Source organism: Rattus rattus, chromosome 2 (assembly GCF_011064425.1).
Source record: "Rattus rattus isolate New Zealand chromosome 2, Rrattus_CSIRO_v1, whole genome shotgun sequence".
Classification (NCBI taxonomy): Eukaryota; Metazoa; Chordata; class Mammalia; order Rodentia; family Muridae; genus Rattus; species Rattus rattus.
Genome location: NC_046155.1, coordinates 69826322 through 69898410, shown reverse-complemented (window position 1 = coordinate 69898410; position 72089 = coordinate 69826322). Strand labels below are relative to the sequence as shown.

General features: G+C 46.6%; 1 protein-coding gene across 2 annotated transcripts; it reads left to right on the top strand.

The window, feature by feature from the left end:
• Positions 1-33986: 33986 nt before the first annotated feature.
• Gpr26 (G protein-coupled receptor 26) lies at positions 33987-70600 on the top strand. 2 transcript variants are annotated; one of them, XM_032892427.1, is made up of 4 exons: positions 33987-35733; positions 42028-42141; positions 51926-52116; positions 70074-70600. In XM_032892427.1, the coding sequence occupies exons 1-4, from the start codon at positions 35066-35068 to the stop codon at positions 70097-70099; spliced, it is 999 nt and encodes a 332-aa protein (XP_032748318.1). In that variant the 5' UTR covers positions 33987-35065; the 3' UTR covers positions 70100-70600. The 2 variants fall into 2 exon arrangements, with proteins under 2 accessions (XP_032748318.1, XP_032748316.1); XM_032892425.1 differs by lacking the exon at positions 70074-70600 and having other exon boundaries at positions 51926-52772.
• Positions 70601-72089: the final 1489 nt, after the last annotated feature.

The window sequence follows — 72089 nt, the reverse complement described above, 5'->3', positions numbered from 1 at the left end:
CCCCAAATATACCTGGGCTAGTGCTGACTCCCCAGGAAAGTTGTTTTGGGCAGGAAGACACACATCTGGATCTACAACTGCAGCAGGAGCTGGAACCCAGTGCATACCTGGAATGCAGAGGTCAGAGCTTCCTGGGGTAGGAAGTGAGGGCTTTGTGATGGTGCTCCAGCCTGCGTCATCTGTTGTTCGCTTTCAAAAGATAAATCGGTAGTACGTGAATGCATTATCTGTATGCATGAGCATGAACAAATACAGGAAAGCCATAGGGCCCACTTTCCTGTCTTCTCTCTGAAATGCTTTTTCCTGCTGTTCTTACCTCCAACTGTCACTGAGGTGCAAGTTACACATAGAGAACAGACCCAGTTCACAAACAGTTTGGTAGTTTTCCATCAATGTATCGACCCATCACAGTAACACCTCAGCAAGTGTCCCCACAAACCTGTTCCAAACTCCAGTCCTGGTGAACCACTGCTCAGCTTTGGGTCACTACGGGTTAGATTTGGAGGCTGTTTTCTAGAACTTCCAATGGGTAACCTTTGTCTTTAATTCTCTGATATTCTGAAATTTGCTCCTGTCTTTTGTCTGTTGTGTACAGATTTCCGCATAGCCAGAGATGAGCATTGCTGTCTGGATTCAGGGTAACTGTGGCACCCACATGGTCCTGCATGGGATCAGGAGGAAGGGGACGGCTCCGGAGGTTTGGTGGGTATTTATGAGTGCCTCCTCCCTTCATATTATGCAAGGGGAAAGCAGTTAGGTGGGTCTCTCCAGTGGTGTAGCTGTCTGTGAGTCAGCTATGCTGAGATTGGGACATTTTTATGATATGACGGCTAGCAAGTTACCATGTTCCTGCAAGTTACTTTAATAAATTCATTGGCCTACCCAGCTGAACTTTATAACCCCCCTCCCCCACTTTCTTTGTCTGTTACTCTCCCCTCCCACCCTTGACTTGCTTTCACTTGCTTTTATGAGCAGATGTTTCATTATGTCTCTCTGGAAATAATAATATATAAGGTCCCAGAGTCACTTTTTTATTCCCTGGTCATACTCCACTCTGTGACCATCCCCGTTTGTTTATCCTTCTATCCATGGGATAGTCACATGATTCTGATTGGGAACATGGTGGATAAACATTCCAAGAACACTGTGTAAAAATTCTTTTGTGGATGTTGACACTCAGAGCTAACACAAGGACTGAGTACACAATTTGTGTGTTTTTAATTTGTAAAGAAACTATAGAATTTTGCTCCAATTTATTTTCCATTTCCATCAGTCATTCAATTCCAGCCACTTGTCCTTTGTCAACACTCGATGGTGGCAGTTTATTTTTACTTATGTCTTATTTTTTGACATTCTGGCAGGTTCGTCATGCTGGTGGTGGTTTCTGTTCCTCTCATGATAAATGCAACTTACCATTATTATATATGGTGAATTTGCTGTTCATATCTCACATGAATTATTTCTTCAAATTTCATGCATTTTTTCTTTCTTTATTGAGACAAGATCTTGCTGTGTAGCCTAGACTGGCTTGCTATCCACAGTGCATCTGCACCTGTCTCCTGAGGGCTGGGATTATAAGCTTAGCCACCACATCTGGCTTCACGTGTGTTTAAAATCTGGAGTTGTTTATTCTCCTGTTGCAGGTGTTCTGGCTATAAGAAATTTGCCAGAGATACAGTTACAAATGTTTTCTCTACTGTCTTCATTTTCTTGAAAAGGTCTTTGGAAAGATTTTAGTTTTGTCATTTCATCTATTGTAATGGGGTGTGTACTTTGCTGGCTTCCAATGAACTTTCTCTAAAGGTGTACAGTTTCTGCCTTTCATTTTAGGTCAGTGATTTATTTCAAGTTTAGTCTTTGTATATGACATAAAGTAATAAAGTTCACTTGTTTATGTGTATTTGATTTTCTTAAAATCTTTCTGTGTAGCCCTGCCCATCCTGGAACTCACACTGTAGACCAGGCTGGCCTCAAACCTACAGATCCCCCTGTCTCTGCCTTCCAACTGCTGGCATTACATAACATATTTTAAAAGAGTTATTCTTTACTCATTGGTTAACATTGAAAACTTTGACAAATTTCACTTGATCATGTTGTGGGGGTACCGACCAGAGGCTACTTGGATATGGGTTTAAGCCAATAGAAAGTCTTTATTAGCTGGCTGGCAACTACACTAGGTGTTCTGCATACCATTGTATCCCCAAGCCTTTCTCAGAGTGAGTTTTTAAGCACAAAAGTCATATCCTGGGTTGACATATTTCAGTTAAGAAGAGTGCTTAGCCATCTCTCCATCCTCCCAAACTTGTTTTATTACTTGCATGTAAACTATACATTGTCCAATGAATGCTGTTTTAGTCAAATCTTATTTATGTGATGTTTTTTAATCACAAATGCTCTAATTGTTCTCTAATTCCCCTTATCACTTACTTCTTTTTCAAGTCATTGTATCTTTAATAACCTGACAGTAAGTCAAAACATGAGAAAAAATATTGTTGCTTTTGCGGGAGATCCCAATCACTATCGACTCAATCAAGTAGTGAGATAGGATTTCAAACAGAATGGGTATGTAGACTTCAAAGCTCATGGATTGAAGCATTTGGTTGCTGATAATTGGCCTGGAGGTGGGCAGCACAAGAGATTAACGAACCCTCAGAGGACAGGACATGGTTGCTGGGTCATGAGCACCTTGAAGCATTTCTTAATGGTTTTTTGTTGTCTTGAGTATTTGTCCCCTGGGGAGAACCAAGCAGGATGGCCAAGACTTGCTAGAGCAAGTCTATTGTCCCATAGGTCAAATTTCTTCAGCGTATAGACGTGATAACCCTTCTCCTTGACATAATCCTGGAGAAACGTGGCTGTCTCTCAGCAGAAAGATGCTGATATGTTTACAACCAGCTGCGTTTGCCCCAAGTGTCATCATTTACTTTGTAATCCATATGCTGCTTAGACATGTGATCATTAGTTGCCTCTTGGCATGTTTTTGATTTAGAATATGGCTAATAGACTAGTGGTAAACCTAATAATAGCGCAGTGACAGGTGCTGCCATGCCTGGGAGGCATACTAGGCTAGGTCCATTGGCATAAATATAGTTACAATCTCAGAGGTGAAGAGGGAATTATCTAGAGGCAGTTATCTAAGGAATAATGGCTAGAACTAGTCTGTAGGTGATGAGACACATTATTCTAAATGTCTAAGAAACCCTTAAACCCCAACCAGGGTAAATAAATGAAAGGGAAGCCTAAGCACCTGCTAATAGAGCGCCTGACCAATGAAAGCAAAGTATATAGAAAACGTAACTGGGAAAGAAAAGCACATTGTCTTTGAAAAATAACACCATCAGTCTGTAAACAGACTTTCGGCTACTTTGTGGGTTCCTATTTCTGCCTCCCTTTTCCACCCATATGTATCCCTTCCAACCTCACACACAAGGCCGATCCTTGGGATGACTTTTATATATGTCATCAGGACATCTCCAACCAACAACAGCAAAAGCTACCAGCAGCCAGCAACAGCAGCAGGAGGAGCAGCAGCCACCACACCCTTCTTGGGGCCCTAGCATTCATATACCCTCCCAAGACTCCCCAGAATCCCAAATGTCATATACTTGCAGAAGTTATCTGCAGCTGGCAAAATCACACCCCTGCTAGAGCAAGAGGCAAATCACGAACAATCTGAAGCAGCCCCATATCCCACACTTGGGATTAAAACAAAATCCCATAACCTTTCTATGTTTTTAAAGAAGCCAAAATTCTCACTCCACCAGTCACTTCAAGCCAAAAGCATAATACCAAAAGGAGACAGAATAATGTCTTTCCAGGTGGAGGAAGATCAAGCCAGACAAGTCACGCAGTCCTGGTTCTCTGCAGATTGAGAGGAAAATTTCCTGAACCTGGGACTTTCGGTTTCTTCTTCTTCTTTGTAGGTCTTAAGCTTGCAGTTCATCACTGCTCTGCCCATCTTCCCTCAGGCCAGGGCATCATTAGCAGAGATTTGAGGTAGGGTGGAGAGTGGGCTGAGTAGAAAGGGAGGGAACACACCCAACGGGAGATGGAAAGGTCTTGAATTTGATAGAGGACACACTAGGAAGAAGATTGCTCTTTGAGACCAAAAGATTATTTAACTGGGGATTTAGCTGTGAGTGTGGCAGGTTACTGTGAGAAAGGAAAAGCTTTTGGACCGCTAGGAAGGGAAAAGAAGTCTATTTTTAATGCTTTTGAGGGAGGGGTCGGGGGACATGTCATGCACAGTGAGAAAGGACTCTTGTTAATTTTTAACTTAAAGAAGAGAGATATGGAGGAAGGGCACTTTTAGTTCAGATGTATTTCCTTTACATGTGGGGCTGGGGGAGCTAGCCCCCTGGTGCTTCCTAGACTGCCAACCTGAGGTCAGGCACCTATGGTTCTCCTGGCATCTGGACACTACTAGTAGGATGTCTTTCGCTTCTCATAGCAGCAAGGATCCCAGAGTTGACTATAAGGATGGAAATAGAAAGGGTTGAAGAGGGGCTTGGCAAGTGTGTCCTCATTACCCACTAGCTTAAGTCTAACAATCACTGTCCCGAGACCTGTCACAGTCTTTCTTTAGAAACTGAAGGTGCTAGGAAATGGACACTCACTGCTCGTGAACCCTGGCCTATGTTCCTGTACCCCCTCCTCCCTAAGACAAAACAATTGTCTCCATTCTACAGGTGAATGCATGTCCAGGGAGGTAGGTTGGTTTGATCAAGCCACACAGTCTGTAAATACTGAGGCACTTTTCACAGTCCATGTGGAAATCTATTATCCTCTCCATCACACTGGCAGTGCCCGTAGCAGGCAAAGTGGATGCTGTGTAAATCCAGTGATGGTTACCAAGACAGGGGAGTCCCAGGCCCTTCTCAAGAGGCTCAGTGGGTGCTCAGGAAACAAACAAAGTTAGGCTCATGCTGACATCACCGTCAAGGTTGCTCTCCTGTTTGGTTCCTGTGGAAGGCTGTGTGCTGCGGTTCTTTGTGCCTTTAAAAAGCACTGATTTTAGTACTGCCTTCCCTGGTCTCTGTGAGGAGGAACTGTGGGATCACTTGCAAGACTTAAAAGAGGAGAAAAAATTGACAGACCTGCCAGACCAGAGTGGGGGCCTTTCCGAAAGCACGGCTCCACAGAAGGAGATCACAGAGCAGCCAGGTGAACTCTTGGTCTGTTGGGGCTGCACAGAATCTGACACAGCTGTCAATCATGAAAGGTCCTGGTTGGCTTCTGAGTGGTGGTTCCATGCAGATACAAAGGCATAGAGTATCTTTGTTCAATCCACAGACTGCATACTGATCACCTGCTTCCTGCTAGACACTAAAGGACATAAATATGAACAAGGCCTTTGTCTAGTTTCATACTTGTTACTGTGTCAAAAATGCCCCAACAAAAAAGATTTTTCAAGTTACAGTTCCGGGTTATAGTTTGTCACTGCAAGAAAGTCAATGCAAGGACTTGAAGCCACTAATCACATCGCTGTCAAGATCAGAGAGGGAAAAGAATGCATTCATGGTGTGCTCAAAACCCTCTACATTTATGCAGACACGGACCCAAACCCAGGAAATGGTGCTGGCCAAAATAGGCAGAATTTCTCATTTCAATTAAGGCAATAAAGACAATTTTCCAAGGGTGTGCACATGAGCCGACTTGATTTATGTGACCTCTCATGAAGACTCTCTTTCCAGGTGATTCTACACCGTGAAATGTTGACAGAACCAACCATCACAGCCCCTGAGGAACATGCAGGCTATAGTATATCCTCAGATACATCTCTTCAAGGGTGAGCACCCCCAGAACATAGAGCTTAGTGTATCATAGACTGGAGCAGGGATCCCGGAAGGGCAGCTCAGGGCTGAGACCTGAGAGCATCTTTAAAGAGAAAGTAGTTTGGGGTCTTGAAAGACATCCAGGAGAGGAAGGACAAAGCTTGGAGAATGGTAGAGAGGTTTGAACACTGGAATATGTGAATTCATGAGAGTAGAACACATCTGTCAATGTGGCGAGCTACATCTATGGGCTGCTGGATCGGAACCTTAAATACCGCCAAGGAGCTCGAGTTCTATTACACAGACGATGGGGAGGCAGACTAAAGATTTATAGAAATGGAGGAGGAGGACTCACTCAGCAGGAGTGTGGGTGATGGCCAGGAATAGGGCACTCAGAGTGAGAGAGGGAATCAAGAGACCACTGCACACAACCAGGCTTGAGAAGATGGAGCCCAGGATCAGGCCTGCAACATGAGGCTGGAAAGAAAACAGTGCTCTGGCCAGCTGTGGCCATGAGAGCCACACTGAAGGACTGATTCCTCAGCTTTCTGTTCCACTGACCTCTTCAGCTACGGAATCGGATTGGTCATCTTGACCCCAAGCAGCATTAACTGAAATGAACAAAATTACAGTCCTCAACTTCCCTGGCTAAGTAGCTTTGGAAATGCATAGACTTGAGCTGTGGGTGGACTTGGTGGCGGGTTGTGCCCACGCTGGGTGACTCATTTAGTAAGATACTCATCACCGGAAGTTCTCTGGTGAAAATGATGGTGGACGTTTGAGAAATACTTGAGCATTCCAGAGTTAGTAACAAACAAAACTAGATCGATGCTGAGGAAGCCCCCCAGATCTAACAGTCTGTGATTCAGACATCTAGACAGATGGTAAAAACCACTCTGTCCTCAGCGGGCTCCTGCAAGCTCAAGGCAGGAAGCTGTAGTTCAAGGCAGAGTTGCACTCTGCTCTCATGTGGTGTGCACGGTTCACTGCATAGCAGGAGCTGTCAAAAGGAGCCAGGGTTATGGTGACTCATATTGTCTCACAGAACATCTTTTTGAGCTGCAGCCACTCAAGGATGAGATCTGAAGTCATGCCCCAGAAGGAGAGGGGACAGTGCTAGCTCCCTTGGTGCCACTTTTGACACAGTCCTGCCTCTGTCAGCATCCGCCTTGAGTCATCCTTTTCTAAAATGAGGAAGGTAGTCCCAGTAGGGTCTGAAAAGTTTAGAGTATCCTCAGCTCTATGTGGGTCATGGCTCTTCCTTTGGATATACTGGGAGACAACCCTACCTGTACATAAAGGAAAAACATGAAGACCTTCAAGTAAAAACCAATGTCATTATCCCTCAAGTGCTACGGTCTAACTGACTCAAGGGTCTATAATTTGGGGTGCCTACAATGTAACTGAAGACAAAAAAATATCATCATTTGTTCAAATGATTCTCAAATATCTGCTGTGGTATTTTAGTCCCCACTGGGAGTCAACAGATACACAACCTGCTCTTGATTTCTGGAAGCAGTGGGCAGCTTGGCCTCTGTCTCTGTCTTGGCCTCAGCTGGTGTTAGCAGCCAGTGCACGTGACAGAGAAGAGCAGAAAAAGATTCTAGGCCTCTACCAAGCTCTCTAACCTTGCCTCCCCTCATTGTTCTTTTCCTAGGGCTCTAGTTTCTACCAACCTTGGGATATTTGTTCTCCATTCATGCCAGCCCCTTAATCTCTGATACTTGGCTTCTGTCAGAGTTCAAATGGCCAGTTACTAAGTGATTTCCCAGTTCAAAACTTCCTTGACCTGGAGGTGGGTACCTTTCTTCCTTATTCAACCTAAACTTCACACCTTGATCCTTTCTTAAACCAAGCCCTCAGTCTCGCCCCTATTCCATACCCTTGAGCTCTTGCCTCTCCTCAAAGTTTATTGGAACGCTCTGTCCCTGTGCTCTGTCCAGTTGATGTTATAAAAGAACCCAAGAAACACACTTATGAGAGAAAAGGGCTATTACAGCTTCCAGTTCAAGGATGGAGTCCATCATTACAGGGAAGTCAAGGCAACAGGAGCTTGAAGCAGCCGGCCTCATCATCTCCAAAGCCAACAAGCAGAGAACAGAGAGCAACAACTGTGTGCTGTTGCTCAGCCCTGCTCTCTCCACTTACACGGTCCAGGATCTCATTCCACAAAACAGCTGGCCTTATGGGGAGGCAGATCTCCCCCATTTAATGCTGTCAAGATGATCTGCCATAGGAGTGCCTAGAGAAGCATCTCTCAGGTGAGTCTAGATTCTGTCAAGTTGACCACTAGCACTAACCATTATACCATCCTTTCATGACATCCATTCTGAATCCTCAACTGCCACAAAGGAAGCTGTCCTTGAGGCTTTCAGAAAATGTCATATCTATGAGGTGGTGAGACCTCTCTTTCTGTATTATGGTAGCTGACAAATGTCCTATGACAATGTCATTAGCTCTTCCAGATCACAGATAGCATCTCATTTAAACTGTTATTTCCAATTCCAGCTCCAGTAAGGATATCTAAAGTGTAATGGGCCCTCTATCAAACATATTATCAGGTCTTAACTCCCTACTGTATAGGCATGGCCCAGATTCCTACTGCAGATTGGAATAGTCAGTCTATTAAGACTGTGTATTGGCTGTGGGCAGCTCCCTCCAAAACTGAGAGGGGTTTCAACTACGGGCATGAACACACTGCCCCGTTAGCTCTCAGACATAGAGTTTGGATTTTATTTAAAAATCCTATCAGGATGGGTGTTGTCATGAGTAATCTTGTCAACCTAATTGCATCAAGAAGTACATACATGCAGGTTAGGAAAGCTACTCCTCCAGATATAATCAGAGCAACCTGTCTTCAATCTAATCAACAGAAAACCCCATATTGGGTTCATAACATGATGGCATTATTGCCATGGGGTTAGTAAAAGCTAGGATATGGGGCCTAGTTGGAAGAATTAGATCACTGGAGGCCATCTTTGGGGCCTATGTCTTTTCCTGCCCCTTTCTTATATCCTGTTTTCTACTTCCTGTCCAGTATAATGAGAACTGGCTTGCTCTATTATGCTCTCCCTGCTACAATGAGCCAGCACCTCTAAGGCCATGAGCCCAAGGAGAGCTTTATTCCTCTAAGTTGTCTGATATTTGGTCATGAGAATGAGAAAAGTAACTAATGCAACATCCTTTAGATTTATAAAAAATTCATTCTCCCCCCACTTCTGCCCCCCCATGCTATGAAAAATCCATTTAAAGGCCATAAACACTCGAGGGAGACAGAGAGCAGAAAAGCCTCTGTAAATACCTTCAGGCACGCACTGGCTCTGTACCCTGTTCAACCCCAGTGTTCTGGCCTTTTGCCTCTAAAGACAAAAACAAATGTCCTAATGAAAATGGAAACAGCCTGTCAATCATCTGCACCTCAAGAATTTGTGCAAATATTTGAAAAGCTAATTAGCTAATTTTTACTGGTCTAATCAAATGCTTTCTTCTGTAAGTACAGTAGCATTATTGGTCCCCCACAAAACACTTGAAGAGGCCAATGGTGCCAAGAGTTGACATTTCTCCAGGCATTAAAAATGGATAATATCACAAATCAGAAGAGAGGAGCATGTGGCTAAGCAGTTCTGTTGGCCACAGAAAACTATGACAAGTGAAGAGCATCTGAACTAGCCCCATGGCCACCTCAGCCTGCAAATCTGAGGGCTTATCCTCCAATCTGCTTTGTTTCTAGAGCAGGGAGCTTCCGGAAAGCCTAAGGGAGTCCCACTGTGATGTCTTCCCTGGCTGATGGTGCTTGGGAACATGAGGAACACCGATGACCTTCTGAAGGTCACCAGCTCAGCTTGAAGACTTCTGTGTCCCCCAAGATCATCCACATTTGAAGTGTGTCACTAGCCAGAGGCCAGTATTGTCACCTGAGGCTTCATCACCGTGGTTTGCATCTTTCAGGGCTTTGCTTACAGTAGAGAGGGAGAGGGTGACGTCTTCAGGACCCAAGGCAGTCCTCCTCACTGCTCCTGACAGGCAGAGGTGGTTTTGGAACTCCCAGCCTCTTGAAAGAAAATGAGCCCACGCAGAAACAAGGGATCAAATTTTTGGATTCTTTTCCACTAATGAGACAAGTTCTGGTTGTTTCAACAGTCAATTTCTACCAATGTCATTGGACTCGCCGCACGGTCATTCTAACTCACCCATTCCGATTGCTTAGTGATGGAACCACAGTCAACATTGGAGTTTTTTTTTTTTTTAAATTTTCTTCCTGACATGAAGCTGTTCCCACCTTTCTTGCAAGGAGGAAAATGGGGGCCTAGAATGGGCCTACCTAGAATGAGGTAGCTCCACATAAACTGTCCGAATGTTCCTGAGGTAAAGGAAACAATAGGTCCAAGGGATTCACTGCATGGACTTCAACATGATGCTGGAAGCAGGAACCAAGTGGTGATGCCTTTCTCCATGTATTTCTGTCTTGAACACACAGCTGGACACATGGCAGATTCAAATCACTGAATTGGTAACATTGGAGGAAAACAAAACATGCCCCTCAGATCTTGTTGGAAATTCCTAAAAGGAGCAGGAAAAAGAAATGGTGGGAGGCTGGCAGGGTTTCATGGTTCATCTCAGCAAACTTGCAAATAACCCTAATGTATTACTAGTACCTATCACTGTCTGAGACAGCAAGACAAAGGCTTGCACCTCTCACCAGACAGAGATTCTATATGTCCCCTTATGGCCACAGCAGTTCCAACTCTTAGATATAGAACAAGAGAACTGAGGACATGCCCATAGCTATGGGTGTTCACTGCAGCACCAAATAGAAAAGTCCATCTGTTGCTCAATGGTTGGACAGCACTCACTCTATTCTGACAGTGGAAAGGCATTTGAAAATCAAAAGGAAAGAATTCCTCTAAATCTGCTGATGTCTGCCACAAAGAAGAAAAACATTGAAGACATTATGCTGAGGGAAAAATTTACTCACAAAAGACAATATGGTCTGAGTCCATTTCTACAAAATTACCAGAATAGGCAAGTCATAGAGATAGAAGATTATTGACAACCTGGGCTCAGGGGAACTTGAGAGAGCAGTGATGAGGGGGCAGATGATAGCCAAATAACAATAAATGTTACTAACATTTGGTGGGAGAAGCCAAACGTTTTAATAATTAGGCATGGTTAGGACCGTATGACTTCAAATACATTATGAGACACTGAAGTGTGTTCTTCAAATAGGCAAACTACGATGTTAATCTTTTCTCAATAAAGCTATTTTTAAAAGAAAAAGTAAAATCCATGCCCAGAAAGCTCGAGAAAACACAGCCATGTATCCTGAAGCATCAGCTATGCCAAGGCAACTGTTTACTAGTCCTGGGCACTCAGAGCCATTGTCACCAATGTTTTCCAAGAATGCTCTGCAAGTAGCAGTGTTAGACAGGGGTCTTGCTTCTCCACAGTTCTACAAGCCACCTTATGGCATTGTTGGTGGTTAGTGTTGGATAATCATGTACATGTCAATCAAACAGGAGCCTGTGCAGGGGCTACCAGTGGCAGGAATAGGGAACGGAACGTTTGCTTATTACTGTAGTTAATAGCCAGTGTGCAGAGATGGGTTTACAGAATGTGCATGGTACATTGTCAGAGTCCTCTCCCTCCAGGGATGGAACAGATAGAGACTTTCGATCCTCCTCAGCGCATCCGGGATGCCCTGCTTTTTTTCTATGCACAAACCTTCTGCATAGGACACATTGACGTCTTTTGTGTGTGTGCGTGTGTGTGTTTGTGTGTGTTAATGTTGGTATTCTAGGGGAGAAATAAACTGTACAAATGTCATCCTAAAAGTGCACGTGTGTGTGTGTGTGTGTGTGTGTGTGTGTGTGTGTGTGTGTGTTGGTATTCTAGGATATCATCCTAGAAAGTGCACTGTGTGTGTGTGTGTGTGTGTGTGTGTGTGTGTGTGTGTGTGTCTGCACGTTCACATGTATAATTATTATCGAGAAATGCCAGGCTTGAGTTAGGAAACATGAATCAAGAACTACAGAGCCAGAAGGCTGGCAAGCTTCATAAGAGAGTGAATTTCTGTTAGGATGGGGCTGAGAGTTGGCACATGACAATAAGTACTTGGACCGCGGTGGATCAGGGCAAGGCATCACAGGTGGAATAAGGCCAGGCAAAAGTACTCAAAGAGGAATAAATGTTTCAAATGGTAAACTGTCTTCCTCAGTGCCTTCAGCTCCAAATGACTGTCCCTTGACAGGCCCTGGAGGCAGCTCTGAGCCCTTCTGCTCTCTGCCCACGGATTTCTAGGCATCTCCAGAAAGTGAGAACCAGGGCCATAAAAAGCCTTTAAATAAGTGATTCTCAGCCTGTGGGTTGCGACCCCTCTGACACGCCTCTATCTCCAAACATATTTACATTATGATTCATGAGAGTAGCAAAATTACAGTTATGAAGTAGCAATGGAATAATTTTATAGTTGGGGGTCACCGCAACATGAGGAACTCTGTTAAAGGAATTAGGAAGGTTGAGAACCACTGCTGTACATCATGCTGCCCAGAGCTGGGACTGAATGAACTCAGTTTCAGACTGTGAGCAGCTCTCAATCCAGGGTTGAGCTACTGTCTCACTCATATTTTTTAAATTAATTAATTTAATTACATCTCAAACACTGTCCCCCACCAGCCCCACCACAGAGTCCCTCCCACTGTTCCCCCTCCTGTTCACCTCTGAGAGGGTGGACCCCTCCTGGGTATTCCCCCTACTCTAGCACATCAAGTCTTTGTAGGATTAGGCAAATCCTCTCCCACTAAGCAGGACAAGTCAGCCCTGTGCTAGATATGTACAGGGGGACTTGCCTTGGATCAGCCTGTGTATGCTCTTTGGTTGGTGGCTCAGTCTCTGAGAGCTCCCAGGAGTCTAAATTAGTCCACTGCTGGTCTTCTTGTGGGTTTCTATCCTGTTCTGGACCTTCTTTTCTTCCATAGGTCTTTCTTATATTTTGTTCCTTGTGGAAAGAAAAGAAACTGACTTGATTAACTGAAGCCTGGGACCCTGACAAACGCTGTGTAGGAATGAGAAATCACACAATCACATCGTCTCCAACATTCTTTAAGTTGGAGGATGAGGAGGGTACTGATACCCTCATCCTAGTATAGTCACATTCCAATCTGCATTGGTAACTCTTGGCCAACTATGGACTTAACTTGTTTCCACAGTAAAGATGTCTCCTTAAGGAGCCTGAGCAAACCCCCATGGCATTTTGTGTCTATTTGCATACACACAGTGCATTCAAAGGTGGCACTAATTGAAGGAGCTGAGGGATGAGAAGGTGGGTCAGGGGTGAGGTTTCACTAAGGTGAGGGAGCTGAGGGGTTAGAATTTTCCGTGCTGGTAAGTGGTGCTCTGTGCTCCCGTCTCCGGCTCAGCATTCAGCTCATGGGAGGTGCACCACAGTGCCCTGGTGAGTCTGTGCTCTAGGGATACCCTGGTGTTAAATTCCCATTTCGGAAGTCTCCAGCAGTGACAAGTCCCCAGGATTCTAGCATTGGGACACTGTCACTCATCAACCTGCACTCCATATATGATGGGCACTGCATAGATGCACAGGAAGGAGAGGATCCCTGCACACTGACTCTGGGCCACCCTTACCACTACATAACCTCACCCTTACCACTATATGAGGAGCTACATGACCTCAGGCAATTCACTCAGCCTGCTTATTCTCCCCTAATGTAGAGATAACAATGCTTGCTAATAGGATGATGGCAGCGATGAGGTTCTGAGTGGAGGCAAATGGCCACTCCCTCTCCTCTCCTCCCTTATCTTACTCTATGCAGGTTCAAGTCCTCTTTGGAATATGGCATGGCGTGTGTGTGTGTGTGTGTGTGTGTGTGTGTGTGTGGTCCCATCCAGTGCTTCTCTATGTTCGAGGCAAGTGCTTTGTCATACCTGTGCAAACGATAAGGAAGCAAACCCGCAGCTGCCAGGCATCTTGACACAGGCAACAGACAGAACTGGGGCTCAGCACAGACCAAAGACCTGCCAATGGCATGCCCTCTTCTGCCCTGCACCAAGCTCTACCACCCATTAGCCTTGCAGCTACAGTATTAAAAGCCACCCTCTCCTCCCCATCTGATACCTCCCAGAATTATATACCTCATATATTACATGTCCCTTACAGAGGTGACATCAGTGTGCTTGTTATAAAAGAAGCAAAGGGCAGGTGAGGGGACGTCATTGATCATGAAGGACAGCTGGCTTCAGCTCTTCATGTGTTCACTTGTCCTCCCACCCCATCTGCCTCAGAGGTACTGGGACAGCCTTCATACATACTCACATGCATGTGTGTTTTAATATGGGCACTACCTTGCACACATGCATGCCATTTTGAAATCTGGTCTCAATGTTGTGTCTTAAAGAATTTATTTTTAAAGCCCTAAGAGTAAAGATTAAGTTCTATTTTGCTAATTTCCCAGCAATGAAGTAGATGCTGTTCCGAGACTCTGTGTCTGGAGCAACGTTGCGATGCCCATTTTCTAGACGTGCATTTCTGTGGTCCCGTGTGAGGGTTTCTGCACAATACTCCATTAACTGCTGAAGAAAATGAGGTAAAGCACATTGTATATACAATCGTTTTCAGAGGGACAAGAATGAATGTCCAGAATCTTCTACTAAAGCTCGATTCTTTGGAGTACAAAGGAGAAAATTCTAAGATTTTTACATAGGGGCAGTTCTCATGGTCACATGGAATTCCGAGCACCTGGCCTTCTATCCGAAGCATCCTGTATCCCATGTGCACCCTGGGGTGAGCTCTTGGGACTTGCTCTGCCTCTGCTGCAACCTGCTTATGTTCCCATTGTCTTCTGTGTACAACCGTGATTCTCAACCTGTGGGTTGCGACTCCTTTGGAGGGCAAATGATCCTTTCACAGGAGTTACTGAAGATAACACAGATATTTACATTTTGATTTATAACAGCAGCAAAAGTACAGCTGTGAAGTAGCAACACAACACGAGGAACCGAATCAAAGGATTGTAGCTTTAGGAAGGCTGAGAACCACTAGAGCCCCTTAGCTATGCCTAGGAAGCTTTATGGCCTGTCCTCACCCTGCCATGTTGCTCCAGGGACTCCTCAATTGCTTGTAGGTAGCAAAAGCACGCTCTCCCTCTTCCCACTAACACCCCTGCTCGCCCTGCTTTGCCCACCCCAACCACCTACCCAGACTCCTGCACTGTCATTGTCCTCACCAAGGAAATAGACAGTGTGATAGTCACAGAAAGAGCATCTCCCTGTAATTTTGTCCTGAGAGCATCAATTCCTTGCCCCCACATCACAGGCTCATCCTGGCTGCTCTTGGGCAGGTCTGCCAACCCCAACCCGGATAGAGCCATCAGAGGATCAGGGGACTTGATGCTTGAGCACTCAGTGTCTCAGCGGCCTCCGCGTTTGAGTTTAGATAGGATTCCTCAGTAATCTATTCCTGCCCCTGAGTTATTATTATCCCCATTGTACAACTGAACAATGGAAAATTGGAGTTGGAGGGAAGAGCAAGGCGCCCACAGACCCACAGCTCCAGCCTGCCTGCTTTTCTTCCAGGCTTAGGTCCTCTCTGCTAGAACCACAAGAGAAGTGCAGGCTCCTCTTTTGGCTCGTCCTGTCCTCCTCTGCAGTGTTCTGGAGGTGGGGGTAGGGTTGGTCTCCTTCAGAGCTGAGCGCATGAGAACTTGCTCACACAGATCTCAGGAAGAGACCACCATTGACCTCATAGGAGGGTCTGTGCAAATAAAGCAGATTGAACACTCCGGGGCTGGGATATTTTTGCTTTGGAGGCAGGTGGCTGAGGCAGAGTAATCCCTAAAATAGAGGAATGTGTAAAACACCCGCTTCAGACTCTCTCTGCAGGAAGTGAGAGACTGGCTCACCTCTGCAGCCCCAGCCACCAGCCCTAACTAGGTCTTTCTTGGGAACTCGGAATGTGAATGCTTCATCCCCAACGAGGGTCTTAAATTTTAAGTCATGAGAAGATTCCTCCAAATTCCAGCGAGGACTACACTGCAGCATCCTGCCCACATAAGAAGTAACCATGGACACAAAGCCAGGGCAGCATAACCCCTGGGGATGGGGGGACTCCAAAACCCAAAATCAAAGAATGAAATCCTAGGGGAGTTTAGTCAAGATGTTGGCCACACCTAAACATTGTCATTACTGAAAATCAGGTGGATAGGAGACATCAGTGCCTAAGGTGGATGGCTCTAGCTGGTGAGTCTGCAGAGGGACTGCCCTGGTCTCTTAACAAATTTGTGACACTTACTAAGACTTTGTTGTCCCCAAAGGCACCTGGGAGTGACATGCTCTGGGTGGTGGTGTATGCTAGTTTGGACAAACTAGCTGTGGAAGCCATTATAGGGCCAAGTGGGGCAAGTGGGGAATGGTCTGGGAGTTAGGTGCCTACAGTATTCTAGTATGACAGAATACTGGAGACTGTTGGCTGGAAGAAAAAACAGATTATAAAACATTATGTACAGAGTGATCTCATTTGGGTGAAATGAAAATGGAATGAGACATACCAAGGTGTTAAAAGTGGAAGTCTCTGGAAGGCAGGGCTGAGAGAACCTTCCTTCTTATCATTGCCTGCCTGCGTCTTCCATTTTCTCCTGATTTACATGCAGAGCTCCAGGAACAATGCAAGACTGTTTAAAAATTTAAAAAGCCCATTCGTTTGGGCAATGTCAGTAAGTGAACGTGGCAGAACAAGGTTACCAACTCAAGCCAAGCATTCCCACAGGCTAGTCAGAAAGCAGCCAGGCAAGAGAGGAGACTGGGGAGGATGATCCACAGACAAGGGAATGGAAATGCATGCATGCTTAAAACCGCTCAGCTTCATTAGTAATCAACGAAAGGCGAAGTAGAACAAGACAAGTTTTCCCCGAGCAATGTGCACTGAACAGAGGCAAAGCTAAGTGTGAGCTAAGGTGTGAAGACTTACCGTTGGTGTGGCCACTCCCTCCATTGTAGAGATTATTAGACTGTACAAGTTGTCTACAGAACTTAATTCTATTTCTGGGTTTCTTTCTGAAAAGAAAGAAAGAAAGAAAAACAACAACAACAAATAATCTAGAATAAAGGAAAAAAACGACTAAGGCTGGGTGCATGGCTCAGCAGGGAGACATTGGCATGACATACACAAGACCCTGGATTTGATCTTCGGCATTGGAAAGAGAATTTCCCTATCTGGTGGAAAATACGAGGTGTGTTGAATTGTTTATAATTCTGAAAGGCCATAACTCTTCATTACTTCTAGCACCTGGGAGACACTCACTTGACAGCCCAGACTGACATCTGGCAGACGTTGAGATGAATGTGGGCTACTCTTGTTTGAACACTGAGAAATGTTATCAACAGCATGAGCCCAACCGGCAGGGAACAAATGGGCAGGAAAAGCTATGAAGAAACCCAGGGACCTCTACAGCATTCTGCTGAGGTGCTGGGGTGCCAAGTAGACATGGCCTTCGATGTTTCCATATATCCAGATGTTGATGGAAGTCTAGTCAGGGAAAATGGTACAACTGCAGCAGTCCAAGATGAACATAACCAGGGGCAAACGGCGGCCACCATCTGCTGGTCGATTCCACATACACTCAGGAACTGTCAGGAGGCTTATTTCCCCCAGGGGGAAAAACAAACAAACAAACCAGAAGCAAAGGGAAGTGAGGTCAGTTCAGTAGCAGGACCCAGACTAGAAGGGGTGACCATAGCAGAGGTCTGGTATCACAGCCAATCATTGCCAACTTGTCAGGATTTGGAATGACTGGGGGTGTCAGTGAGGGCCTCTCCAGAAAGGTTTAACTGAGGGGAGAAATACTATCCTGAATACGGGTAGCAACATTCCATGGGGTCGGGTCTTGGATTGAATGAAAGTGGAAATGAGAAAAAGAACTGAGAACCTGCATCCTGCACTTTGCTTTCTGGCTGTGGCCACAATGTGACCAGCTGTCCCATGCTCCTGACACCACAGAGCTACTCTTGCCGATGCACCACCCCCCACTTCATGGACTGAGCATTCACACTGTTCGCCCAAACAAGCTTTTCCATCCTTGGGTTACTTTTCTCAGATATGTTGTCACAGCATCGCTGGGGAAGTGGCCTCAGGGAGGTGGAGATAACTCCTAGCTGTCTGCCTGCAGCCAGATCCTGTCAGAAGCAAAGCCATCCAGGAAGATGGGTGCTAAGGGGCCTCTCACATCTCTCGGCAGCCTGGGCTTCCACAGAAGCAAGACAGCTCAGAGGGCAGCCTGAATGACGAGGCTGAGTCACACTGGGCAGTGCTGTCCCCAAGTCCCTCCCTAGTCCTGTCTCTCCAGTATCCTCCAGTTCTTCCACTTGCTGCTTATGTGGCTTTGGACAAGGGCTTTCAACGGGGTTATGTTGTCTGTACATAACAGAGGATAGACACCATGCTCATTTCCAGCGTTTTTATGACAAATTACAGCCATGGACCTTGAACTATCAGAGTGTTGGCATCTCTCAGCTCTGGAAGCTACATGCTAACATTCGGAGCTTTGGCAGGGCTGTGCTTCCTCCAAAGGCTCAGAGGCAGATCCTTCCCTTGCTGTTTTCTAGTTTAATGTGGTTGCTGGCAATCCTTGGTGCTCCTTGGCTTGTAGCAGCATCACTTCTTCTCATCACACATGCATGCTCTCTCTTGACATGATCCCCTTCTTTCTGTGAGTCTTTCTGTCAAATTTTTCCTCTCCCTATAAGGGTACCAGGCTCTAGAATAGCCTCATAACCGGATAAAACTCCATATTAACTAATTAATTCCATCTGCACAGACCTTGTTCTCAAATATGGTCACATTCTGAGGTTCCAGATAGACATGAATTGGAGGGATGGGAGCTTTTCCACCCAGCGCAGTTGGGACAATAGATGCACCTAGATCACATGGTTGCTTTAGAAAATGGGTTATTCTATGCCACCCACTTGGGACAGATCTCCACATATAGAAAGCTCCATCCAAGTGGTGCCAATGACTTCTCTCCAGCTGCAGCCTGAACTACCATATGGAACTTTCCTCACCTCAAAGATGCAGACCAAATAGTCCAGCCATAGACGGCACCAGTCCAGTTTCACTGCCTGTCACCCAGCTGTCCAGTTTCTCTTCCTTTATTGTTGGATGAGAGTGGACAAAGGAAGAGCCGACCCCCAGGAACCCCCTTGGCCCTCAAGCCTGCATCTGAATACCTTCCCCTCTACGGAGGATGTGTCACAGCATCCGAGAACATTCTGCTTCTTTAAAAAATCATTATGTGTGAGTATCTGAAATATGTGTTATACACATGCATGTATAATGTATATATGCGTGAGTCATGATGTATGCATGGAGGTCAGAGGGCAACCTTGGGCTTCAGTCCTAGCCTTCCACCTTGTTTGAACTAAGGACTCCTTGTTGCCTGCCACCATGCGCACCAGGCTAGCTGGCTGCAGAGCTTCTGGGGATGTTCTTGTCTTTGCTTCCCATCTCACCACAGGAGCATGCCTCTGTACCCAGTTCTCAGGGGGGTCTGGGGACTCCAGCTCAGGTTCCCACACTATCGCAGCCAACACCGTATCCACTGAGCCCTCTCTCCCTGGGCCCCTCTTTGCTTCTCAAAATGCTGTTTATTCCCTACGGAGCCTTCAGGAAATTTGAACATTCAAAAAGTCACCCTTGGTCTAGCTGCTTCTAACATACTTTTGGACAAAAATAATCTAATATCTCGATTTTCCCCCCTCAGCCCTTTGATGGGCTCACATCCATTGCATTTGTCCACCACACATGCATGAAGCATAAAGGTGACAAATTAGAAACGATTTCTGAGTTTTTCTCTGACAGATGGTACAGCATAAAGTGGTGGCCTTCATTGGCCCACCATGAACACCTGACCTCCTTGGGATTTGTTCATGTATGGTAAGACTCCTTTGCAAGTAAACCAACAAGAAATGAGGGGGGGGAGTCACGGTATTGGTCACCATGTTGTCTACTAGACTAACGGAACCAGCACAGAGAGAGAAAGAAGTGGAACGCTGAAAGAAGCAAGGTGGTGGTGTAAGGAGGGGACGAATTCCAGTCCTGTTTCCAGATTTCGGCGTGGACAGACACCGCTTGTGGGGACAGGTGCTCCCTGACTCAAAGTGATCTGTAACCTCTCCCATCTCCTCAAAGCATTCCCCCCCTCTTTTGCATGACCTATTTTTTTTAATGGGTTATAAAGACAAATATTCTTGCTAAGATACCTGGCTCTGTGCCAATGTAGTCTCTAGGTATAGCCCCTGACCTCTTGGAGTAGATCTGATGGGACTGCAGGGGCTGGGGGGGAGGGAAGGGGTAGAAAGTCGATCAACTAATTCTAACTGTGGCAAAAGTCTGAGATAGAAACAGAGAGACAGAGACAGAGAGACAGAGAAGAGACAGAGAGACAGAGACAGACAAGCCAAGACAGACAGAGACAGACAAACTGATGTATTAGCATGTGCTGTTTCCTAGAGGGAAGAAAACAAAGGCATGCATGTCTGTGGGTCACAGACAGTGTCCCGCACAGCCCAGATGAATATTCAGGAATGACTGAGCCGTTCTCACAGACGGCAGTGAGCAAGCACAGCAGGCTTCTTTCTTGGGCTTTGCCAAGTGGCAGGTCTTCTCTGTATGTAGACCTCTGGCTGGTAAGATTTTTCTAAGCATATTCCATAAGGAAGACGATTAAATTGGGGAGATATGTGGGAGGCACCTTCAGCTTGTAGAGAGGTCAGTGCCTGTGTGGCACTGCTATGTAATGATTGAAGTGTTGTGCACACAATTGCACATTGACCTGACACATGGCCTCCATTCCCAGCTTCTGTTGGTGACATTCATTTGCAGACAGAAGCACCTATCACCTTCCTGGGGCCTTTAAAAACCTTCCTATGGATGTCTCTTGCTTGTACCAAACCCTGAAGCAGGGCTGGGGCTGGGGATATGGCTTACTCGGTGAAGTGTTTTCTGCAGAAGCATCAGGACTTGAGTTTGATTTCTGGAAACTATGTGAAATGTTGAACATTGTACCACATGCTGTGGACTCATGAGACTTGGTGGCCAGCCAGCCTAGCCTAATCAGCCAGGCCCAGGTCCTAGTGAGGGACTCTGCCCATTGGAAGGTGCTGCCCATGTTCAGATTGGTCTTCCACTTTGTCAACCCCACCTCACCCCAAGACTCACAAGTGGATTTCTGCAATCTTAATATCTCTTGATCCACTCAAGTTGATCTCCAACACCATCACACCAGTGAACCTGCATTTTCCTAGATCCCATGACTATTCATGTTGTCACAGAGAAAGTATCAGGAGGTGAAGCTCGGATGAATGGATGGTAGTTAAAAAACAAAACAAAACAAACCCAGTGTCTCCACTTGTACCTGTGGCATAGAGCCTCTCTGTAGGCTTCTTTTTGCAGAACATCACAGTAGTGAACTGTGATCTTTCTTGGACAGTGAAAACAAAGCTTATCGTGGTCTTGACAGCATCTTAAACCTTCTTAACGCAGTTCTTTGTATCCAAAGTAAAGCTCACTATGGTTCAAGTGTGACATAATAGTCCCTGCCTGTGAGACCCTCATGCTGAAGGTGGCTGCCATCCTGGGTGGTTCCCCTGGGGTCCTTGGTGCTGCTCAGCACTGGCCAAGTTTTCCCAACCGAGCTTCAGTGTTTAGAACTAAAACGCTTCTTTGTGAGCACTTCATGTTCTTCTCTGACCAAATCAGCTTCTCGGCCAGGGTCAGTGGCAGAGAGCACAGACAGTTGTTATCTTTTGCTTTCATAGACAGCGCAGCCAGTCAGGGCAGGTTTTGCATTGCACTGCACAAACATGTCTCTTCTGCATGTTCTGAGACGCCAACTTCGCTTTTTCCTTCTTTTCACTGTTTTCCGCCTCCAAGCCATCTATCTCTCAACGCTTCTGTGATGGCTAATTTCAACTGTCAATTTAGCAGGATCTGTAATCACCTGGAAAGAGGGTCTTCAGGAGGGCCTCTCTAAATTAGGTTGACCTGTGGGCATGTCCACAAGGGACTTTCCTAACGGATTAACTGTGGTGGGAATGTGGTGTGTGTGCCACATAAATGTGGGCAGCGCCATTTTATGGTATGGGTCCTGAAGTGAACATCAAGGAGGGAGAGGAAGCTGAGTACAAACAAAAGAGAAAAGATTACTTCCCAACTATTTTTCACAGGCTAGCACACTCCTGCTACTAAAACTAGGCAAACACATTATTAAAGAAGCAATATAAACAGACATTCTTCATGAATACAGATGCCATAGTTCTGGATGTCACATGGGCCAATAGCGTCTAACAGTTGACAAAAAGGATGATACATGTAGACAAGGTGTGATTTCTTTCAAGGAGGGCAAGGCTGGCTCAACTCTCAGAACTTAATGTAAAATATTAAAACTGAAGGAAAATTTCACACAATTGTTTCTATGGACACAGCAACTGGACTTGAGGAAGTCAACACCCATTCATCATGCCCGACCCCCTTGAATAATAGAAATAAACCGTAAAATAAGAACAACCTTAGCTTGATGAGTGTTGTTAGGACAGCTACAAATTACCTACAGCCAGACATTGTAATCCATGCTGAGGGACCAAATGCTGCCAAACATCAGCACTCCCATATCAATAGAACTCCCATATCAATAGAACTCCCATATCATCAATAGAACTCCCATATCATCAATAGAACTCCCATATCAATAGAACCCCCATATCAATAGAACTCCCATATCAATAGAACTCCCATATCAATAGAACACCCATATCAATAGAACTGGTGACTCTCCCTGTCTTTTTCTGTCTCTCTCTGTCTCTGTCTCTCTGTCTCTATCTATATCTATTGATCTATCTATCTATCTACCCATCCATCTTCTATCTATCTATCTATCTATCTATCTATCTATCTATCTATCCATCCATCTATCTCTCCTCTTTCTTTCTCCATGTAGCCCAGGTTGGCCTAAAACTTGCTACATAGACAAGGAAGACCTTGGTCTCTTGATCCCCCTACCTCCACCTCCCAAGTGCTGGATCACCAGTACACATCCCCAAACCTGGCAAATCACTCTTTCCTAGTGTGATGAAAAACAGGTTACAATGAATACTACGGTGTATAAAGAACGAAATCCATCCTTTTCTCTGAAAATGGGAGCAAAATGGAAATCTCTCCACTGTCATGTGATGTGCATGTGATTTGGCACAAGAAGCCATGGCCAGCGGCATGGCCAAGGAAGCAAAACTATTGTTTTGGTTTAATTCATAGACAGCAGGATTATGTATACACAGAAACTGAAAAATTCATGAAAACATCCTACACTCACTCCGTCACATGTGGCTTCCGTGAAGGCCCCACCTCCCTCCCCAACGCATACCAGCTGTATTTGTGTTCTCTGGCAGTGAACAAATCAAGAACTAATTTACAAGACAATGGCACAAATGCTAGCATTAAAGCATAAAATGTGCGGAGATTAAAAAGGAAACACAAGACAGAAAATGAGTGTTGCTGAAAAGGAGGTCGAGGAACACTAACAGACAAAATTCCCTGTTCAGAGACTGGAGGACTCGATGTCTTAAAAACATCTCAAATTAATCTATGGATAAATGTTATCCAGTTAAAATTCTAGGATATATGTATACATGTCCAAGAAATTTGTAAAATATATAGGAAAATTAAAGGAATAATGAAATGGAAACTTCGTATCATGACATTGGTCTTTAGAAGTCTTAAGAAAGATTATTGAATTGACTTTTATGATGTACTGTGAAGGAAAATAACCGAGTCCATAGGCTGATGTCAAGATGCACCAAGGAATGGAATAAAACAAAAGATAGAGCAAGTGGTAAGTACTCGGGGGTTTATCAAAGCTCCTAAAGCACCTTAATGTAGGGAGCAAAGTAGGATCAACCCAAGCTGCTTGATAACAATATCAAATTAAAGCAATAAACCACCCTCACATCTCGTACCACACAGAAGGATTAAATTGAGTGAGTCCTTTGCCCAGGTATAAAAGTTAAAGACACCAAGTTTCTAGAAGAAAACAAACTGTTTCCAGCTTGTATTGGTTTGGGGAAATGTTTCAGAGAACTCATAGAGCAGTAATCATAAAAATGTGATACTCTCAACTTCATGAATATTAATAAGTTTGAGCTTATGAATATTAAAACTTTTGAATTTATGAATATTAAAAACCTCCTCATCAAAACATACCATTATGAAAAGAAACAAAGGGAATAAGTAAGTAAGAGCACTGGCTGCTCTTGCAGAGGACCCAGGTCCAGTTCTCAGCACTACTCACATGGTGGCTCACAACCATTCATAATTCCAGTTCTAGGTGATCTGAAATCCTCTTCTGACCTCTGTGGGCACCAAGCATACATATACATACATACATACATACATACATACATACATACATACATACATACATACAGGCAAAACACACAATGGAATAAAATAAGTCTAAAATCTTTGTTTTAAAGGAATAGAAGACTGGCAAGATGGCTCAGTGGATAAAGGCAATTGCTGCATATACACAGCAGTCTGAGTTCAACACTGGAATCCATGTAAAGAAAGAGAGAATTGAATCTAGCCTCTATATATATGCCTTGGCATGTATGCCCCACCAATCATGTGCATGCACATTTGTACACACACATGTACACACACAATCATAATTATTTTAAAATAACTTTTAAAAGAAGACAATCTACAAGTTAAAAAGTATTTAGAGCTCATTTATCTAATAAATGTTTGGAATATAAATATATCTTAAAACTCTTAAAATTCAGTAGGAAAAAAGACAGTCTGATTTACTACAGGTTGCATGGTAAAATTGTGTTGACACTTTTAAAATTGGCATTTTTTTTAAAATTGAAGATGTTCTTTAATACATTATATCCTGATTATGTTTTCTGCTTCCCCACTCACCCAAATCCACATCTTTTCTTTCTCTCATTGGGATAAAAAAAAAGGCATCTAAAGTAATAATAATAATAATAATAATAATTATAATTATAATTATAATTATAATTGGATAAAAACAAACAGAAGAAAAATAACAACAACAAAAACATCAAGAAGCACATGCAGACCCAGAGATGTACACATTCTCACATAAAAACACAAAACCAGCAACCACACTATGTAAGCAAAGGGTCTGAAAGGTGTATAGGATGAAAAGGAAGGATGACAGAGCAATATGAGACAAAGAACCCCCAAAATGCCCTTCTGTTGACCTCTGTGCTGGGTACAGGCCTGGTCTTAAGAGTGGTTTGTTTACCTAGTGAGACTCCATTGGAGAAAACTAGTCTTTCATCTGTGAGCAGTTATCAATTGGAGATAGCTTCTGGGTTAGGGATGGGCACGTGTGTCCATTTCTCCTCTCAGTACTGTGACTCTATCCGGCCCACGCCTTGTGCAGGCCTGTGCAGCTGCCACAGTCTCTCTGAGTTCATATGTGCCCTGGACCTGCCGTGTTTAGAAGGCCTTGTTTCCTTGGTGTCCTCCATCCCCTCTGGATGTTACACTCCTTCTGCCCCCTCTTCCACAGGATTCCCTGAGCCCTGGGGGAGGGACTTGTTGGAGAGTACTACAAGGTCGGCCACTCTGCATGCTGTCTGGCTGTGGGTCTCTGGGTTAGTCCCCATCTTACTGCAGAAGGAAGCTTCTCTGGCGGTGGCTGAATGAGACACATCTATAAATGCAGCAGAATGTTGGTGAGAGTCACTTTAATGCTGTGTTCTTTTAGTACTAGAGTAGTATTTGGTTTTCCACCAGGTCTGCGGCCTATCTAGCCTCACGTTCTTGGTCACCTGAGCAGTGTCAGGTTCCATGTCATGGAATGGACCTAACATTTAATCATTTATTGGTTGGTTACTCCCACAAGCTATGTGCCCTATCCTATGCTCTAATGCTGCTTGCAGGCAGGTTACCATTGCAGGTATGGGGTTTGTAGCCGACTTGGTATTTATCTTTCTCCTTCAGTAGCAAGCACAGTATCTTATAATATGGTGAACACTAGTCAGTAGGGGCTGAAGGCTGTAGATAGGCACCAGCTCGACTGGTTTAAATCTACCACAAGAACGTCCATAGTAGCTTTTAGTCGGAATATTTACAAATTGGATCTGTGCAGGATATTATGTCAACCTGACACAAGTTAGAGTTATCTGAAAGAAGGGAACCTCAATGGAGAAAATGCCTCCATAAGATCCAGTCGTGTGGCGCTTTCTTAATTAGTAGTTGATGGGGGAGGGCCCCAGGCTTGTGCTCCTGGATTCTACAGGAAAGCAGGCTGAGCAAGCCAGTAAGCAGCACCCCTCCATGGCCTCAGCATCATCTCCTGCTCCCAGGTTCACCTCTATTTGAGTTCCTGTCCTGATTTCCTTCGATGATGAACAATTCTATAGAAGTGTAAGCCAAGTAAACCCTTTCCTCCTCGACTTGCTTTTGGTCGTGGTGTTTCATCACATGTAATAGTAAGCCGAAAACGGATGTGACACAGATATCTATCGAGATGATAATGGCTAAAACCCCACAGGTGTGTTCATACAATAAGCAACAGAAGGAAGTGAACCTGCAAAGGATGCAGCAGTACAGAGACACCTAAAACATATTATGCTGTGTAAAAGAAACATAATTAGCAGAACTCATGGCGTATAGTTCTGTTCAAGTAGAAAATTAACACATGATGAGTAAAGAATTGGGTGGTGGGGAGCTGGAGTGGATTGTCATGTGTTGGCTGTAAAGGGGCATAAAGGGCCTCTCTGGGGGGATAAGAATACTGACTCAGTAAATGTGTAGCTGACGTGAACGCTGGGCTTCTCAAACTCGTCAGATGCTGTACTCAGGACTTACCATTTCATTACGTAAATGGAAACTTGATGAAGAAAACTCCATAATCTGCAGAAGGGGAAGTGCTTCTGGTCTAAGAGCCACAGCATACAGAATAGGAGGATTTGATGGCCACTGCACTGACAGGTGAAGGGTGGGGACAAGAACTACGGGGTATAGAGGGAAGGCATGTCAAAGGCTTCTCATCTGTCTAAGCCAACCCATAAGGACACACATTTTGTGGGTCCACCAAATACCAAATCTTTCATCTGGCTGAGTGAGTGGATCACTGATGTTAACAGTGTGTGAGTAAGGGACTGCGATCAGGAGAGCCCCAGTGGGCACAGCGTACTGGGTTTGTTTCTGGTTTTCCTTTTTCTTTTCTTGCCTTTTTTCCCTTCCCAAATAGAGGTTACAGGGTGTCAAAGTCACCATCATTCTTCCCCAGATTTCCAGAACAGCTGAGACCATAGGCACACACCCCTGCATCAAGCAACATCCCTCTCACTCAGCATGGGCAAATAATTTGTTTTCCCTTTGAAGTTGCTCTCGGTATTCATGCAAATTAAGAACTATTTTTCTTACTTTCTAAATCTTGCTAAGCCTCTCAAAGAGTTGAGTCATTTAGAAAAAGACTCATGGCTGCCTTGGTTTCCCTGATCCCAAACCAGTTCCACAAGAATCCATGTCATTGGCTGGTTTGACTTCTCCCACACATACCTCCTGGAACACACAAGCACACACGTTAGCTCTGCCTCCAGTGGACCTGCTGGCAGGCTTAGTCCTTGCATGTACACATTGAACAGGGTCTAAAATGCATAGACCCTTCCCTGAGCGTGCTGAGGGCCAAGAGCTGAGCTCAGAGATTGTTCCCACTAGCTCACACTTGCAGAAAAGTGAATTCTCCCCCACATGTCCACCCACACGGCCCTCAAAAGCTAAAGTGGTACATGGGTTTCAGTTGCCACTGCAGCAGAAGGGACTTAATTTCTACCATATGGGGAAAGAAGGTCTTTGGGGGCCTGTTTCTGGCCTTATTTCCTCCTCTCTCCTTATCCATGCTCCTTGTGTGGCATTTTTAAACAACTTAAATTCACGGGTGAGACCACCTTGTCCACTTACCTCATTTCCAAAATGGTGAGAGAGTGAGGAGTTGTCCAAAGGTATATGGTCAAATAGGTTCAGGGACAAGACTACAATCCTGATACCCTTGGCTTCCAGAACAAAATTTTGCCAGCAACATGATGCTTCCAGACCAAGTTCACTCTTTATTGACAAGTGCTAGACAATGACATTAAGGTGAGGGATTCCTCTGCTCTGCTTTCCCTGACCTAGGGTGGGAACAAGTCAAGAAAAATTTTGGATGGCCACCAATAAAGGCGAGGAGGACCGTTCCTTCATTTATTCACTGGAAACATACACAAAATGCTGCAGATTCCATAAGCAGCCCCAGGAAGACAGAAGAGGCATTTCAAGTCTTGTCATACATTGCACTGGTTGGGGCTCAAACAAATGCAGGTAACAGAAGCTGCATGAAAGATACGAAGTGGAAGGCATGGTTAGAAACATCCCATTTTTTAAAAAATGACAGGGCACTCCAGGTCAGTAACTAAAACATAATCTCCAGGGCCCAACATTCCTAGATATTGCCCCTCATGGTCTACATGTCTGTGAGCCGCAGTTCTGAAACAGCCCTGAGTGGGCTCAGTACATCGTAATTGAGGTTGGATTACTTTAAAGGCTCAGTTGGAGAACTCAGCCAGAGTAGCATTGCTGATCTAGCCCTGCTTCTACAACCAGTCGTCTTTCTTTCTTTCCTTCTTTCTTTCTTCCTCTTCCTATTTATTTATTTATTTATTCATTCATTCATTCATTCATTCATTCACTTTACATTCCAATTGCTGCCCTTCCTGGTCCTCCCCTCACACAATCCCTCTGACTAAAACAGATGCAGAGACCCACAGCCAAACATTGCATGGGGCTTGGGACTCCATACACTGTATGGAAGAGTTGGGGGAAGAATTGAGGGTCCTGTATGAGGTAGGTTACTAACCTGAATCCTGGAGGACTTTCAGAGCCTGAACCAGCAACCAAACAGTATACACGGGCTGGACCTAGGACCCCTGTACAATGTAGCAGATGTGCAGCTCAGTCTTCCTGTGGCTCCTCCAACCAGAGTTTCTTGAAGCCATCAGAATTGAGAGCAAGAGGATGATTGCAATACCCGGGAGCTGTCCACCTCCGTGGTGCTGATCTCCCAGTGCAACTCACAGGTTTCCAAACTTTCAGACTGCCTAGCAATTTCCAGGCAGTGGTTCTATGTAACTGGATATCGGACCCGGATAAGGACCTGTAGGTTCCATTTCTGGAAATATAAGGTAAGTTTCACTGCCCATCTCCAGTTCAGAGACAGGAATGAACAAACTCAGACATTTTTAGGAGTCAGGGCAAACTTGGAGAAGCCATCATCTGTGGACGGGTTCAGCACCTCATGACCTAAAACTCAGAAAGACCAATCACATATGTTTTTACTTTAGAAGCTAGGTTTTTAAACAAAGAAAAAATAAAGAAAAAAATAGGCTTCTCTGCTACAAGCAGATGAAATGGATTTCTAAGGCAAGGTGCAACCTCTCCATAGTTGCTGGCTAGGTCAGCATGTAAGTCAAGCAGAGAAAAGCAGCCCCTCATCTTGGCCAGACAGGCTCTAGTTGGATGGCAATCCCTTTCCTCTATAGGGTTATTGAGATATAAGAAACAGAGTCCTGTCCTGGAAGAGGATACGTTACCTCATCTCTGATCTACCCAGACTTTTTGAGAGTCCTTGGGCAGACTGCTTCATGATATAACTCCCTCCAACACCCAGTATATAATCAGGATGGTAAACCTTGTCCCACGAACCATAAGTTGGGAAATGAAGCAGTGTGTTCAGCAGACACTAATTATCATACTCCCTAGCTGATATCCAGCCCAGAAACATAGTTGGGAAGAGAGTAGAAGAGAGCAGAGTGGGAATTGCTGTTAGTAAGACTAGGACAGACTGGGGATCAAATATGACAGAAAAGAGCCAGAGCCATCATATACCTGGACCTGTGTCTCCTTCACTCCCTTCCCCAATTAGCTCTGGCCTTTGTGTATAGTTCCCAGCTTCTCTGAACCTCTGTTACCTCATCTGCCTGTAGCAGAAGCACCTCATATATACTGCAAAGATTAAATAAGATAAGGCAAGCATAGTGTCTGGATCCTGAAAGGACTCAGATAAATACTGCCTTGCATTCTGAATCCCATCAGACAGCACAGTCTTGCTTCTTTTTGTACATTACCAGACAAAGCTATTGGACAGTGGGATTTCTCTCCCCTCTTCCTGAGTTTATCATTTCACATAGCTGGTTTGTGTGCTCTGGGGCCATCACAAAGACTTGCAAACAGCAAAGGTTCGGGACCCATGAGTGATCCAGTGCTCCTCTTTGATAATGAGCAAATGAGTCTGGTATGCTGATGCATGCTTATGATTCCAACATTAAGGAGGTAGAAGCAGAAGGGTCGGAAGTTCAAGGTCACCCTTAGCTGTACAGCAAGTTTGAGGCCAGCCTGGGCTAATTGAGATATTGTCTCAAAAAGCCACATGTTGTTGTTGTTGTTGTTGTTGTTGTTGTTGTTGTTGTTGAACTGAAACAGAGACTCTTTGGCCAGTTGGAAAAACAGAACGTGCAGTTGGTTTTGTTTACCCAGCATGAAAGATGACCAGAGTGTGCACAAACAGCCTTCTTGGAGAGAGCCCACCAGTCTTACATGTTAGTTGTAATAGGAAGAGTACTAGACATTGAGCTAGGCCTTGGTCAGTATTTCAGGAGCTAGTCTGCCACTCTGACCCCTAGATCTTTCTGCAAAGAGTTAATGACATCTATAGGGTCTCAATGCCCTAATCTTGGTGATGAGACCATATCTGGTTATTCTCTAGTATACCCCAGCACTACTGTGACCACTTTAAATGCCGGTTGAGTAAATCTTTGAAAATGGAAAACAGTTGTTAGGCCCAGGTCTGGAGGTTGATAGGCTGACTGGATGCTCCAAGCTATGGAAGCCATCATTCAGTAGGCCTTATATTTTTGTGACTGCCATGGGGCTGGTACCTCTGTGTCTCCCATCTTCCTGAAGGTCTACTTTCTGCTATGGAGTCCCAATTCTTGAGGCTTTCTAGGTTCAGATCCATAGACATTTCCCAAGATACTTCTTTTCCTATGGATTGTTCAGAATCTTAGCCCTCTCTTTAATTTAAACAAACCCAGAACCTCTGATTCTCACCCAAATAACCACCAAAGTTCCACATGCAACCACTGGTGCCATTCTTGTTTAATTTATTAAATTTCATCCCTCTCTAAGTGGAGGAGACCACCACTGTCAGTGACCTGTTAGTGTGTGTGTTGTGTGTGTGTGTGTGTGTGTGTGTGTGTGTGTGTGTGTGTGTGTGTGTTATATCATGTTCATGGTATAGAGAGCAGTGCGGCAGGAAAAAAATGTGGGGATTTATTCCTACTAGATGTGGATCTCTAACCAATTCAACTTGATTTTGTCAACTAGTTGACTGAAAGTGACCTTGAGCAAATCATTTACCTGCTCTGGAAGTATTTTTTCATGTGTCAGAATTCATACACTGGAGAATTCCTGCAAGGATTGACAAAGCATTCCTCTGCCCTGTGGAGTCCTGTTGTTGAGTTTCCCTAGGGGGCACAGTTACAGCATTTTATGAGTCATGTTAACACTGCCATCAACATTCCATCACTGCTGACTTCCCTCTGGCTTGAAAGAGTATGCTCTGAAGAGCCACCATGTGATTCTCTGGCAGACATACTCAGGCCCTTGCAGCCCCTGGCTGAGTGGGCTGGATTCTCAGATTCTCTTCTGGAGAATTAGCATAGGCTAGTATCAAGTCCAGACAGAGCTATGACTGTAACCTCATTATGAGTGTGTAAGGCTATGCTAAACCTAAACTCTGGAGCCTGACCTGGCTAAAACCAACAAGGCTGGGGACCTGGTTGCTATGGAGATCAGTCCTCGAACAATCCCACTGGGAGCAGGAAATTTTGTTTAAATAAGCTGAAGAAAATGAGCTTTGGTTCCTCTGCAAACTGAGTTATAATATTCTGAATTTCTATTCTGGCATTTTAACCTTTCAATGTTGCCCTTAGGAATTCAGAGAACAAATGATCTTCAATATACTGTGTGTGTGAGGGAGGTGGCTAGGAGGAGGGAGGGAGGAGGGAGGGAGGGAGGAGGGAGGAGGGAGGAGGGAGGGAGACACACGCAGAGAGAGAGAGAGAGAGAGAGAGAGAGAGAGAGACAGACAGACAGACAGACAGACAGACAGACTGAGAGAGACAGAAGAGAGAGAGAGAGAGAGAGAGAGAGAGAGAGAGAGAGAGAGAGAGAGAGAACTGAAATATTGATTTCTTACTGTTGGCCCAGTTACCTGGTTATCAACATCATTTGATACTAAGAAGTCGCAGCTCTTTCTAGTTATAGAACAAAGGCATCTCACTGAAAAGGTGACAGAGGAGCTCTGGAGCTCACAATAAAAGTCAGCCTTCAGAGCTGGCTTCATCTCTCACCAATTCTGTCGCTTAATGTCTCTGTCTGTACTCTGCTGTCTTTATCTCTGAAATACCAGCTGTAGTTAACTCTTTCTCTTGTCATTCCTGCAAGAATTAAATCAGATGTGATGTTTGGACAGGTTTTGGCAACTTGTATGCTACAAATATATTGGTTAATATTTTGTAGTCTGTCCTTCCTACAAACACTGGTGGTCCTTTTGGGAGGCTAGAGCACCAGGCCACTGTTGGAGGATGTGACCGGGGGCATGATTAGGCACTATCTATCTAGCCTGACCACTTCTGATCATCATTTGTAGAGCTAGTAAATGAGGCAAATCTCAGACTCTCTGATTTCGAAACTGTGGGAGCAGGTGACCCCAGGGATCTGAACTTAGCCAGCACATAAAGTGATTCTGTAGAACACTAAAGTGTAAGAGAATCAAAGATCTACTGGTGTGTCCCAGAACATACTGGTTTACTCCAAAAGCAGTCCCTAAACACCTGTCTCAACCCTGGGAGAGGCTTATCAAAGTAGTCTGTGGAAGCAGGGAGACACACAGGTGAACAGCCCACGTTGTTGTCATCAACCAAGCAGGAGATGAAGATGCACACCCAACCTGAGTTCTGTCGGCCACATGAGGAAGCCAAGGGCTGAGAAGGTAGCAGTATTCTGCTTGCATTCTTATTCCCTGAGAGGCAAAACCACTTCCACACAGTATCAACACAGCTCTGAAAAACAGATATAAGGAAGCCGAGACTCAGGGAAGATGGGTGCTTTGTGAGGTCAGCGAGTGGTGTGCTGGTAAATGCTTAACTATGGTCTCAGATTCGGGGTGGGGTGGGTGGGGCTGAGCTGTGGCATTTGCTTGTTTCTGTGGTATAAATGCCCTTAGAGTGTCAGGTTTCAATTATCAACATGCTGCTTCTTAAGGGAGGTTGCAGAAGAGCTCCCAGGGACCCTTGTAAGCTGGTAAGAAGTGGCCCCAGCCCCAGGCACTCTGCTGTGTATAGCTGTCATCCATTGCAGTGATGGTTAATGAGCATCTGTCAAGGTGCACAGGAGAGAGGCCATTGTCTCCCTGACTTTCTGGTACTTTATATTAGCCCCCTCCATACTTGAAGCTATGTGAGGGAAGATAGGGTGATGGGTGAGACAAAATAGTTCCCTTAGGGAAACTGTATATAATTGGCTTCTTTCAAACTGAGGTCTAGGTTTGTGCAATCATCACTGACCATCTCACCAGGTTCTGAGATATGGCGTAGGTGGTCACTGGAGGAGGTAGCATCCCACAGAAAGGCAAGAGACTGAGGAAGCCCTGAAAGCTGTCACCTGTCTGTCCACCAAGCACCTTTGAAACTACAGAGTCTGGACTAGGGACAGAAGAGACACAGTCCCCACATGCTTACCTGAGGAAAGTCTGAGACCCTTTATGTCCCAAGCTCTCATGATCTGGATCAAATAGATCCACCAACATCCTCCCGTTCTCTGAACAGCTCGTCCACATGCCTAAGAAGCTTATAGTCCCAGTCCCACCACACCCAGAATGGGCAGGACAGCAGCTGGCACAGGACACCATGAGTGTCCAGCACCAGCCACACCAGGGCTACTTCTGATGAGTAAGGGCAGACATAGTGTGCTCTTGACTGATAGCATGCCCGAGGGATGTCCCAGTGAGCCTCAAGTGACCTCCTATCAGGTCTGAGAATGTAGCTGAGTGACAAGAGAGTGAAAAAATGAAGCTCTCTGCAGACAGATGGGAGGAGATCTCAGGAGATATCTGGTCCTAATGCAAGACTGAACTGTGAATTCCATCCCGGCTCAACAGAAACCTAGCCAAGCTCCCCGGTTCATCTTAGACAGCAGCAGCAACCCTAGATGCTGGGCAGCTGTGGGGCAGGTAGGCTTGGTCAAGGTCTGGTCAGCTAGGCAGGGACAAGGAGCACTGGGACACGAGGGTGCCCAGGCATTCTTCTCTTTCTTTAGATTTCTTGACTCAGCCTGTCTCCAGCTCATGTAGGGGAGGACAGAAAGGAAGAGAAGGAGGAGGGGAGCAACTGGGAGCCAGCCATTCTGCAAGGGAGCCGGGAGGGCTCCTTCCCTCCAAGGGTGTGTGTGTGTGTGTGTGTGTGTGTGTGTGTGTGAGAGAGAGAGAGAGAGAGAGAGAGAGAGAGAGAGAGAGAGAGAGAGAATCGGTGGGATTTCCTCCTCAGAAGCAGTCTGTTTCCTAAGAGAAAGAAGAGAGAAAGGAGAAAGAATGGGAGGAGAAAATTGGAGGTGGGAGAGACAGAAGGGGGAGGGGGCAGAAAGTGAGAGCACACTGGAGATTGAGCACAGAGGCAGAGAGAGGGAGACAGAGAGAAAGCCACAGAGCAGGAGGGTGTGCAGAGCAGAGCCAGAGCTTAGAGGGACCCAGTGAGGGCGGGTGCAGGCAGAGGCAAAACCAGGGACCGCGGGCGCCTGCGACCCTGGATTCCAGGGCACTACAGGAGTTCAGAGGAGAACCGGGATTCTGGCCAAGAGGTGGCGCGGGGCTAGGGGTGAGCACTCGCCCAGGTGCTCACCGGTGAGGTGACCCCAGACTCCGAGTGTTTCGTGCCCGGGTGCTCGCCTGGGAGGTGGCGCGGGGTTCCGGGTGGCTGCGTGCCCAGGCGCTGGCCCAGGGGCTGGCGCAGGGTTCTGGGTTGCTGGATACCCTCTCCGTAGCCATGGCGACAGGGTCCAGGGGTCGCTGGGCTGCCGCGTCGCCGAGGGGCTGAGTCGGCAGCGGGCTGCGCCATGGCGGCGCGGGGTTGCGGGCCCTGAGCGCCAGCAGCGGGCGCGCACCATGAACTCGTGGGACGCGGGCCTGGCGGGGCTGCTGGTGGGCACAATCGGCGTGTCGCTGCTGTCCAACGGGCTGGTGCTGCTCTGCCTCCTGCACAGCGCTGACATCCGCCGCCAGGCGCCGGCGCTCTTCACTCTCAACCTCACGTGTGGCAACCTGCTGTGTACCGTGGTCAACATGCCACTAACACTGGCCGGCGTCGTGGCACAACGGCAGCCGGCCGGGGACCGCCTGTGCCGCCTGGCCGCCTTCCTCGACACCTTTCTGGCCGCCAACTCCATGCTCAGTATGGCCGCGCTCAGCATCGACCGCTGGGTGGCTGTGGTCTTCCCGCTGAGCTACCGTGCCAAGATGCGCCTCCGAGATGCCGCCTTCATGGTGGCCTACACGTGGCTGCACGCGCTCACCTTCCCGGCCACCGCGCTCGCCCTGTCCTGGCTCGGCTTCCACCAGCTGTATGCCTCGTGCACGCTGTGCAGCCGGCGGCCCGACGAGCGCCTGCGCTTTGCTGTCTTCACCAGCGCCTTCCATGCGCTTAGCTTCCTGCTCTCCTTCATCGTGCTCTGCTTCACGTACCTCAAGGTGCTCAAGGTGGCCCGTTTCCACTGCAAGCGCATCGACGTGATCACCATGCAGACGCTCGTGCTGTTAGTGGACATCCATCCCAGGTGAGCGGCCTCACCCAGGGCTCTGGGCACTTAGTATTGGGTTGGGAAGGTCCCAGCATCCAGGGTAGAGTTTGGGGAGGTCTCCTTTCTGCATCAACTGCATTAAGCATGGGTGGAAAGGCAGCTGTTGTTTAAATGAGTGTGTAGAGCTTCACTTTCTGAAACATGAGACTGAAACCCTAGCCAGAACTTCGTATCCTTATACTCATCCTGAGCAGTGAATTCTGTTCACTGCAAAACTTGAAAAAGGGTTGGATCTGAGAGGGGATCTAGAGGCTTGGAAAACCCTTAAGAACTCTTCAGATGGTGGGTGTTATTCCTCTGGGTCTTTGCCGTCCTGGGTGTGGTACCACCTGAATCTCCTCTCCCTGTATGTGTGCTTGAGTCCTCATCAAACACAGCACCTTCTCCCAGTGATGGACTCTGAGGTCCCGGGTTCTTCCTGCCAACCTAGAAGGCTCGGTCTATTGTTTTCTAGACTTGGTGCTTTAAGGTCCTTTCAAGAATTTGTATCTCAGGCTCCTGAAACCAACCCTGCCTACTCACTTCTAGTTTCTTGACTTGCTAGTTCTTGGGAGAAGAAGGGGGGAGGCAATTGGAAGGATCGGCTGGGAACCTCCGTGGTCCTTAATGTTCCTTAGGGAGAGGAGGAGGAAACTGTCAATCAGGCTGTCCTGAGCTCACCTCATCCTTCCTCTTGAGACCAGGACATCAATGGGAGGTTGCATCTGTGGCCTCTGCCAATCTATATACATTAAAAGCAGGCTCACTCTCTGTTGCCTGGAACTCTAGACAAGGGCTTAGGAGTCCACTTGACACAGAAGATACAGCACAAGAGGGGTACTAGTGATGGAAGATTAGGCTTCTGTGTGTGAGCAGAGCCCCAGGATGCAGGGAGCCTTGGGGGACAGAGTGTAGACTCCAATGTATGCTCATTCTCCAAGGCACAGTGGACAGACCGAGCAAAGGCCTTTGTGAGGTTTCCCTGCCTTGAGCAATGTCGCTATGCTGAATGTCACTCTACCTGTACATCAGAAGGGCATGGCTGAGTGTCTACTGCTGCCTCTGAGTGCTCATTCCAGATGACGGGCTGGTCCAGTCTTCCCCAGACGACATCTTCCCCACAGAGGCTTAAACCAAATGTGCTTATATCAGCTCTCTCAGCCACGGCCTTTGCAGTTTACCCATTCCAGGAGACAGTCTGAAGCCACACTTGCAGGAACATTCTTGTCCGTCGCCCTTTACTTTAGAAAGGGCTGTCTCTGGGGCCTGGGGCTGTGGTTGAAGCTGGAGCTGGAGCTTGGGCTGGGGCTGGGGTTGGGGCTGTTTGCGAAGATGCATGGAAATGTTAACTCTTGCAGACTCGAACGAGCCCTAGAAAGCCCACTCAGGCCTCGCCTCCCAGTGGAGGGAAAGAGAAACTGAGCCAGGAGAGGAGCCCATTGTATTTAGAGCAATGTGAAGTCTGACCCCAGCTCTCCATCTGTGTCTGCCAGAGAGGAGGATAGAGTCCACTTTGCATTCTATCTAGGAACAAGGACTTCCTCTGCTCCTGCCAGTCTCTCTGACTTCAGGTCAGAACTATAGTGAGTTATTTAGGGGTCTCATAAGCAGAGACAGATACTGAGCAGGAATCCAGGTCTTTGTCAGCTCTGCAGAGAACCTTGACTCTAAGTGGCAGGCTGTTAGGAGGAGTCCCTGCTTCTAGGCTCTCCGCCCCCACCTCAGGAAGCTCCATTAGGTCACAGAGCCATGGACTCTTTGGTGAGCACAAACTGTCCTCCTCAGAGGTCTTAAGCAGGAGTGCAGGGAGGGGGCATGGACTCCACAGAACAGGATAGCCAGTCCACAGGGGACTCCATGACAGCTGATCTTCTGGCTGCCACTTCGGTGGTACAGGTGAGAAGACATGATCCTATCTCTGAGGGCTGCAGTGGAGTCCTACCCCGCCTCAGTTCTGGATATCCTTTGGTGCCAAGAAACTGTTAGGCTATGTCATCTGTGAGTGTTAGTCCCAGGACAGTAGTCTCTGGACAGTCAGAGCAGCGAGTAGAGTCTTAGCTCACTGGAAGTCATCCCAACTACCACACTGACCTCAGGACTTAGCTGAAAGAGATGTGGTTTGTGTTGCCTGCACTCTGGGTACCATTTGTTAGGGTGGCAGAGGTTGCTGAGTTCCCTGCAGGCTGAGTAGCAGCAAACTTTACCCCTTCATTACAATCGACCCCTAAACAGCAGGGGCGTTCTAAATCTGAGACCCAGAGTGGCATCTTTCATTTCTGTTGTTTTAAGGTTTCCCAAGTCACTTCCTTTAGGAGGCAGGTGGCACTTTGCCTGGTCCACACCCAACTCTCAACCCACCCAGTGACTGCTGCTATTCAGTTCTCAAAGCCAAAGCTCTGGGCAAGGTCTAGTTGCAACCTGTGGCTTGCAACCTCTTTGGGAGGGGGGGTCTAACAATTCTTTCACAGAGGTCATCTAAGACCATCAGAAAACACAGATATTTACATTTTGATTCATAACAGTAGCAAAATTACCATTATGAAGTGGTAATAAAAATAATTGGTTGGTGGTGGTCACCACAATACGAGGAACTGTATTAAAGGGTCACAGCGTTTGAAAAGTTGAGAACCACTGCTCCAGTTAGACCTCTTCTGAAGCTGCCAGGGACAGCCAAACAGATCAGGCTCAGTGGCCAAGCTGTAGTGCCTTCTCTTTCCAGCCCAGCCCAGAATCACTACCTCAGGCAGATGGCTTCCCCGAGATAAGCTGTTGCTGACAGTCTCTCTTCCAAGCTGAATGGGAACTTCCTCCCAGTGTTATGGGGTTCTCTCTCTACCATCTCCACTTCCTGTGAAACACAGCCACAGGGATTGGCTGAGGGCTGGCTCTGCCTCTGCCGGATGTCAGAGGTTGGCTAAGGGGGCAGAATCCCACTGCGCCCTTGGCTTTACAGAAACAGAGGTTGCTCCAAAAACGGACACTCTTGATGAGCCCTAAAAAGTAGCTCACACCCAAGTCTGTCTGTGAGATTTATAGATGGAGAAACCAGGCAGATAGAGTCTCACAAACTGTCTGTGTATGTGCTTAGAAGTTCTAAATTTAGCTTACGGACTGTTATGTGAACTGCATGCTAATCCCCCTGTCTTGGTAGATCTACCTCCTAAAAGTGGGGCTCAAATTTGGCGTTTTAGGCTCCTTGGAGGCTAGTCTGATCTGACCAAGTGGTCTGCTTTACTTTTCCATCCCTGAATCCACACAGCACCGCAAGTGCCTTCCTTGGGCCATGTGCACAGTGCAAGTCACACGGTCTGTTCCACGTACATGTGATGCTCCTGGGACCTTCAGATGGGCACACCTACCCTTCAGCTTACTTTTGGGCATGGCACCAGGGGTCTGCATGAATTTTGGAAGCAGAATCAAGGCACTTGGACAAGGCTTCTTTGCTCTAGTCTAGAGTGAATGGTGTAACTCCAGCTCTAATGTACAGGGTCCCGAGCAGGAACTGCTCTTGTTAGCTCTAAGAGGGGAATTGCTAGTGTGTGCATCCTAACTGCAAACCCAGGGCTCTTTCTCATCACCTGCCGTCTTGCCTCATGTCTTAAAAGCAAGAAAACCAACATGGAGCAGCAGGTGGGGGTTCCAAGTATGGGTTGAGGAAGGACAATAGTCATCTCAGGTCACTGAGGACTCAGAGCCACCTCTCTGCACCATAGGCTCTGAGTCCAAGGACTCCAAGTTGCCACCACCAGACCAGGGGTGTCAGTAGGGTTAAGGGGAACACTTCAGAGTCTGTGGGCAGGCGACTTGAGAGGAGACTTGGTTCTGTATGTTCTTGGGCATGTCCTAAACTGTCCCCAGTATCCTTGTCTGAGAATAAGCATGATAGCAGCTCGCAGGGCTGCAAGGTTTCCAGGAAGTTGGCATCGATGGCAAAGCTATGGTGAGGGAAACGACAGCAAGTGGTTTTGTGATCCTATCATTCTGAGAGCTCAGTCTCGCACCCGACTAAGGGGTAAGGATGCTAAGCTGACGCTCATGCTGCTTCCCTGAGCATGGAGTCTCCTGACCTTACTCACCTTCTGCCGCCACTGCACCCAGGAAACAGCAGAGTCCGGGCAGGGATGGCAGAGCGGGCTTCATTCAGGGAAGGAGTGCCATGCTCTTAACCGGAAGCACTAGGTTTGCAGCCAGTGCCCCTGTGTTTGAAATTCTATTGGTATCTGACTTTCATGCCAGGCAGGTCCTTCATTCTTTTAAGCCTCAGTTTCCCCATCCCTACGTTTGAATAGGCATCTGTTCCAGCAGGGACATGACCGCGGGGCACAGTGCCCTCGGCAGATACTCATCACATTAGAATCTGGTGCCCCTGTGAGCCTCGAGCGGGCCACAGAGTCGACTGAAGACTGGGAGTTAGGTTGCATGGTGCTAGTCCACAGCACCCCTGGCACAGTCTCTAAGCACAGCTGCCTCTCACCGGTGGACACAGCATGGGACAAGAAGGACTTTTAAAGAACTAGGAAACTCCGTGGCTTGGAGGTGCTCGGATTTGAATCTGGAAGTCTAACTCTGACTCTTCACGCGTAACCACCAGGCTATTAGCCAAGAAGCAAAGTCCAAAGAAGAGATTGTTGCAAAGTACCTTCCCCTTGAACTGTCCTCAAGGAAATAACACAGCAGATTTCTGAAGATCTGTGCAGTCTGAGGGAGTTAGAGTCTCATCCTTTCCTTCCTTCAGTTATTCAAGGGTCAGTCTTTCAGAAGTCCCCCAAAGTTGTCCAGGCTTTGGCAAGGAAGGACCACAATCTCTCATCAGAACCCTGACTTCTTGGGCAGCATAGGGAAGTTCCCCATCTCTCAGTGCCCCTCTATCCAGTGAGTTTCATCTTCAAGTCACATGGATGTAATTCAGAGCTGTCTCTACTCACCTGTTCCCCTCTTCACAGAGCGCCTCATCACTCATCTAAAACAGAGAAGATATCTTAGTTCCTTTTCCTGTTGCTATGGTAAAACACTCTGATAAGAGCACATTGAGGGAGGAAGCTTCTTCCCCTTCACAGGTCAAGGGACGGCCCATCACGGCAGGGCAGTCGAGGCAGCAGGGGCTTGAGGCAGCTGCTCGCATCACACGTACAACCAGGAAGCAGACAATACTGAATGCCAGTGCTCAGCTCCCTTCTCCCATTCCATGCAGCCCAGGATCCCAGCTCAGGAACTGCACATGCCCACAACTAAGATGGGTCTTTCTGTATCGATGAATGTAAGCAGGATACTCTCTGGTAGGTAAGCAGAGGCCCATCTCCAGGTGATTCTAGATTTTTGCCAAGTTGACAATTAGCACAGACTAGCACAGTGGGCTAGCCCCCCAGGAAATAGCCCCTGAAGGTCTGAGGATGGCAAAGATCAGAACAAAAGACAACATGCAGATTGCACCTTCAGGATCATGCAGGGGAATCAGTGATTGACATCAGCGGTAATGAGTTCCTGTCTGTTTGTACTCACTGTGTAATGCCAATACTAATTGTATTATACTACCTACAATTTATAATACTCACTGTGTTATTCATCCCTACACTGGATACATTTTACAGAAAGTGTGTGTGTGTGTGTGTGTGTGTGTGTGTGTGTGTGTGTGTGTGTGTGTGTGTGTGTGTGTGATGGCTGGTTTCAAATGTTAACTTGCCACAGCCTGGAATTACCTGGGAGGAGCCTTTCGTCTGAGGGATGATTTAGGCCAGGTAGACCCGTGGCATGTCTGCAGGGGAGTGTCTTGATTTTTCACTGACATAAGGGTGGTACCATTCTGAACAGGAAACATGGAAAGCTAGTAGCATAAGCAAGCGGGCAGCGTGGTTTTGTTTGCTTCTCTCTTCTCTACATTGTAGATGTTATGTGACTGGCTGCTTGAATTCCTGCCTTCCACCAAACAATAGGCTGCAGCACGGAAGTGTGAACCGGAAAAGCCCTTTCCCTCTCCTGCACTGCTTTTGGTCAGGATGTCTTAGCACAGAAACAGAAAGGAAACTGGAACACTATACATTCTGCATTTAATTCTTTAGCATTATGTTGAGTTGTCTATCAGAAAGCACAACATGAAACTGGTATATGATATTACACTATGATAATGATCTTGACAATGACACACAGATTGCCCAGGGGCACAAGCCTGGGGCCTCACGTCTCTGGCTTCATAGCCACATGCCTCAAAGCCATGGCTCATGTTGACAAGTAGCACCTCCCTGTGCCTTGGCCAGGCCACAGCATGAGTTACCTTCTCCTCTCTGCCCTGCACAGTGTGAGGGAACGATGTCTGGAGGAACAGAAGCGGAGGCGACAGCGTGCCACCAAGAAGATCAGCACCTTCATAGGGACCTTCCTCGTGTGCTTTGCACCCTATGTGATTACCAGGTAAGCTGACCTGTGGGTGGGGGCGGGGCTTGGAGCACCAGGGTGGAACCCTTCTGGGCCACATGTCTTTCCTGAAAGCATGGAAGAAGGAGCCTAGACACTTTGTAGGCTTCTCTCCAGCCTCTGACTCTCCCTTATTACTAATTAGCATTTTAAAGATCTGTTGTCATTTTTTAATTATGTGTATGTGTATGGGTATTATACATACCAAGTGCGTGTCTGTAGAGGCCAGCAAAGGATTCTGGGTCTCCTGGAGCTGGAATTACAAGCAGTTGTGAGCGGCTAACATGGGTGCTGGGAACAAAACTCAGATCCTCTTCAATAACAGTCTGAGCTCCTTGTAGCCACTGAGCAATCTCTTTAGCTCCTTAATTAGCATTTTGATTGCATGCAGTCACGAGTGCCCTGGACAATTCATGTATACAACAGGTACTAACCAAGTTGGGGAAGTCAACATGCCCAGCTCCTTTAACACACTAACAATTTTGATCAGCTCATAATGACTGCACACGCCTCTGAAGCCCTGTGTGGAATTATACTACACTACACTACACTACACTACACACACACACACACACACACACACACACACACACACACACACACACACAACAGGTGCTGGTGGAATTACTCAATTGTTTCAGTCTCCTTGCTATGATCCTGTGTTTGAAGCCTCCAAGTTCCTCTCTGTTCACTCTTTCTAACATATGTAACTAGTCGCTGTGGAATGCAGCCCCTGCCGGAGTAGAATTTCTCCAGCCTGTTTTAAAGCCCATTACACACCTGCCTTCTGTTATCCCCTTTCTTTTGTCCCAGCTTCTGGGAGTCACTCTGTACATCCTGCTGGGCTTTTTAGGGTGTGTGCTGTGGAAGAGCAGGTGGCACATGTCTGAGTTATTCTGTTATGCCTTCTTGTTCTATCCTCTTTGTCCAAATGATAGTCCGTTGTGTATCTATTCCACATTTTCTTTGTGTCCATTGTGGCCCCAAGGTTGGTTTCTGCTATGAACAGTGCTGAAGTAAATACAGTCATACAGGTATCATATATATACCCATAGGTGGACCGGCTATTTCATATGGTGGGTCTATTGGGTTTGGGGGAGAACCTTCCTATTACTCTCCATAGTTGGCCTTGGATTCTTATGTGTTAAACTCAGTACCCCACAGCAGAAAGGTTCTTCACTCAATCTCCAGATAATTTCATCCCAACTTGTCACCCCACATGCACACTCCAGGAGATGCTGACAGGAAGAAACAGAGAGAGGGCGGAGGGGAGTGTAGCACAGTACAGGGTGCCACTGCCCACTGTGTGCTGGGTAGCCAGCTCCCCCCGCAACAGTTTATTTGAGGATACCTTCCACCTGAACAAAAGCAGATATTGCTCTCTGTGCCCTGCCATGCAGGCGACCTCTCCTGTGGCTGAACTGTTGGGCCAATGACTGTGAGGTTTTCCATCTTCCTGGAGGACCAAGAGCTAGGCAGGGCTGCCAGTTACTGGAACCGGGGACCAGTATTCCTCAGACCAGCCTAGACCAGCCTGCTCCAGCTGTGACTCTTCCCCATGCCAATTTCAGTCAGAGAAGGAAGAAAGAAAAGGACTGCCTCCCCTCCCACCTCTCTCTCCCAAGCTGCTTTGTGGACTGGTCGGGGGAAATTCTCCAGCTTTGTATCCCAAGTAGTTGTATGATCTGCAAAGTTGGAGCTCACAAAGGACAAGGTTCCTATTAGGACGTGGAGTGGGAGCTTTGATTGAGTCTGGGAAATGGTTTCCTCTGTGTATAAATGTGTCCGGGCTAAGGGAGAAAGAAAGGGAGAGAGATGAAGAGAACATAGCTAGTACCAGTGCGGAAGTGCAGATGGCCGTTCCCTTCACTGTCACCCAGTCTCCTCTTCCCTATGAGGGTGAGCCAACTGTGACTACCCTCTCTCTTCTCCCCACTTGTCCTTACACAGAGCCCAGCCTGGTTGCTAATTTCAGTCCTGGCTGCCAATTCTTTCTTCTGGCCAAGAGACAGCCCTTTGCCCACAGGACCCACAGGAACACACAGACAATGCATATGGGAGCCTTGCTCACCTCTCTCCGCTCTCCCCTTCCTCAGACAGCCCAAGTACAGTGCCACTCCACTGCCTTCCATGGTATGTGTTTCCTTGTGGGGAGCCAGACTCAGCCTATTCCTCTCTTTTGACACAGGACTTGGAGCTATGTGTGTGTGTGTGGGTCCCTGGATGGTCCAAACACAGGACAGGACAGATTCATCATTTGTTTTTCTTCTGCATCTGTTCACTGGACCTCAGCACTATTGCTGCTGTGTTATATATGGATGACTCTTGGGAGAGAGGCTACCCTATGCATTGTATGATGTATCTTGGGCTCCTTGGTCTAACCAACTAGGTACCAGGAACACTTCTATTCTTCCCCAACGTCCCCAGTTTGATAACCATGTCTCCAGATATTTCCAAGTGTTCCCTTGGGACCAGAGTCACTTTGATTGAGAAATTGTGGCCTAGACTCATATTGCAACCAGGAAGTCAAGTGTACCTTAGATCAGGACTCTGCCTGAGATATAACAGCCACAGAGAGAGGGGCCTCCCTAAAGCCAACCTTAGCTGTACCTTTCTGCTGTGCAACTCTGGGACAGAGCACTCACCTCTCTGGGCCTCCAGAAGACAGTGTGGTATCCTGGGGTTAAAAGACGTGGAACAAATATGTGACACAGGCATGCCTGTGTGGATTCTTGGCCAGCATCCCCCCTACCCATGATACCAGAGACTGAAGGAGATCTAGACAGTCACAGAAAATGGGTGGGAAAGGAAGTATACAGAGACCGTTCCTAGACCTCAGAGAAAGGGGAGGTCGTTGAGTAAGTTAACTAGAACCCTCAGGGAATAAGTAACATGACCCCCCCACTTTTATATTCTCTCTCTCTCTCTCTCTCTCTCTCTCTCTCTCTCTCTCTCTCTCTCTCTGTCATTTCCCCCCCCCACCCCATTATAGCCTATTTCCTTTTAATAGTGCCCAGGCAAAATAATGTTTCAGTCAAACTGCTAGCAGATTCGCTCAATACATTTCCATCCAAATGGATGGAGTTAATGTGATTGAGTTTTAAAAAATATTCACAAAACTGTGCATCGTGCATGAGAATAAGCAGCATTTTCAAGGGAAAGGCCCACCCTCTGGTATAAATTTGGATCATCAGGAGATACCAGCCCACTGCATCACCTCCTCAATACAGAACCTAGATCAGGGGAAAACACCCCCATCACCTCTTCCCAGCACCTTCTTCGTGTATATGCTACCCCAAGCAAAGGTCTCAAGAGGCTCACATCACATCAGTGTGATGGGAATCACATTGTCACACATGTCTCCAGTATCTTCCCTGTGCGGACTATAACAGTTCCCCTGAAGATTAAGGATGAATTGAAGAGAGCCCCAGGGGTCTCCTGGTAGGAATCCTGGCCCTACAAAGAGAGCTTGAAGTCAAGACAAAGCCATTGCATCGGGTAGGCCCAGAACCCAGGACTCTGAGGTAGGGTGGGGCGTCCTGGCTAGGTCTCATGGGCAAAGACTGTGAATTGGGTATGGCCAGGTAGGGCTGAAGAAAAGTGATAATTGAAGCAGAAGAGAGAGAGAGAGAGAGAGAGAGAGAGAGAGAGAGAGAGAGAGAGAGAGAGAGAGAGAGAGAGAGAGAGCATGAAAGCATGAAGGGAGTCTAGAGTGGTGTGCTCTAGTATGAGAGCCACCAGACATGGGTGGCTGTTGAGCACTTGAAATGTGACCTATCCAAATTGAGATGCACCTACTTCAGGTTTATGACTTCCAATATTTAGCATGATCAAAAAATAATACAATCAATACTTCTAACAATTCCCTAGTGGGATAATAAGTTAAATAGACAAATTCATCTGCTGTGTGCATGTGTGGGTATGTGTGTGTGCCTGTGTGTGTGTATGTGCATATGTGTGTATATGTGTATATGTGTGTGTGTGTGTGTGTGTGTGTGTGCACCTGTGGAGGCCAAGCCTTAGGTGTTGCTCAGGCTCTGTCACCTCTGCTTTCCTGTGAGATCTCTTACAGAGCCCTGACATATCTCTGTTTTACAGTCATGTGCCTCCTCTGAGCTCTGGGTTAGGTAGTCTGTTCCTGAAGTGACCAGGCAGGGCCTTCAGGGCCACTGCAGATTTCTACCCACAGGCTCTTGGGAAATACTTTCTGAATTAATGTTCGTATGTCTTCAAGCGATTGTAAGCCTATCGTCTGTGCAGCAATCTAGACTTACAAATAATTACAGCCGTCATAAATCATCAGGATCAGGTTTGGAGGCATTTGCGGATCTGATGGCCCCATTATTGTCGCTTTCCAGAGTAATGGAATGATGGAGAGGGAAATGGGGTTAATGTGCAGGTGGCTCCTGACTGTTAACGCTCTATTAATAAATGACTCTTCTGCGCTAATGTCTCATGAAAGCTTAAAGCATCCGCTTAGAGCTCACAGGTCTTCGCATATGCAGATCGCGTCTCCAGAAGCCTTGGGGATAATCAGGCTGTTCCCCAAGCAATCTTCTGTGACTCAGATAGTATTTTATGCACACTGTGGGTTTGTGTCTGTGTGTGTGTGTGTGTGTGTGTGTGTGTGTGTGTCTGTGTGTGTGTGTGTCTGTGTGTGTGTGTGTGTGTGTCTGTGTGTGTGGGTGTGTCTGTGCCTCTGTGCCTCTCTGTGGGTGTGTCTTTGTGTGTGTGTGTGTCTGTACCTCTGTGTGTGTGTGTGTGTGTGTGTGTGTGTGTCTGTCTCTCTGTGTGGTGTGTTGCAAGGAGAGACACACAAAGAAAGAGCAAAGACGAGAGGAGCAGTATGGGCAGAGGAAGTATGAAGAGAAGGCTCTAATGGGCTACTGTAAATTCAGTATTTGAAGGCAAAGGTATCAGGTGCAGAGTGGAACTGGAAACAGTGCAGGAGACTGCGAGGCAGCCTGACATCAGAAAGCACGAGGTCTCTGGTACTCAAAGCCTCGAGTTTAACTTATTTCTCTTCTACATTTGGACCATGTGACTAACAGAGAATTCCCTTGGTTTCTTCCCCATGTGTTAGGGAGGATGATACAAGGATGGGGAGCTGAGGTGCTGTTGGTGAAGCAGTGAGAGGCTGAGCCCCAGGGTACTGAGCTAGTGTTGAGCAGCTCTGCAACTCTTACCATGAGCCTCTCTCCTTGGGGACTCTCACTGGAGGCAGGTCAGGATATTAGTTCCTCCAGGATTCACAAAATTCCTCAGAATTCAAACAAGTGTTTCTCCTCCTCTCCTCTCCCCCTCCCCTTCCTCATCCACCTCCTCTCCTTCTCCCCCTTCTCAAAGGACCATGGTGGCTCAGGCTGCTGGTTAGCATGAAAATCCCCTATAGGGAAGGGCAAAGGTGGGCCGCTTCCTGTCTTGTCAGCGCTTTTCTGTGGCAGCCACTTCACATGGCTTCCAGCAAGCAGCATCAGTGGCAGTCTGTATCAAAAGAGGGCTACAGTTCAGAGAAGTCTACTATACATAGAGGCATGGGCAAGCACACAGAATTCAGGGGTGCAGTCTGTGACCCTGATTCTCTGTGTCTACCTTCCTGAATTCAACAAGGTCTGAATCTTGAAGCACTTTATACTTCTCAACAAACATATATGCACATAGACAAGATAAATATATTTACACAACACACACATGGTACATATGCATGCAGATGTACATGACTACATATAACACTCGTGGGCATACACATACATAACAGATACACTCACATGGCAAACATGCATACACATGTAGAAATGTATGCACAATGTATATATGCACACAACACAAAGCACACATGCATACATATACATATGACCCACATATGCCCATATACAAGATACACATATACACATTTATTAATATAAATGCATTTGGCACACATGGGCATACATGCATAGCATACACATACCCCATGTGCACATATCCATACATCCACATGACACAATGTACACACATGCACATAACAAATGCATGCATATATAGATAAATATACAAATATACATACATATACACAACACATGGCACACATGCATGCACAGCACTCAAGCATATACATTCATATGATACATGGGTGCACACAGCACACACATGTGCACAACATATACATGCACACTCATGCACACAACCTGAGTGCATAAATAACATCCACACATACACACAACACATGTACACAGATACAAACACAGATGCAGGTCAGGTGACTACTCAGACTTCTATAAATGGTTCCACTGCCTTCCTCAGGATGGCCTGTAGTGTCTTATCCCCTCATGCATGCTGCTATGCTCTGGCTTGTTGACTGGTGTGGGCTCTCCTGAGGGGATAAGATTGGAAACAGGAGGGTGAGCAGGACTGGTCTCCATGTGTTTTGAGCATACAAGCATAAGTGTCACTATGACTGGAGCCTTAGGGCAAGTAGAGGTTTTTCTAGCTCACACCCCAAGAAGTGTATAGAAAACCTCTTGTGCTTAGTGAAAGGTGAGGGCACAGGGCAGATGTGCTTTGTGGGATGAGCTTGTTTGTTGGGGAGTAGGGAGGGCCATGTGACTCCAGAGGTGCCAAAGCTGTGGAAGTTCCAGAGTTACCTTGGCTTATATTGGGTCTGGGGACAGGGTGGGGATCTGGTTCCATTGCAGTGTTGTTACAGCCAGGGACCCCAGAGCACCAGAGCAGCTGAACAGCCCCTGCATATCCCTGTGGAGTTCTTTTGGAGTATATTGGAGTACTAAGGCTGTGTACCACACTGAGCAGTTTAAACAGCAAGAAGGTATCCTAGCATCTCCTTAGCCAGGATTTTGTGGAGCCAAATCTGGACTATGTTCATTTGAAGTTCATCTTTGTATGGGCCCTGCCAAGGCCAGATCTGATTTTGAAAGCAGAACTTGTCACAGGTTTTTCTTGGGGGGGGTGCAGACAAGAGACAAAGGTTTAGCATAGCAAATCATGACCTCACAGAAAGGGCCTCTTGGGGTAGAAAGGGGCCTGAAAGCCCATCTTGTCACCCTACAATGCCAAGATTCAGGTCCCAGCATGACCTTTACCCAGACTTAGAGGGGAGAGACTTGCACTTCTCTAGCAGGAGACCCTGACCTGCTGCTCTATCACTCTGGGCTTCAATGATCTCATGTGTAAGGTGGGAATGAGACCCATTCTGAGGGATCATTGCGAGATGAAAGAGTGTACAGAGTGAGGCCTTGGTCCAAAGGAAACACAAATGGGAAAATATTGGAGGGGGTTCAGACATCAAATAGAATCTTTGGGAAGAAAATGCCATAATTTTGTCCTACAGAGCCTCCAAATACTACTTTTGATCTTACTGGATGGTTTGGTAATTAAGTCTGTTTTTTTGTTTTTTTGTTTTTTGTTTTTTAATCCCTATGGGGAGGTTGGAGGGATAGCTCAAACAGCATTGTGCTTGACACGAAAGCATACAGAATGAGTTCAGAACCCCAGACCCATGTCAAAAGCTGGGTAGAGCAGCTTATGCCTGTAACCCCAGCAAGGACAAAATGGGTGGCAGAGTCAGACAGATCCCTGCAAAGGTGCTAGTCAGTTAGCCTAGCCAACTTGTTGAGGTTCTAGCCCAAAGAGATACACTTCTGTCTTAAATAAAATGTGCAAGGTGTCTGAGGAAGGGACACACCAAGGTTATTCTCTGATCACACACACACACACACACACACACACACACACACACACACACACACATCTTATCTTTTGGGAGAAGCTAGGACCAACCAACAATACAGGACATTGGGCAGCATGACGTGGCATCATCATATGCTGTGCTGGCCACTTTTATGTCAAATTGATACAAGCTAAAATTATCTGAAAGGAGGTAACTTCAGTTAAGAAAATGCCTCCATAACATCCAACTGTGGGTAGGCTTGTAAGACATTTTCTTAGTTAGTGATTGATTAGGGAGAGCCCAGACCATTGTGGGTGATGCCATCCTTGGGCAGGTTGTCCTGGGTTCTATAAGAAAGCAAGCTTAACAAGACATGGGAATAAACCCAGTAAGCAGCACCCTTCCATGGCCTCTGCATCAGCTCCTGCCCCCGAGTTCCTGCCTTGTTTGAGTTCCTGTCCTGACCTCCTTTGGTGTTGAACAGTGATATGGAAGAGTAAGCCAAATAAACCCCTTCCTTCCCACTTTTCTTTTTGATCATGGTGTTTCATTGCTGTAATAGAAACCCTAACTAAGACACAGGGCGACAGTGTGCCAGCATTTGGATATTTCATTGTTATTAAGTGTGAATTCTAATTTTGGAGCTCTGTCTCTTTTAGTTCACCACTTCTAAAACATAGATCTGCCAAAAAGTGAGTCTTTCCCTAATGCAGTTCAGTTAGCTCCTGTTCCTAAGCTCCTCACTGAATCTGACAATGAAATGAGGAGAAAGGTAGCCCTGGTTCTCACGGGGTTAAAGGACAGGGGCAGAGAGTGATGCTGAGGTGATGAAACAAAGATGGCAGCCTCAGGATGGACTCACTAGAGATCCATTCAACAGAGGGGAGTTTTGGCGGGGAATAGCTTATAGCAAATGTCCTTTCCTTCCACCAACTCTAGGATCCATAACCCAACCTCAACCCAAAGAAGGCTCTAGGAAAACTAACCAAAGCGGGAACAGAGTTACAGCTGACACTCCTTCCCTCTTGTCCCTGAGCCCTCTCCCGGACAGCCCACTAACCACTGCTCTTCTGGAGATGCCCCAGGTGGCGGCAGGTTGCCAGAATCTAGCTGGATCCAGGCACTAGACTTGCTAAGACCCTTCTTCTCTCTGGATCTCAACATTCTCACTTGACCATGGGTGGAGGAGAGGTGTTTTGGAATCTCTGAGCTCTCCAAGCTTTGTGGGTCTTTTTGACCTTGTGCTAATGCTGGCTACTTCTCCAAGTCTGGCCAATAGATCTAGGAACACTTGGGAGAGAGTAACCATGCTTAGAGGTAGGAGTGCCTCTAACCCATGAACTCCTACTGCCCTTGAAACCTGGAGTTTGCACCACTCCGTGAGTTCCAGGGCCACCAGGAGAACTCTAAGAACCAAACTCTTGAACACACGGGATGTATCTTTCCTTGTCCTCCCTCAGTAGATGAAGATCACTTTCAGGTTTCCTAACTGCTGCTATTGTCAAAGGCAACCAGAACCCTAGTCCTAGGAAGAGCCCCTCTTCACTTGCAGCTGTTCTACAGGAGCAGGGTATGTCTGGAGCTTTGCAGAATGTTTGCCAAGCTTTTGCTCAGCCCTCCCTCCCACATAGACTCCTCAGAGAGGCAGAACTGGGTTTGAGGCAGAGCCAAGCCTGACTCTTATGGATTAAAAGATCATAGAAACAAGCCCATCCAACGTCCTTACTCTACAGGTAAGACATCCAGGCCCAAGGAGTGTGAAGACTTGTCCAAGGTCAGAAGCTGAGTTGGAGCTGAACTCGGGAGGCTATTAGCTATCCACTCACTTCATCATTAAGCTTGGGATGCAGAATAGGTCTGGTTCTAAGAGCTGCCGTTAGAGTTGACTGTCCTTATGAGGAGCTTGGGCGTATGAGGTAGTCGTGTCTTTCAGCGTCTCTACAGTACCGCAGGTGGCATGGCACTTGGAATAACTGCCTTAATCAGTGCTCATTGCCATCCTTGCTACGTTCATTGCTGTCATGCAATATTAATCATAGGAGCATGTAACTAACCACACCCCCAACACATGCCCACGGCACCCTCAAGTAACTACACATCCCCATCTCTCCACAGGCTGGTGGAACTCTTCTCCACAGCACCCATTGACTCACACTGGGGTGTGCTGTCCAAGTGCTTGGCCTACAGCAAGGCTGCTTCTGACCCCTTCGTGTACTCCTTGCTGCGACACCAATACCGCAGGAGCTGCAAGGAGCTTCTGAACAGGATCTTCAACAGACGCTCCATTCACTCTGTGGGCCTCACAGGTGACTCGCACAGCCAGAACATTCTGCCAGTGTCGGAGTGAAGGACAGCTCTCCTGTTGGGGAGTTCAGAATGAGGTGGCCAGAGCAGAGGGAGGTGGTCTGGGACTCCTGGGTGGACAGTAACTGCCACCATTGTCTGACGATTGACGTGACGCTGATGTCTGAGCAAGATCTGGGGCCTGCTTCTTGGCTCTTCCAGGGTAAGATGTCGGACTGTCCCTATTTGTCACCAAAGGATGGCCATAGGCCACACCCTGGCCTTTCTTTCGGAGGGTGTGTTTTGAGTGCTTAGACTCACCAAAGGCCTCCCAGAGGATGGTAGGCCAGTTTGTGTCAAGGACACAGAGTGCTGGTGGCAGGTGTGGGCCATGATACCCACCTGCTTGCTAACTACTGGTCATGGGGTTCTATGCTCCAAGGGACATTTTCGTGATGCTGAAAGTGAGGCTGTCTGTGGCCTTCTGGCCCCAGATCTAATATGGCATCTCTTTTCCCCTTGGTAGTGTTTGCTGCTGTAACCCAAATATTATCCAGCTGGTGCCAACTACATTATGGTCAGCTGATACCCTTGGGCCCTGCACTCAATGGGAACATGTTTAACAGCCGGTTTGCTGCCTACCAGTCATCTTCAGAATGATAAATTGGATTCAACTTTTGTCCCTCTTCCATCAAACTGTTTGCGTGTATTGACAATCTTAGCATGAAAGTGGTCTCAATAGACAGGTCATAGATAATGTTAGAGTCCATGAAATCCGAGCAGGAAGTCACCTTCTGATTTGCATGTTGTAGGTAAGGGAGGCAGGAAGACGGTGGCTGGTCTGTCCTACCTCCCCATCTGGGATCTGAATTGATGGGGAGTAAGTACTTCCTCTTGTCTTAGACATCTTGCCCATCAAATCCTAGGAGCTGACTTGAACAGGGATGCAGTCTTAGTTCTCAGATACTGGGTTCCATTATCCTGGTGGTTCATTACCCTCATTCTGCAATTTTGCCCTGAGAAAGCAGGGGCTATCCAAGGTCACCACGAAAGTGCTGTGTGCCACAAATGAGTGCAGTTACTATAGGATGTTGTTCCTGTAATATACATGCCAATCCATTGGGAACCATAGTCTTAGCCACATTAAAAACTAAGATAAGGATGGGAGAAATAGCTTAGCCAGTAAAATGCTTATGGTTCAAACATAAAGAATCTAATCCCAAGAACCCATATTGAAAGCAAACTGGGCATGGTGGCGTGCACCTGTAATCCTATCACTGGAGAATCGAGAGAGGTGACTCCACAGAACTCACCGGTCAGCCAAGGCTTAGCTGAATGGGTTACAAGCTAATGCCTGATCTCAGAAAAGAAGGTTCTCCTCATACCTGCGTGAGTGAGTGCACACACACAAACACACACACATGAGCACACACACACACACACACACACACACACACACACACACAAGTACACATGGTCCATGCTGCCTCACTGCCTCATTATCATTTCAGACTCACTTGAGAATGCTTAGAGCAGTTGTGTCTGAGCCCTGTAAGTGACTCCTATGGTTGGGAAGGGTGGAGAGCCATAAAATCACAAGTGTCACTCTCTCCTTATAGCTCCTCACATCCTAGTTTCAGAAGTGTATCCTCCAGAGACCAACCCGAAGAATGTTGATTTTCCATGCCAGGCAGCCCCAGTAGTTAAAGGCAGACAAATGTCTGCCTGTCTCTTTGAAAAGATGGCCTATCATTAACTCTTGGCAATTCATTTAGAAAACAATTCCATCAGGCCTAGTGTTGTCAGGCTTCAGAGCTTCCATAGAGACCAGAATGGCGATAGTTGTAACATCTAAGGAGGCTTTAATATCCTCCCATTGCTGGGAGAGGCATGTTTGAGGAAAAGAACCTGGGCACCAGAGGGGACTGGCCAGGACACTTGTTTGGACTTTGTCCCCAGCTTTCCCCAGCTAGTCTTCTGGGGGAATCTGGTGAGGTACACCACTCCCTCCTGTGACGAGGGCTACACTGGTGGCTTAAAGTTAACCATGGTGAAAGTTTTTACACACTCAGAATAGCTAAGTGTTATAAATCAGGCCTTCTCCCCAGAGAGCTTGTCATCACCCAATCTACCAGCACAACACTGCCACGCATTTGTTTCTGGAACAAAACTCTCCTGGTTCAGAGTCCATTTGGTCCCTTCTTTCCTAAATCACAATGCTCACTTCTATAGCTTTCTTAGTAATAAGCAGTTGCCTACGTTCTGTTGTCCCAACACTCAAAGTGCAGGGAAGTTCAAATCAAGCAGGAGGCTAAAGACGGCATGTGCAAAATAATTCCCCTTCTCACACAAATACTGCTAAAGTTGGGCAAAGGAAATGGGGACCCAGGGAGTGGGATCAGTAGACAAGCATGACATCCACTTCCCTCGTGTTGCTTTAGAAGGAGAGTAGCCCTGCAAACCCTTTCTCTGCTTGCTCTGTATAGGCAACATATTGTACCCTGAGTTGAATTGAGATCTCCTTGTCCCTTCCTTAGCCCAGAAGCAGGATCTGCCACCCACAGCACCACATATCCGGAAGGATGTACACTGTAATTTTCACTATGCTTCTAAAACTGCTTACCATCTATTAAAATCCATTACACTGGCATTGTGCCACCGACAAGAACCCAGATAAGCCCGTTGATGGAGAGTTTTCATTATCACTTAGACACAGGCTTGAAAACCCAAGGGAAGTGAGGAGAAAGTGGCAACATCGACAATGGGCACTAGCCAATACTGCGACAATTGCCTTCCCATAAATGTTTATAGTCGGGTCTGCACACCTCTGAAACATGCCCCCTGTGGTCACTGTTCCCACTTGAGCAATCTACCTCATTCTGGCAATCTAATTAATCCAACAATGTGTGGTTTTTCTCAGGTATGAGGCATAAGAACAACAACAACAACAACAATAACAACAACAGCAAAGACTCCATTCCCCAAGGTAAAGGACCCCATTGACTGGCTTGACTCCCTCTAGATTACAGAGTCACATTCAGTGCACTTGAGAGGCACTGGGCTGGTGAGAACATTTTGGGAAGCTTGAGAGTAGTGCCTATAGAGGACAGGACTTCCAGATCTCAAATCCACTCAGAGGGTTCAGTCCTGGTCTTATACACACCATTTGCCTTTTATGATCTCTTTGCCCCAAATCTATATTTTCCTTGGATCCTTTCTAGGGGACCAGGATCTCAGAAACCTAGGGCCCCTAGGAACATAGGATGCTTGTTGAATGGCAAAGCAGTGCAGTCTGGGTGTTGCATGGCTAGCTCACCTCCCATAGACGTTTGTCTGTGTTCACCGAGCATAGCTCAGTGGCCTCCTTAACTGTCTCCCGTCTTCTCTTTCCAGACTCAGCTCAGGCCCCATCACTCTGAGCAATAGACCTCTCACCTTGTGTTTGTGAGGCTCTTTTTTATTGTGTGTCTTTCTCCTTGAGAGAAGGTAGACAGAGATGAGCAACCTTGTTGGGGGAGGGTGGAAGGGCACAGCATCTCCATCCAGTCTGCTCTTGCAGGTTCAGCAGAGAATGCTATGTGGGAGGAACCTGCTTTATAAATTCCCCACCTCCCCTACAGCTCCCATTTCTTCCCAAGATCAAGCAATCTGTTGTCGCCTAGGGAGCTCCCTTGCTTTGCTCCTCAACTGATCTAAGGGAGGTAGCAGGAAACAGGCCTTTTCTGCCTCTCTTCAGAAGTTTCTGTGGTCTTACAGGCCTCTTCAGCACCTATCCCAAGCACAGAGTAAAGAATAAAAAGATGAATACTTTAGGCAGTCAACTTCCAGGAGGGAGGAGCCATGGGACCTAAGGAATGGAATTGTGAAACTTCAGTGATCCAGCACAGAGAGGGGACAGTTGGAGCTTTAAACTGTGTCTATCAACCTGACCCACACAGCACAAGTCAAGGGCTGTGGTGTCCTAGAGGTCCAAAGAATGGGCTGCTGCAATGACATGCTGAGTGACAGATGGCAAAAAGCAGATTTGACCAAGAGCTATGGCATTCTCATCTGTCACCCCATAGTTCTGTAAGCCAGAGCCTCCTGTGTCAGGCTCCAGGGGAGCAGAGTGTCTCAGTGGGACTAGGTTAAGGAGTGTTGTTCAGGGCTGTTCAAGGCTGTTTCAGGAGCCCCTGAAAGACTTTACAGAAGCGGTGGGCTTTGGGTCAGAACTGCTGGTACAGCCTGCAGTGAGACATAGATGTGGACCAGCCTGGGAAGGGTCCAGCCGAGTGGGGCTTAGTGTGCATCCAGGAACACTGACCAATGGGTGCTCAGAAGCAGGCAGTATCCCCCAAGATGTGAATGTCATCCGTGGCTAATGGGGTTGATGTTTGTAAAGCCAAAACAAAATTAGGAAAAGACAGGGAGAAAAATCCACATGTATTTAGCTGTCCAAAAAGAGAAGAAAGAAAAGTAGGAGAAAAAAAAGAAAAGTAAGGAGAGAGGGGGAAGCAAAGAGAATCACATTCACTTTGAGGGGATTAACAAGTACTCATTACTTTTAAAAAATTGAATATTTTATTTACTCAGCAGCTAGCCATTCCTTCCAGTTCCTTCCCTCCCTCCCCTGACACAAGTTCTCCCTCCCTCTCCTGACACAAGCTCTCCCTCCCAACTTTATGTACTTTAAAAAACAAACTGAGTTCAGTTGGTGTTGCGGTAGGTATGAGGGTACAGGGCTATCTATCGGATACACCCAGGACCAGACCTCAGAGGAAAACTGATACTCCTTCTCCAGCAGCCATCACTACCATGGGCAGATTTACATATAGTACCAAGCATGTGTTTCCTCCTGTGTAGTAGGCCTTACATCCAATCAGAAAATAATCAATTACCCCATGACATTGGTGAACTATTGTACCCACGGACAAATTTTGCTATCAAGAGTCACAGTTGGCTAAGACTGTTAATGGCATTTTCCCTGGCACCCTGCAGAGCACATTCCAGTACTGTGAGAGTTAGCCAGCAAGAGAGAGAACCGCCTGGTCAGTTGTGATTTTACCACATCCTGTGGCTGATGTGTATGGTATCTTCAGCAATAGGATCATCTCGTCAAGTTTAGGTGTACGACAAAGCCAATATTTATTATCAATGGCAGTGTTCATTCCTTTATTTATTTATTTATTATTTATTTATTTATTTATTTATTTATTTATTTACTTGCTTGCTTACTGACTTACTTACAGGTTGTCCCAGCTGACCTTTAATTTCCCATATAGCCCACATTGGCCTCAACCTTGCAGCAGACCTCGTAGTGATAAGCAATCCCCCTGCCACAGCATTCTGGGTGCTAGTACTGCAGGCAGGCAAGAGCCACCACACATAGCTACAATTCAGTTCCATGAAACCAAGCCCAGGCACATTTCCCGAGGGTACCTCTTCTAATGAGACCCTGAGTGGGAACAGACATCATGTCTCTGTTTTGTATATGCGAGCGTTACAAGGTTAGCATCCACAGGGCCTGAGGGGCCCCGCTACCCATCCCCAGGAACAAATGGAAGAATTAGCACAGCAGGGGCAGCCATGGTACAGAGGCTGTCCTCACACTTCTTAGGCATTCCACATCCTCCCTTGGCAGGGTGGGGGATGGTGCACAGTTCACTTGCGCAGTTCACATTTAAAGGCCAGATGTGAATCGAATCATTAACGGCAGAGCCCTGCTTTATCTTGTTCACCCACATTTAAGGGTTTTTAAAACAATTGATGTTTTAGAGTCAAAGGCCTGTGTGTGCACCTTGGATGTATCTGTTCTTAGGAACACTGACACATGGTATTTCCCATTTCCCCTCACACAGTCCCAATAGGTCTCCATAGCTACCATTATACTTGCTCCCCAGCGTAGAAGTAGAGCTCATGATTTGATGGCTTCAAAGGGCCTAGACTCTCTCTTTGGAGACAGGCAGTCTCAGGCTTAGGCCACACTCCATAATACCCAAAGAGAATACCCCATAATAGGGCAGAAAGCACATCGGGGGCCATCACAATGGCATTCCTGCAGTGTGTCTGGGTGAATGGAACCAGGTCATAGTAATTGCTCAGGGCTGGCTAAAATCCCCAACACCCCATCTGCAAACGCCCTGATCTCCATGTCTTCCTTCAGCCCCTCTGTTGCCAAACCTTTGCTTGAATTACTAACAGTGACCAACCCGCCCTGCTCAAGAGAGCTTCGAATGCCAAGTTTCTTTGCAGTCCTGTTTCACAAGCAATGTGTAGACACAATCCCTCCTGCAGCACAGAGGCATTCATGCGATCCTGGGCCCCGCCAGGCTCATCAGGGTCTCCTGCAGGAAACCCAGTTGTGCTGAGTTGCAAACAGTAATCAAAAGGTACCTTGTCTTGCCCTCTCTGCCACCTGGGGCAGTTAACTTGCTGTTGGATGGTTCACGTTCTTTGCTAAGGCACTTCTAAGGAGAAGGAATTAGAACCTCGCCATAGGAAGGTGGTCTCCTCATGTGGTGAGGATGCCCTTGGGTAGATAAGAACCTTCCTCTGCTGTTTTGTCCAGTGTGGTGCGTGACAGCAGACACTTATCAACCAGGTTCATGCTCCATCCCTCACTGAGGAAGCACAGTGAATTTACCTTGCCCGGTACCCAGTAGAAGAAGCATCACTTCCTGTAGGTGAGAGGGAAGTTGGTTGAAGGTCACCTAGCATGGAGGCTCCAGGTTCCTAGGGCCCGAACGACCAACACTTTAGATTCCTGTACCTTTGTATATTGCCTTTGTTTTTGCTGTCTGCAAAGGAAGGTGAGCAGAGTCATGTCATCCATTGCTGGAGGCATCCAGAAATGGTCAGTAGAAGACATAGAGGTCCTCCACAGCAAGGACACATCGAGTGTGTCCAGCAAGGCTGGGATTCTATGAGGAAATGGACTTTATTATATCGTAACATTTCAAGAAAAACCAAGATTTCGGAAAAATAAAAGGTATTTCTGACGACACTTGGTTGGTTTTGACAATGCCACAGTTCCTGATAGCAGATTCTTAGGAAAATGAACAGAAATACATATGGAGTCAGGGAGTTTCCCATCCGTGTGCATGCTCAAGAATGCACACTACGTAAGGCAAACATTCAGCACAAACAGCTGAACACCGGGCACCAAAGGAAGCAGAGGCCACTGTCTCATGTCATTGTAGTTTTTACTTCGCTTTTTAATTTAACCAACAGAACTATGGCTCCATTTACTCTTAAATAAAATATCACTAGTAGCTCTCCCAACAAGGCAGCATCGCCTTCCCTGGGACACACTCGCCAGCAGCTGTACGCTGATGAAACAGGACTCAAGAGACTTGAATCCAAGGCCAGTGCTGCCTGCTCTGTTTACAATGGCTTATGTTTTGTGAATATATCTCAAATGTTGTAATATATTTTTATGATAGAATTGATGGTTAACACAAGGGAAATATATTGTGATTCCGTCCAATAAAGATTCCTGTTATAAAAGCTCACCCATACCTGGCTGACCTAGCATGGACACAATTTTGTGTATTAGCGAATTGTCAGAAATGCGGCCTTTTGTAATTCCACAGTGGCACCCAAGTTTGTCTTTCTTTTCTCTCTCACCTTCTGAGACTATATTCTCATTTCAGTACCCTGTTCACTGCCTCTGGCCTCACACGCTGCTCTGACTTTGAGGCGATCATCCTATGGGGCGCTCTCTTAATTTGTGCAAACTCACAAACACACCGAAACACGCCTGCCATGGGAGAGGTTCCAAGTACCATGTATTTTAAACTGCTTTGTGCTGCTGTAACCGACCTCTTGAAACTGGGTAACGTATAAAGAACAGCTCTGAACACAGGGAAGTACAAGACGGAGGGGCTGGTGTGTAGCATGGTGGAAGGCATCAAATGGCAAGACAGAGAATGTAAGAAACCTAAGTTGAGCTTGGGGCTTCCACATTCCCTTGTGGTTGATTTTAGCCCAGGCCTGAAGGTGGGGCCTCATTGCTCAAGTGCCTTTTACTAGATCCCACCTCCTTTGTCTCCTCCACAAGAGACAAAGCTTGGATCACTTGCTTCTGTGGGACAGATTCAAAGTGCAGCACCATGCAACTTTTATCCTTCGGACAGGATCGCTGGGCTTTGCCAGGTGACCTGTGAGCTGGATTCCAGGACAGAGTTCTGGGAGGGGAAGAAGCCACCCTCTTGCTGCCATGTATTTGGTATCGTTCTGGGGTCTCAGTCAGGTCCTCTTCCTAAGAGCTTCTGCTGTACGATTGTCCCCTGTCACGCTGCAGAGACTGCACTCAGAGAGATGAAGTGGCTTGGGACCAGAAAGATAAATCAGGAAGGAGTCCGTGCTCTCGTCAACAGTGGTTGTCCTCACCACTAAGGGTCAGCCCTGGAGCCACTTCAGAAGCAAGGGGCTGAGTGAGGGTGTGAACCACCAGTCACCTGAGTACCTTCTGTGTCCCCGATGCTGCCTGGCACATGCCACCAGCATTGCCTGTGTAACCCTGCACTCTTTGCTCAAAGATGTCAATATCCCCCACCCCCATCTTTCTGTGGAGAGCCTGCAGGTATGGAACACCATGGGCAAGGTGACAGAGGTACTGCATGAAGACTTTGGCTGGCCTGGCCTGTCTGTGGCCACCCTCCAGGCAGGCTGGTGGGTTCCTTAGCACCCACATTCTCACTATTCTTTATGTTTGGGGTCTCCCCTTAACCTTGGTTTTCTTTTCCAGGTTTTTAGTTACCTCTGGCCAGCCACAGTCCAAAAGTATTAAAGGGAAAATTCCAGAGCTAAATAATTCACACGTTTTCAAGTGCATGTGGCTCTAAGAATAATGAAATGTCATCATGCCAGCCTGCTCTGTCCCATCAAGATGTGACTCAGACCTTCGCATACACACTGCCCCTCATTGCCCACATGCTATCTGCTCAAAGGCTGCTTAGAAGCCTTGAGGACTGTCACAGTACCTCCAAGTGCTTATGCTCAGGTGATCCCTTTTACTTAGCACTGACTCCAAAGCACAAGAATAATGATGCTGGCCATATGAATATGACTAAAAATGTCCATAAAGTGCCTTACTTAAGAAAATAAATTCTCAACATAAGGGAAGAAAAAAAGGCATTTGCTGACATCGCTAAGATCTAGGAAGGAATCTCTTCTTGGTGAAACACTGAAGAAGGAGAAAGAAAATGCCTGCTAATTTTGCTCCTGAGTATAAAACTTCATGAATGGTAGGTCTGGTATGGATAAGAAACTCCTTAACTTCTCTGTACTCTCTATGGCTTGGGGTACCACCCACTGGGGGGGTTAGCTTTGGAACAGACTCCCCGAGAAGGATAGAGCCCTGTCTTTTTAATTTTTCTAACCTCTGGTAAGCCTTTTTTGCAATTTTAAACTCGTTGGCAATTTCATACATGCATAGAAAGCGTTTAGATCATCTCCATCCCCAGCTCCCCTCCTCCAAGATGCATACTTAGAAGGGCCATGTTCTAGCCTGGCTTCTGACTTATTTTATCTGCCTTTGTACAAGACTCTTCTGTCTCTCAGCTCTAGTTTTTCCATCTTTAAAAATAAAGCTGCAGTGAAATTTTAGACATGGAAATCAATTAAAAAAAAAAAGAATAGTATTCAGAAATAGACCAACGCTTAGATGGTCCATGGTTCCACAAAGGTGCTAAGCCAATCCAGTGAGGCATGGTCAGTCTTCTTCAAATGGTGCTAAGGCAGCTGCATATCCATGCAACCAAATAAGCAAGCCTTGACCCAGCCTCTCCCGCATACTAACTTCTCTTGAAACTCTCACAGACACAAATGGAAAGCTAAGGATCTAAACTTTGCAGAAGACAACACTGGAGGAGACCTCTACAACTTTGGGGCATGCAAAACATTTATTTGCAAAAAAATAAATGATCCTTAAGTGATGGACTGGATTTCATCACAGTGGGAAAAGCCCGCTCCTGAAACATCATTAAGGAAATCAAAAGGGCAGGGGCAAAATGGGGCATTTGCAATTCCCATGACTGGCAAAGGAATCGCATCCATAATATATAGGAGAGATATCCTCACAGCAACAGACAGAAGAAACAAGCATCACCAAAGACAGGTATGCAAATGGCCAGTGGCATACAGGAAGGTCAGTATCAAGAGCCATGGGACGAATGGAAATTAAAGCTGCAGTGAGCTACTACCCAAACACACACCTCTGGGACAACTCAGTCAAGAGTGTGGGATGATTATCAGTCACACATTGTGCTTGGGGATATGAACTGATACGGTATTTGCATGCATGTGGCTGTGGGTGCACGTGTGGTTGTGGTGCATGTGTGGCTAGAGGTACACACAGGGCTGTGGGTGCACAGAAGGCTGCGATACACATGTAGTTGGGGTACACATGTGACTGTGGGGTGTACATGTGGCTAGAGGTACATACATGGCTGTGGTACACAGGTAGTTGGGGCACACATGTGGCTGTGGGTGCACATGTGGTTGTGGGTGCATGCATGGCTGTGGTGCACATGTAGTTGAGGTACACATGTGGGGTTCACATGTGGCTGGGGTGCACATGTGTCTGGGGCTACCTGTGTGGTTAGGAGTGCACATGTAGCCAGGGTACACGTGTGGCTGGGAATGCACATGTGGCGGGGAATTCGTATGTGATTGTTAAAACCAAAAGCTAGAAATAGCCCAAACATTCAACAGCTGAGTAAACACTTGTGATGGAGTCCTCCCTCCCTCCCTCCCTCCCTCCCTCCCCCCCTCCTTCCTCCCCTTCCTCCTTTCCCCCCTTTCTATTTACATGAAAATAGTGGTCATGTGGATTTGGGGTGATAGACATCTCAGAGGCACATTGCAATATTTGGAGGCTCAGTACTGTTAACAGCGTTGTTGCTTGTGTGGTGTGGGACATCTGCCCAAGCCCATCCAATCACAGTTAGGATGGCTCTGTCTATCTGATCACACTTAGGATGGCTTTTATCACTCATAGACGCATTTCTACTGAACAGATCATCCCATGAGGGAAGCTGCCTGTCTCAAAAATTTCTTTCAGCTCCAAAAATCTTGACAAATTCTCAGAATTAGCTTCTCTCATAAAAAAAAAAAACCTTCATTTTTCAGAATTACTAAAAATTTCCCCCGAAGATGGAATCCTTCATGCTAACAAGTCTTCCTTTGGGGTGGGGATGGGGATGGGGTGGGGAAGTGGGGTTGGAGTGGAGAGGGCATCTGTAGTCTTGTATAGGCCATGGGGCTGTTAGCAGCCTATAATACCAATGGATTCCTCCAGATAATTTTTTTGAAAGTAAAATACTTCAAAATTCAAAGAGAACCAAATCATGTTAAAATATACTTGCTAAAACATTCTTGAAGGCTGCAGTAGAGTGATTGTTGCAGTAAATGACAAGATCCAGGGACAATATAAACACTGTCATGACCTTAAGCTACATTTCAAATATCTGCAGGAGTAGCAAGATGACACAGAACAGCTGTGGTTTCCACTGATATTAAGGTCGAGCTGAGCTAATATCCTGATAGTATAACTGAGGGTAATGCCAAATCTCTGTCAAAGGTGAGTGAAATGAAGATGTGACCTTCCATCTGACCTCACAGACTGAGCTAAGTCTCTGGAATCCTGTTAGAAACACATTTATTTACTGTGTCACTTGCCCTGCACACCTCACGTGAAGTACTAAGGCAGGCTTCTCCAACTTCACCCTGATACTGGCCCGTCACCCACTTGAAGGTGGTGAAGAAAGGTAAAGCTTGGAGCTAGAGGTCGCCATAGCGGACAAGAGGGTACCAAGAGCCAGTCCTTCTGGAAAAATGAACCCTCCAATGCATGTGCACAAGGATAGGAGGATCTAGTTGGAAAAGTCTTCAGGACCAATGGAATTTCTTTCCACTCTAGACATCTCTATAGATGGGGTTCACAGAATGGTGTTTTCTGGGTTCCTAAGACTGGAGGGCTAGGTCTACGGTTGAGAGAGATAGGAGTAGGTGTGTTGGCAGAGTTGGTCTGGGCATGAACTTGTCCTGAATGGGCAGCCCAGGCTCAAGCTGGGCACAAGGTAGACTCTCCCATTTCCAGTATCACAACCCTGAGCATGTGAGCATGTTGCATGGGATGGCAGTGTAGGAAGCCAGCCTCTAAAGTCCCCATGAGTGGCCCCATCAGGCAAATGGTCAAAACAACAATGAGTTGCCACTGTACACCATTGAAACAGCTAATAGAAGCGTATGGGACAACAGGAAGCCACTAGTATGGAATGCACACTTATTCATATTTTAGAAAGTTCAGGTATGGGGGGGGTGGAGATGAGGGAGAGGGAGAGGGAGAGGGAGAGGGAGAGGTTGACACTGGTTCAAGAGAAGCCTTACTGCCAGAGTCCCTGGTTACTTGTCTGAGTGCTTTGCTCTTTGGCCTGCCAAAATCCACTAGGGAAGGAGACACAGAGGGTGGCTATAGGATAGAGTCATGCTGAGGAGAGGTTATAGAAGGGAGAAGGGGCTGTCGCCCAGAAGAGTGGCTCTTCTTCCATCAGACCAGCTCAGTGGTGGCTGTCCATGAAACTTGAGGTTTTAACAGTAGCAGCAGAGCTTCCCATCCACCCCCAAGCTAGGACATCAGATACCCTTCTTTTTCCATCCCATTTGCTCTTTTCTCTTCTCATGTAGCCAAGGCTAGCCTTAAACTGGATGTGTAGCCAAGTATGATCATAAACTTAAAATCCTCCTGTCTCTACCTCTTGGATTACATGTCATACACACACACACACACACACACACACACACACACACACACATATGTAGAGAGAGAGAGAGAGAGAGAGAGAGAGAGAGAGAGAGAGAGAGAGAGAGAGAGAGAGAGAGAGTTTATGCAGTACTAGGGGTCAAACCCAAGACTTATTACTTGCTAAGCAAGTACTGTACCATTTAAACCATATTCCCAGACCCAAACTTACTTTAATAGGCAGAAAAATGTGGCCCAGACAAAATAATGGGCTCTGGACATTAACTCAAGCTGGTAGATGGTGGGACCGTATACCAGCTCTGTGGAGAGCAGTTCCTGTACTGACCTTACTCAGTGTTTATGTTCTGAGTGCAATGGCTGCCAGTGTTGGGTAGGTCTACATATGTTTGTGAATGGCACTGGTGAGGAGTGAGGTGTGAGCCGCTGCCTGAGGGGGAGGTCTGGCAGTGCCATCTGGGCTGATGAAGGATGTGGGATCAGACAGTGAGAGCCACCTAGACAGCGCATTCAAACAGGGTCTCTTCACACGTCTCTATGCCTTTGAGATCAGTGTTGGGGCCCAGCATCTGCATGGCAGATAAACGACTTAAGAGACCAGTTCTCATATATGTCTCAGGAAGAGGTTGGATAGGGACCTCAGGCACATCCCTGGACTCTACTTTGTGGTTGAATGGGAAAGGGACAATCAGAAATCAGGCAGAATATTTGCTTTGCAGAGATTATAAATCTACCTTCCACTCTTTTTGTTGGTCCCATCTGGAAACGGGGAAGGGAAATGGGAGCTGGGGAGGGGAGAAGAGTCTTAACTGAGCTGGGGCCAAGTCAAAGGTAACCTACAAATTGCCACAAGCCAGGGGCAGGGGTGGGAGGTAGGGGTGTGAGAGTTTGGGGTTATGAGGGAACTTCCTATTTCCCTCTGAGTGTCTGCACCATTGACACCCAGGTGGCCAAAGCTCAGTGCTGGGCTCCCAGATGAATGACCTCAGGCCTCAACCAACACATAAGCTGGGTGTGTTCTCCTGAATCACTCTGCTCTCTGACTCAGTCATGCTGGACTCTGCTCTCAACATTCGCAGAGATCGTTACGCCTGTACCTTTCAACCCCTCCTACTCCTCACCTTGGTATTGACCTTCCAGAAAAAAAGAGGATATAGTTATTGGGGGAAGAGACTTGCCCTGTGAGGGGCTACTTCACTCCAGGAAGAGTCATTCTGAGAGTACTGGGGAGTGGGGGGCATGACTCATGGCTGACTGACAGTTGGCATCCAGCGTTGTCTGATATACCTTGGAACACAGTCTGGTCCTTATCTGTTTCCCCATTATTGTATCCTGTTGTTTTCCTTCTGCACAGTCCTATGCAGAGGCTCCTGTATTTACTTATATTCACGGTTCTCAACCTGTGTGGGTCATGACTCCTTTTGGAGGCAGCATATAGATGTCCTGCATATCAGATATTTTCATGACGATTCATAACACTGATAAAATTATAGTTATGAAATAGCAACAAAACAATTTTATGGTTGGGGGGTCAGTGGAACAAGGGAAACTGTATTACAGGATTGCAGCATAAGGAAGGTTGAGAACCACTACCACTGACTTACATTCTTACATGCACCTTCTTCTGTGTTCTCTCCCACCCCCATATTCCTCCCCAGGTCCTAAGTACCCGGCACAGTACTCAGCAGGTACTCTCAGCAAATTCCTCTTAATAACAACACCGTGGGAACGGCACTTTGATAATAGATTTTCCTGTCAGTTCTCAAGTTCCTGTAGACGTTAGGCATCACGGAGAATGCTGTTTTCCAAGTCAAAATATTCATTATGATCCACACTGTTTGCAATTTGCTCAGTCTCAGTCACTACCCTGTAGTAATGTGTGTCGGGAGGAAGTCAGTCCTCTCCCGGGAGTGCCATGGTGTGGTGACTGAGGTCAGGGCCCTGATGTACCCTCAGTGACCTTGGTGGTCTCTGCTGATCCCAAACAAGAAGCTTTCCAGGACTGTTAGAACAGCCAGGGTCACCAGCCTGCATGACATCAAGATGGGTGGAAGACGCTGTAGGACTCCAGAGAGATAATCCCCCAGGGTGGGCTGCATCAAATGGTTAGGAAGGCTAGGTACCCTTCAGGCACACAAGCGACAGAAACAAGCCAGAGATCTCCCTGTTTGACATTCCCCCCGTTTATCCCATTAAAACCAAATAGCTGTGCGGTGCTGAAGTTTGTTCCTGGACTCATTAGGTGCCTCCTCGTAATTATGGGTTTGAAAGCAAACTCAAGGCAAAGCCTCTCAGGGAAATTAAGCTCAAAGAGCAAGAGAACAAGAAAATGCGTAGGAGCTGGATAATTGCACGCCCGTGTCTCTAGCAGTGGGCCCGGGCACGCAGAGCAGCATATGGGATCTGGGGTGAAGGGAAGAACTAAATGAAGCTTGGCTCAGACAAATGGTGAGCAAACGAAGACAGGGTGACGTCTGTGGACAATCCTCTAGCAGGTTATTCGTTTGGCCACTTTATCTAATAATTGGCTTCATTTCTCCCCCAGTCCCTGACAGCACTCACCTGCGTTCCCCTCCTCTTTGTGGGAAAGAAATGTTTGCAGCTGCTACCTGGAATGTAGGTCAGTGGACACCAACCAGTAGACAGCTTTGCCCCAGCCCCCAGCCCCATCTTCCCACAAGCTTCATAGACTGATCAAGCCATCTGCAAACCTGTCCTAGACACATGGGGCTCTTAATGTGACATTGTTCTATAGCAGGTGCTGGATTTTGCTTATTTGGATATAAATTCATTCCTAGGAGCCACTCTGGTATGGGAGAGAGGAAAAACCACAGGCTTTGGAATGAGAAGGATGTTTAATGAAGACTGGAGGTGGGGTGCATAATAGGGACTTCCTAAACATGCCTTGCAGCCCCATCACATATGCCAGGGCAGAGGACTTTGCAGGTATAATTAAGTTAATCAACTAAAGATAGGAGTGTGTCCTGTATGGTGTAATTATCATGGGAATTCTTGAAGATGCAATTGGGTGGGTGGGTAGTATGGCTCAGCTGGTAGAGCTGCAAGCCAGGACCCTACATGATAGAAAGGAGAGAATAAACTCCCACAAGACACCCTCTGACCTCCATTTATGGACATGTGCGTGTGTGTCACAAAAACAATGAAATAAAGGTATTTTAAAAAGAAGGACAGACAGAGGAGGATAGTCCAGAAGAGAGATGAAAACAAGAGTCAGTCAGAAGGGACCTGATGGTGTTGACTGCTGGCTTTGCCATAGAGGAGGGCAAGAAGCCAAGGACATAAGCAGTTTGTATAAGTTGCTAAGGGCAGTGAGTGGACCCCATCCTCTGAGGCACCTAAGGAATACAACCTTTAGACACCCTGATTTTAGCCCAGGGAAGCTCAGTTCGGACTTCTGAGTAACAGGACCAGAACATGATAGACCTGTGTTGATTCAAAGTGGTGTGTTACAGTAGCACAGGGCATTAACATAAAGATAAATGGACATTTCTGTGTCCTGGTACAGAAATTCAGTAGCCCAGCCACAAAATAAGAAAATTAGTATAGCAATACGTGACAAAGAGCTCAGAGACTACATAGCTGCAGCATGGCTGAGGTAAAATGGAAGGTTCAGAGCTGGGGTTCTTATGAGAGATAAAATAACTAGGGTAAGAGAGTGGCCCTGGAGTCACCAGGTCACACAGAGATTACTAGTGTACTCTAGTGCCAAGATATCCCAGGAGAGTGACACGCACTGTTCTGTGTCCTAGTTGGGGTGAGAGAAGAACACACAGATTCACTGGGCTGAACACACACAGGAAGCTGGCACCACCTTGTTGGATGCAAATTATCAATGGGTCTCAAAACTTGCAAGGTTTCTGCCCAGGCTGCACTGCACCAAATCATAATCAGAACCCAAGCAAAATGGTGTGGGCCACACAAGGAGCCCATGCCTGTCTTGTTCATCATGGTAAATGTTTGGGAATTCTAGGGGACTTCTGGAACACACAATGGTACAGCCGGGCAATCAAAGGCCATGAAGCATTTTAAAGGGCCAGGTAGGGCTCTGATTCTGATAATAAGAATTATTTTCTAGAGTTTATGGACAGTTTTTTTTTTAAAACAAAATAAAATGTGTGGGCATGGGGGCTGGAGAGATGGGTAAAGTGCTTGCTGTGAAAGAATAAGGACTGAGTTCTACTTGCCTGTAAAAAACTAGGCATGGTGGTGTATGCTTATGATCTCAGTGCTGGGGATGGAGACAGGCAGATTCCGGGGCAAACTGGTCAGCCAGCCTAGTCCAATTGCTGAGTCCCCGCTTCCTCCTCCTCTTTCTCCTCCTCCTCTTCCTCCTCCTTCCCTTCCCTCTTTTCTCCCTCTCCCCTTCCTCCTCCTCATCCTTAACCTCCTCCTTTAAAATATCAATTTATTCTAATTATCTCACCAATCAAACACCTCACGGCTAGTTTAATGAGAACCCTCACACACTTGTTCATTTCTGAACTCTGACCATCTTAGCAGACTTCTCTGAAGTGGGAAGAAGCATTCCAAAGCCGTGGGTCTTTGTTTAGAGTTCTATACTCTCCCTACCAATTGTATTTTTATGCAATTAGCTACCACAAAAGGAAATAAATATGAACTAGAAAAAGGATAGCTGTATATCCCCTTGCATGACTCATGAGTCCTGCTGTCTGCATTCAGTCCTTCTTAATCAACTGATATTAATTACCCTGTCTTGGTCCTTTCCAGACACTAATGCCGTTCTCCATGTGTACATGAATACATTGTAGGCTAAGATCCAAAGATGAAGGAGAACATACAAGTTTTTTTCCCGAGTTTGGGTTGTCTTGCTTAATGTTATACTTTCCAAGTCCATCCATCTGTTGTCATTCAAATTTCTGGTTCAATGTTTCTTTATGGCTGAATAATATTCCATTTTATATACGGAGCACATTTTCGTTATCAGTCATCTATTGATAGATATCTTGATTGATTCCATTCCTGCACTATTTTAAATACAGCAGCACATGACCATGGACGAGCAAATATCTACATGGATATAGGGTTCTATGAGTATGTGCCCACGAGATTATCTGGAGACCCTCCCTTATAAAGTGCTTGGCATAAGGAGACAGAGCCATTAGGGGTGAGTAGACCACGAGGGTGGATTTCTTGGGGGTGGTGTTAGCATCTTTGTAAAAGATATATTACAGAGAGCTCCCTTTCCTCTTCCAACAGCTGAGGACACAGGAGATGGCCACTGATGAACCAGAAAGTAGCCTTCAACAGATACAATATCTGCCAACACGGCCTCGGACTTCTCAGGCCCCAGTCTGAGAAGAGTTTCTGTGCTTTCCAGGTGACAGAAGTACAAATGGTCATCCTAGCGGCTTACCTATCTCCGGGGACACATTGGAAGCACCCTGACACACTCACTGTGCATCTTGATGGTTCCTGCCTATGGCTTGTTTTCTTTCGTTTGAAACACGGGTTACTCATTGCAGGTGTCATCTAGGTTCCAGGAAGTCCACTGTCCATCACAGAAGTGTATATACTATACTCACAACAATGATTATGCTTCAGAGAGAGGCCACTTCACTCATTTGAGCATTCATGAAAATCATTTACATGCTATTAAGGTTGGGCATGAGAGCCCAGAGAGATGCTTGGCGGTTAAGAACACATGTGCTATTTGCAAAGGACTTGGGTTTGGTCCTCAGCACCCACATTGCACGACTCACAATCATGTATAGCTCCAGTTTCAAGGGATTTGACACCATTTCTGGCACCTCTGACACTGAGATTGACGTGTGAATGCTGGTAACACTGGCCTAGCAAAGTTGACACACAAACTATCATGCACAGTAAACGATGCAAATGACTGCTGTTCTGCTCAAGTTGGACAAGTGGGCAGGCTGTTGTGTCTGATGAAATACAGTTAGTAAGCAACCATAAAACCTGAATCCTACTCTGTGGGGATTTGAACATGCTTGGCCTGTGGGAAGTAGCACTTTTAGGAGGGGTGACCTTGTTGGAGCTGAGGGTTGGCTGTGATGTCCTATTCTCAAGCCCCACTCAGCGTGAATGGAAATCCCCTCCTGACTGCCTTTGGATCAAGATGTAGAACTCTCAGCTCCTTCCTCAGTACCATGCCTGCCTGCACGCTGCCGTGCCTCCTTCTATAATGATAATAGACTGAATCTCTGAAAGTGTACACCAGCCCTTTATAAAGAATTGCTTTGGTCATGGTGTCTCTTCACAACAATGAAACCCTAAGACACACACCCTGAACCCAAATATAAAAAATGCTGGGTGTGGGGACATGTGTTCCTGATTCCAGTGCTAGGGAGGCAGACACAAGCAGATTCTTGAGGCTCAGTGGCAGGCTAGTGACTGAGTGGGCAGTGCCTACAGAACAGCTGATATTAATGTGCACGTGTGTGTGCACGCACGTACGCATGCGCACGCGCACACACACACTATTGAACTTGGGAGACCTCCTTGCTCCTCAGTAAGTCAGGAAGAAGCAGGGGAGGTACAGTAGCCTCAGTTCTCAGATCTTTCAGCTCCTGAGGAATTCACCCCATTTGGCCTATAAATAGCTTCCGAAGAAGTGTCGTCTTATTTATCTAACAGCTGTAGTCTCAGAGTGACTTTCTCCACAACATGTTAGCAAGCAGGCACCTTTTCCATGTCAAACAGCCAAGGAGCTCATAACGTGCTCCCTCCCACACTCGGTTCTTAGGGTGGATTTAAACAGAACTAAATTGGTCCAGGCTGCTAGGGTACCCTCCACCCTAGCAGCTGAAACAGATGTTTCTCCGGGGCCACACCTCAGTCAGCACCGTCAGTCCAAGGGAAAGGCTGCTGAGTCAACTCTGAAAGATGCTCTTCTTCCCAACTGACTACAGAGGCCTGACTGCCTGCTGTGAAATGTCCGCTGCAGATCAGGACTGAGGGGCTGGAGAGGGGAAGAGGTACCTTGGGAGTGGGCTTCCTAGCCCAGTTCCCCATAGCTCTGAATCGTTACCCAGCTTTTAAAAGTTATAGATTCATGGTGACCCGCGTCTAAAGAGAGTGTGCTTGTGGCTCCACCTGGGATATGGTCCCAGCTTCTGAACTAAAGTGGTTAGACTATGTGACATGGGAAATTGACTAACCATGGGCAGCCTAGGGCTCCTTCCCCTTATTCTGACAGCTGATGGGTGGACCTAATTCACCTGCTTCATCCTGTTTTGTTTTAAGTGGGAAGTG

Bases quoted from the DNA above. Each gene is read 5' to 3' on its own strand.
- Gpr26 (XM_032892425.1), top strand. From the start codon at position 35,066: ATGAACTCGTGGGACGCGGGCCTGGCGGGGCTGCTGGTGGGCACAATC. The intron at 35,734-42,027 runs GTGAGCGGCCTC...TGCCCTGCACAG, and splicing joins TTAGTGGACATCCATCCCAG to TGTGAGGGAACGATGTCTGG. The intron at 42,142-51,925 runs GTAAGCTGACCT...ATCTCTCCACAG, and splicing joins GCACCCTATGTGATTACCAG to GCTGGTGGAACTCTTCTCCA.